At 34.8% G+C, this 60948-nt stretch overlaps 3 protein-coding genes and 1 long non-coding RNA gene across 4 annotated transcripts; all 4 read right to left on the minus strand.

The window, feature by feature from the left end:
* Positions 1-20939: 20939 nt before the first annotated feature.
* On the minus strand, positions 20940-21326 carry LOC145951928 (uncharacterized). The gene has a single exon (XM_083064119.1). It carries the CDS (start codon positions 21324-21326, stop codon positions 20940-20942), a length of 387 nt encoding a protein of 128 aa, XP_082920245.1.
* A 16600-nt stretch (positions 21327-37926) lies between these two features.
* Positions 37927-39580, minus strand: LOC145951771 (uncharacterized). Its single transcript, XR_014429692.1, has 2 exons — positions 39296-39580; positions 37927-38096 (listed from the first exon to the last, which is right to left on the minus strand). It is a non-coding gene; the product is annotated as an uncharacterized LOC145951771 (long non-coding RNA).
* A 33-nt stretch (positions 39581-39613) lies between these two features.
* LOC145951929 (uncharacterized) lies at positions 39614-46150 on the minus strand. The gene is made up of 3 exons (XM_083064120.1): positions 45866-46150; positions 43172-44666; positions 39614-39636 (listed from the first exon to the last, which is right to left on the minus strand). Exons 2-3 carry the CDS (start codon positions 44211-44213, stop codon positions 39614-39616), a joined length of 1065 nt encoding a protein of 354 aa, XP_082920246.1. The 5' UTR covers positions 44214-44666; positions 45866-46150.
* Positions 46151-48155: 2005 nt separating this feature from the next.
* On the minus strand, positions 48156-48928 carry LOC109814194 (cell wall / vacuolar inhibitor of fructosidase 1). Its single transcript, XM_020378567.3, has one exon. The coding sequence runs from the start codon at positions 48858-48860 to the stop codon at positions 48330-48332; it is 531 nt and encodes a 176-aa protein (XP_020234156.1). The 5' UTR covers positions 48861-48928; the 3' UTR covers positions 48156-48329.
* Positions 48929-60948: the final 12020 nt, after the last annotated feature.

A 60948-nucleotide genomic window follows, 5' to 3' on the forward strand; every position in this document is an offset into this window, starting at 1 on the left:
ATTAATGTGATATTCAAATAAGTAATGTTCGTATTAGTAACTTATTCACCACGATTAAATTCGTGTCCAAGACAGCAGATCAATACAAACAACACTGCCGATTTACTAATATTATACTCAAGAAATAATTAAATCTAAAAAGAAGAGTTAATTATCTATATATTGTTAATGTAAGTTTTTTTACACTGATAATCAATTATATCATTTAATTATGTCATTTCGTTGTTAAAAATAAATCTGTTTATAATGACATGACATAATTAAAAGATATAATTGGTTGCAATGTAAAAAAACTTTACATTAACAGTATATAGGTGATTAATTCAAAAAAAGAAATATTCTAAAATTATTTTTTGAAATTTGGTCCAGACTATTAAATCCTTAAGTTTATGGGATGGAAACATCAGTTGATATTCTGCTTTTATTTATAAATACAGGCGTGGAAAGGATATAGTTAATAAATAAAGTAATTAATTGTGAGAGTAAAAAGTTGACAGCATAAAATATAAATGGTTAATAAAATTTCATATGATTATCATGAATTAGTACAAAGTTATTTAACCTAACTTATAATTTTAATTGAGTTAACTTAAATATTTTTTTAAAATTATTTATCAAAATTACAATGGTAATATTAAAAACACATGATTTTTATAAGTGAATTTTTTTATTACTCATAATAATTTTACTCGAATTAAGTAGCATCACAGCTGGGACAATTGATGTTAGCGTTGCCATTGGAACGATTTGTTAGTTGATCATCTCACACTAAGTTGAATTCATGTTTACAACAAAAGTACAGGTTAATTCATTAAAGGCAATGAGATCAGTTAAAATATAGCAAATATCAGAGTTTTTTTACATAAGTGTTTTTCATTTTAAATAAAACTTAAGTGAAATGGATCGATTAAAAAAATGTCATTTATGAAATTGTACCTATGTTAATTTTAAAATCGATAGTAAAATAACTTACCTAAAATCTTGTTGTATAAAAATTTTCATTTATTGTACTAATGACAATAAGGATCAAGTTTAATTTGGTGGCATAAAATACCAATCCTATAATATTATGTTTATTTTTCGAGTACAACAACATTATGCATAATTAAATTATACAATAATAAGAAAGCATAAAACTAAAAGTTTATGGTATAATTTACTAAATATATTTTAAAATAAATAATTATAATAAAATACATTATTATGTTAAGAAAAATACTATTAATTAAATATGCTTTTAAAATATTATAGATTACTTGATAAGTCTATAATTGATGTAGATTTATTCCTTTTTTTTTGCTTTAAATTTGAAATTTTAGGTTTTTATATTAAATACTAACATAGTATGACATATTTTTCACTATTTTATATATATTTAGAGTATCCACAATGGAATAACTCTATTTGAGTGCTTCCAATGGGATCCATGTGTACACATCACTCATTTTTATTCTTTCTCATACGAACACCTCCAAGCACTTCATCCCTATGGCGAAACATCACTCATTTTTATTCTCTCATACAAACACCTCCAAGCACTTCATCTCTATGGCGAAACAACTCTCGTTGGGTGCTTCCAATAGGTCCACCAAAAAGTTTACATCATTATATTTTATTATGAACTTATTTATTAATTTTTAATAATTTATTTATTTATTTATAAATTAATTAATTTTAAAATAAAATTCATTTAAATATCTTTCATTTATAAATATTTATTTAAATAAATAAATTTAATTTTTAATTATTAAATTATTAATTTGAATATGACAATTTAATGTTCACCATTTATAAAATTTATATTTAATATTAAATTTTTTTAAGTATTTAATAATTTTAATTATTTAAAAAATAAAAAATATATATATTAATATTTTTTATGTCAACATTAATAGAGAGGAGATAAGGGTACAAGAAAAAAAGAAAGAAACAAGAGAAAAAAGATAAAGACATAAAAAGAAGAAAAAGAAGAAAATACAAAAGATAGAAACATAAAATAGAGTTGAAAAATGTTGTATATAATTTATTTTCTTAACATATTACAAGAATTATTCTCATTTTTTTTTTTAGCTTTGTTTAGAATCAACTATCATAAATAAATAAATAATAAACTAAAGTTTAGGGATTTTTATGATTTTTTTTTGTTATTTTTCACTGGATTTTGTTTAATTGACTCAAGTTCAAAGGAGAAGTTTTATTAGGAGTCAGGATTATAGTGAATCTTGCGCTTAAGGAAGTCCTTTCTTATCACTTAAGTGAGTCTAGAGATACAACTTTTGAAAAATTACTCACAATTAAGAGATATCAAAGAAGAGATATTTGATTGTCAAACTACACTTAAGTGTTCAATACTCATGCTTAAGCAAGTCTAGAGAAGGAGTTATGCATTGAATGAATACACTTAAGTAGAGTGATAACATGTTCGTTTAAACGCACTAAGTTTCAAAGACATATTAATTATTCAAAAACACCTTGCTTAAGATAATCAATCAAATGCACTTAAGTGTGAGGGTGACATGACTTACCATTATTACTAACATAAAATTCATATTTTATAATTTTAATCTATTATCTAGATTAGTTGAACATGTCCTCTTTGTGATAAGTAATAACATAGAACATCTCTATAATTTATATATCTATTTTTTCTTAACATATTTATTTTTTGTATTATTATGACCATGAAGATTTAAACTTACTCATGTCAGAATTGATATAACTAACCTAAATCTAAATAATCTTATGAATTATTATTAATAAAATTTTATTTTAGTTAATTATTTTTTTCTTCCTTCTCATAATGTTTATTTTAGTTTGATTATCATATCCATTGGATTTAATGTTATTGAGAAACACTTTTAAAAGTCACAAACTTGAAGAGGAACTTAATAAAGTTTATTACTACGATAGTGTAAAGTTAACCATCACATTCCTTTTAATCTTAATGCAAATTAATTGATTAACTTTTTCGAAAACAAAGTGAGATATTTATAGTTGTCAAAATTAGTCTGATCTGATGGGTTGACCTGCCAAACCAAACTAGGTTAAACTCATTTTTAGGCCAAGCCAGGTTGAATTCATTTTTAGGCCAACAAAAGATCGAACCAATTTGGCTCAAACTAATAGACCAACCTAATTAGTTAAAATTCCAAAAGATATGTAGCTTATTTGAATTGATGTTTTTATTATTTTTTTCTTCTAATTTTTCCTTTCAAATCATATGTAAAAAATAATAAAGTAACCCAATTTTATCTGACTTAATAGGCTAATAAACCAAGTTAAACTAGGAAAAACTTAGTCAATATAAAAGTTAAAACAAGTCAAACTTATTTATTTAACAACTTTATTTACACCCAAGAGATGATTGTTTAGATAGATTATTTAGTTGTTAAATTAACACAAATTAAAACCTAATATTTAATAGTTTAATTATACATATACAAATAAATAGTGAAATTAAACTCCAACAACTTCATTAAAATAATCAAATTATAACTCTCTCTCTTTGCAATTTCTGATAATTAAAATCCCTGAAAACACAATTTTATTATTTTCTTTTAAATTAAGTTTTTTAAATTCTTGCAAAAAATTTATAATTTTCTTTAAAATTAAGTTTTTTTTTTAAATTCTTGCAAACAAGTTATAAGTATCTATTTCTCCTAATTAACATCAAATTGAATTTGAGTGAGTATTACACAAGTCTTTTAGAATTCAATTTTAGACCTTAACTATTTTACTACTTACTGATATTGGTATGTTTGTCAAATCCTTAAAAAAAATATGATTGATTTGTCCTAAACTCAAAATTATTTTTAATTGTATAATTAACTAATCATGCTTTTTTACGTTATTAGTTAATTATGCAGAATAGTATTTGGTTTGGAATATAAAAAAAAATATAAATTCAAATAATTTTTTTAATTCCAAAACCTAAAGATTTATACTATTTAACAACTATGTATAATAATGACATCATACAAGACGCAAATTATATAAGAGTATTTTAATTCATGTTTAAATACTGTCCTTATCATATTAACAGAATTGTCTATTATTTGACAACAGACTTAAAAGTGTTTTAGGCCACCTTTAGTTACTAATGGCATATGATATTCAGTTGAAAAATTATGAGAAAAGGGAAAATTAAGCATAATTGTAAGAAATGAAAAGGTGGGCATGGTGGACAACAAAATACAAGTTTTTAGAAATTCCCCATTGATGATATTATTTGTCATTATTGGAGAATTGAGTCGAGATTTTTCTCTCCCACATGATCACATTTATTGGCTGTCAGATTGACAAGAATGTATGGTAGAGAATATGGAATAGCGTGTATTGCATACATTCATATATACTTATTAATATTTGGTACAGACACTGTACCATGCAAATGATGCTCATTCCTCTCTTCAATCACTAACCATTTCATCAATAGGGTCCCATCAAATGACCCCACTACGTAATCTAGTTAGATCACTAAAATAACTTAACTAACTACTTATTTAATAATAATTTTTTTGTTTAAAAGTTATTACATATTAATGAACAAATTTTTATATAAAAAAATAAATATAAATTCTAATGTGAACATGTGGTTCAAATTATTTTCGATGTGCATCTCATTCACATTAACTATTATTAATAATTAAATTAATTACATTTTCAGTTCTAATAAAATGGACAAATTTTAGTTTATTTTTTGATTTATTATCTCTCAAAACTTTTAAATAATTGTCATATATTTTTGTTAAATGATTAAATTCTGGTTTTAATATTTCTTAATAGTAAAATAATTATTTTTAATTTTTACTGTTCAAACTCGGAGAAATAAATAAAGAACATTATTTTGAGCTTTTTTTTATTTTATCAAACTCACGCAATAATAAATCACATAGATTATTGAGTATCACTTAGGATTAAATACCCAGTGACCTTTTGTTAAATACAATCCATTAACGGGCTTGAAATGATAAGGGCCACATTTTAAATTTATATTTTAAAAAAGAAAAGGTTATATATATATATATATATATATATATATATATATATATATATATATATGAATGAAAAAGGAAGGATTTACTTTATTTATATTTACTTTATAATTTATAATTTATATTAAGTTTTAATGATCTAACCATTAAACTAAAAGTTTTTAATATATAAGTTAAGTTTATAAATTTTTTAAAAAATTAAAAATATTTAATATTTTGTTTCATTAATTTAAATCGATAAATAATTATAAAAATATTTTGTACATTGATTTGAATTTATATAATAAAATATATAAAAAAATATTTTTAAAAATTTGTAAACTTGTTCTATATATTAAGAATTTTTAATTTAAATATTGAATCATTAAAATTTAATATAAAACATGACTTGTTAAGTGAAGACTTATTCTTATAATAAGTAGATCTATTATATATATATATATATATATACACATATATATATACATATATATATATATACATATATATATATATACATATATATATATACATATATATCAATTATTATATATTAAATATGAACCACTATTTTAATAAGAGTAATTTTAGAGACTTTTCTTTAACAAAAAAATTTATAGAGATTCTTTTAACTTTTTTATATTTTATGTCCCTATATGTATTGCAATGCATGAGAGTTTTGAAGTAGTTGAATTATACTTATGATTTTTGTTGCATAGTAATTGTACTATACTATATGTATGATTTGTCTGGGTCGTTATACTATTAATATCCAAATTCATCTCGATTTTGATGGAGAATATATAATTTGACCGGATATAAGTATGGGTAGGGATGACATAAGTTAATTAGTCCTTAATTAAACAGTGACCTATGATTTTACTTATTTAATAAAAATACCAAGTTTAGACTTTTATAAAAGTCTATTTATTTTAAAAGACTAAGTTTATACTTATTAAAAAGTTTGATAGGCCTAATACGTCAATTTATTCATCAATATGATATAATAAAATCAATATTAGTGATAGAATTAAATAAATAATTTTATAAAACAAAGAAAAATCAAGAAATCAATATTATTTAAGCGTTTTATATTTTTGATACAAAATCAAGGAATAGAAAATAGAAACTCTTTCTTTATCATTATTTAGAATGCTTCAAATGAAATATATGAAATATTTAATTTTTTTTGTAAGATTATTTTCTTTCATTACAGTCTGTATATGAGTGTATGTCAGTGTACATATAGTTATGCATGAGTTTTCCCTCTTATTTTAGTTTTTTTTTATATTTCTATTTTAATCACAAAATTATTATTATTGATATTAATAATAATAATAATATATTATTTTTTATCCCATGAAATTTTATAAATAAATAAAAAGACATGCACACATATTTAAAAATATATGTATTGACTTATTTAAAATTCAGTGTATTGGAATATCTAATGTTATTAATGTGAAATAGATTTTTAAATATGTTATTAGGGCAATAGCCTAAACTTATACTTTAATTGTATAGAACAAGTCTGACATGTATTTTAAAAGCCTAATATGACCTATTCTAATCATTAAGTGTGGATATGGAATAGAACAAGTCTGACATGTATTTTAAAAGTTTAGTATGACCTATTCCAATCATTAGGTGTGGATATGGGTAATATCCGATTTATTAAATCGAGAATAGATATAGGTATATACTTACCCGTCTCCAACTCGTCTCCATTTCTATTCTCGTCACCGCTTTAAATTTCTAAAATACCCTTCAATTTTTGGGGTTACAATATGTAAACAAAAATAGTTAAATCATTTGTTCTGACCCTGATGGGGTTATTTTATGGTATTTGTCTGATGAGATATTTTATTAAAGTTCTTTTTATAAGGTTATTACACAAACATACTCCACAATGATGAGATATTGTCTGCTTTGGACCTAAGCCCTCACGATTTTGCTTTTGGTCATTACCCAAAAGGTCTCTCAATCATTGAAGTATGTTTGTACTATATAAGTTGTTATTTATTGTCTTATTTTAAGAATGTGGGATTTGTTTGTATCACAACAATCCTCCCCTCAAACAAGGGGCCTAACCTTTCATGTAGCGAAATCTGTCTTTATATATCACATTATCATTATCATTTTTTTATAAGGGTTATTGGTTGTCACCGAATCTAACTTGCGGCTCTATTTTATGGTATTTGTCTGAGGGAATATTTTATGAAAGTTATTTTTATAAGGTTATTACACAAACATACTCCACAATGATGATATATTGTCTGCTTTGGACCTAAGCCCTCACGATTTTGCTTTTGGTCATTACCCAAAAGGCCTCTCTATCATTGAAGTATGTTTGTACTATATTATAAGTTGTTATTTATTGTCTTATTTTAAGAATGTGAGATTTGTTTGTACCCAACAATCCTCCCCTCAAACAAGGGATCTAACTTTTCATGTAGCGAAATCTGTCTTTATATATCACATTATCATTATCATTTTTTTATAAGGGTTATTGGTTGTCACCCACTACAAAAAAATATGTATTTAACTGAGTTTTTTTAACGAGGGTTATGCTAACCCTCGGGAACATAAGTAATTAACTGGGGTTTCAATAACCCTCGTTAAGTATTATTAAATTACAGGGGTTAAAATTTAAAACCGTTGGTATTTTTTAATAATATATTATTTTTTAATTTTTTTTTTATTTTTGTAATGATAATTATTTTTTTTTCATTTCCCTCTCTCTTATCTTTTGGTTTCCCTCTCTCACCAAACCCTAAGCCCCCTCCTTCATTCCGCTTCGCAATGGCGAACCCCAACCCCCTTCTTCCTCCGCCACATCGCCCAAACCCTCCCCTCCTTCTCTCCCTCCGACTCCCTCGCCTTCCTCCACCTCTTTCGTTCATACTCGGCGCAATACAACTCGCGGAAGGCGAAGGAATCGAACCCGGCGTGCAAAGTGGAGGTGAAGCGCGGAAGGGAAGAGCGTCTGCCGCAGATAACGGTGACCTTTGAGCAAGTCTTCGACGCCACCTCCACACCCGCTCAGAGCATAAGAAGCCTCATTCTGAAAAAGGGTCAATACTTCGAGACCGAGCAGATGTTCCGCGAAGCAGGCGAATCCTGGCCCGTTATCATCCCCAACCAAGAGCTTTCCCAGACCGCACCCCCCACCAAAGTGCGTTTCCAATTTATTTTTTTATGACAAGCATTTACTAAATGGTAGGGGAAAACTGGATCAACATGGTTCCAATATCTTAGATCACAAATAAATTCAAAGTTTTTAATCTTCAAAACGCAGTAATCTTCCAACAATTTATCCTTGAAGGTGCTGTTCTCCGGCGAGTTGGAGGTTGCCGCTGACGAAGACGAGCATGCAGGCGTTGACGCCGGAGGGCTGGCAGTCGACGGTGGAGATGGAGTGGTGGCACTGCTGGAAAGGGAGGGAAGTGAGTTTGGTGACGATGTAGGGGGCGCCTTGGATCTTCTGGCCCTCGAAGGTGAGCATGGAACCATCCTGATAGAGACCCACCAAGCCTGCTCTGTTGGTGTCGAAGGTGCTGTAGTAGTGCTCTACAAGGCTTGGAAGCAGGGATTGGAAACGGGGGTTAACGGGGGTTTATAACCCCTGGTAGACTATGTCGTTAACGGGGGTTACAAAATCGTGGGTATGCTATGCGCACTTCCGGGGGTTGTCAAAAACCGCTGGTAAATCGTTTGTCACGGATGTTTTCCCGGCGAAAATCACAACCGCAGGAAATACATTTTCTGGAGGTTTTAACCGCGGGTAATGCAAAAAATAACCCACGTTAACTCTATTTTTTCTTGTAGTGACCGAATCCAACCTGTGACTCTATTTTATGGTATTTGTCCACTTTTATATTTTATGAGAGTTATTTTTATAAGGTTATTACACAAACATACTCCACAATGATGATATATTGTCTACTTTGGACCTAAGCCCTCACGGTTTTGCTTTTGGTCATTACCCAAAAGGCCTCTCTATCATTGAAGTATGTTTGTACTATATAAGTTGTTATTTATTGTCTTATTTTAATAATGTGGGACTTGTTTGTATCCTAACAGACCCATCCTAGCTAAGTCTCCTCTCCTTAGTAGCCTTTACTTCACTTTTCCTGTTTCAATTTCATTATATTTGCTCCTTGCAAAATGAATTGTATTTGTGAAATTTTAATTATGTGATTACTTGCTTTATTTTAAGGATTTACTTGATATTTATATAATTCTTATTTTATTTTGAATTTATGTGAAATAAAAATTAATTAATATAATTTGTAATTACTATTCTATATTAAAATTCATGCATTTATAAAAATAAATATTATTCGATGGTTATAAGGAATAAAGTTTGAATTAATTTGTAGTTAGAGATTCACCTTAGGGATTTAAATGAGTAAAAACTTAAGGTGAAATAACTTTTAGTTATTTGTTATTATAATGTTCATTTATCGTGACTAGTCACTACAAGTATAATTCAAATTTTTATATCAAGAAAAAATTAATATATATTGTTCTTACTGGGAATTTGCCGTAGGGTTGATTCTCCAAGCAAGATTGGTGAGCCTCCTTCAGGATACGTCTCGTGTTCCAAGATGGGGGTGGTACCTGCAAAAGAGACTCCGATGCTAAAGTTAGGGTTTGTTTTTGTATGAGTCTCGTATAAGTAATGCACGTACCTTAGTGTGAGTTAGGGTTGCGTTGGGCCTTGGGCCTGAGATAAGATATGATATGATTGGATGGCAGATCTCGTCTAGACCGAGATCTCCTCAAATCAGTTATGATCTGGTTAAGTAACGAGCTGACGTCACACAGCGCGTATCCGAGGTCGTCATGCGTTGCGATGCCGAGCTGGGAGCTCGGCCTTGCAGCACGGATAATACACTAGCCCCCCGAGCTCCAAAGACCATGGGTCGAGGAGTTAAGACCGAGCTCGTCAAGTGGCTGTGACCCTCGTATACGCGTGCTTGTTGAGATGCCATGTGTCGTAACTGATCATCTACCGAGAACGTGCAACTGGCGCGTTAATGGGAGTGACGATTATGTAATGATGGTTTGCCTTTGTCATAATTGTTCTTCAATTAATGTGTCATCAAGCGCGTCCCTGGGCTGACACGTGGCGTGACCGTTTTGAATTTGGGAGAAACCCTTTTTCTCTCCCTCGCGCCTCTTCCCCTTTCACTTTACTCTCTTTCTTGCTTTGGCTTCTCGAGTACGATAGCTCTCTTTTGCCTTCTTGCTTCCGTTCGTCTCCATTTTCACGGTTTCTGTCATCGTTTCCGGTAACCCCGCCATTGTTAGGGTTGTTTTCTGAGGAAGAGTACCAGGTACTTCCTATCTACAGTTTTCTTTTTCCTCATTTCCCAAACTTCTTCGGGTCTTTCTGTTTCTTTAATGGCTGGAGGAAGTGGTGTTGGTTCCTCCGCGCTTGCCAAGGGTAAAGGCAAGGCGCGGGGCAAGGCGACGGCCACTGGAACATTCGCCGCCGAGAAAAAGAAAGAGGTGGCGTCGCCAACGGACCTCGTTCCAGGCATTCCTAGGTACCACTGGGTTCGGCGCGAGATGGCGGAGGCTCAAAGCATTTTTCGGTCCTTTCTCGAAGTCAATGCGGTCTTAAGATCGCACAGGGTTTGTGACCCTTCCGTTTCCTGGATGATCCGGCTTGAACCTTGTCAGGCCGGTGAGGGCGTGTATACGGGGAAGTCTACTGACCCTCCCCATTTCTATGTTTATCAATGCTTCTTTAGGGATTTAGGTGTCTGCCTTCCCTTCACACAATTTGAGTGTGATTTTTTGAATTTTATGAACTCGGCTCCCTGCCAGTTGCACCCAAACAGTTGGGGTTTTTTTAGGGCTTTTCAAGTCCTGTGTTCTGCTCTTGGTATAAAGGTGTCTCTTCCTGTCTTCCTTCATTTTTACCAACTGAAGATAGGTGTTCCACCTTATGGCGTTCTTTCTCTGAGTGGGAGTAGGGATGGGGGTTTATTCACTCTCTACTCCCAGTCATACAAGAATTATAAGCAAGAATTCTTCCGGGTTGCCCTTGTCGATGTTGACCCATTGGAGGATGGGGCGTTTTACTTCGGCGGATTGCCGAAGTTCCCCTTCTACTGGTGCCCCAAGTCGTCTAGGTTTCATGGGGTGGGCCAACTGAAATTGACGGCTTCGGATACGGCCGCCATTGCGAACCTTGCTACGCTTCCTCGCCTACTGGATTGCAAGCTCGTCCTGTCGCTTGCAAATTTGGCGTACAAGGAGAGGGGTCTGGAGAGTGAGTATTTCGTTCACTTTTAGATTATTAGGGTTTGTGGAAACTCCTTTTTCTGATGTGTTTCATTTTTTGTGCTTGTAGGCATAATGGGCAAGAGTAAGTGGCGCGAGCTAAAGCATCGATATAACCCTGCCGAGCTTGAGGTTCCCGAGCCTCAAGAGGAGGAGATGTCCCCCCTGAAGGTTAATCAAAAAAGAAAGAGGGGCGAGAAAGAGGTCGGGGGGACCTCTGCCCCTCGCGGAATGGAGGAGATGACCTCTAAGGCTGCAGATGCGGCTGTAGTTGATCTTACTGGGAGCTCTCCGCCTGGGGAGGCTCCCCAAATGGCCGCTATGGCGACTTCTGAGCAAGCTGCTCCTTCTGCTGAGGTAAGTGTCTTGTCTCCTTCGACTTTCCTTCTATGCTAGTTTCGTTTTTGTTTAATGAGGCGCTATCGCTCGTTGCAGGTGGGGATAGCTGCCAAGGTGGAGGCTCAGGCTACTGAGCAAGGCGCCCTAGCTGTCGAGGTATGCTAATTTTTCCCCTTGCTTTGGTTTTCTGCCTGGTTTTTGCTTTAAAGGAATGTTTTTGTTGTTCTTTTTGCAGGCGAGTAGGGCCGCCAAGGTCTTGGAGACTCCGAGATCGGGGTTGCCAGGGGTCGGCGCTTCTGATGTGGAGCAGGGAGCATCTGCCTATGCTTTTCCCGAGGCTCGCGGGTAGGGGCCATGCACTGAAGTTCCGAGGCCTACCCCGGTATCGTCAGCGCCATCGACTGGCCCGTCGAGGGGGACTCCAAGGACCCAGTACCTCGCCCAGCGCTTCCAGAAAGGAAACGCGGTGGTGAGGTTGGATCATTTGAGCGCCTTAGAGGATATTGACTCATGGTGGAGCGTTGGGGTGTCTGCGTCGAAATTTTTTCCCGAAGGGTCCTTGAGTGCGACTGATCAAGCTATGATTGAGTCGGCCGGGCCTGTGGAAGGCCTAGATGCTGCTCAGGTTCTCCTGCAGAGGGGCGTAGCAATTATGGATCACTTGAAGCACAAGTGGTCCAAGCAGCAGGAGGACTTGGCGAAAATGAGGAGTCAGGTCCAACCTCTGAAGGACGAGGCCAAGGATCTGAGAGAGGAGAACCGGTCTTTGGCAGCTCCTCTCGAGGAGGCCAAGCTACAGGGTGAGGCCGAGTTCCAGGCTGTTCGGAGGGAGCTGGTGAGAGTCCAAAAGTCCCTGGAGATCGCTCTGAGGTCAAATGAGGCCTATGCTGCTGATGGAGCTACTTGGAGAAGATTGATGAATCTTCAAGTTCTCCATACAAGGACCGAAGCAACTCTTGAGGAAACCTTAGAATGAGATCTGAAACTCCTTGAAGCAATCTCCAATGGAGTAGAAGTCATGGAAGTGATTCGGTTACTCCTAGCTTGTTGTAGAAGCTTGAGGAACCAATGCAAAGTTTGAAGAAACTTTCACTACAAAAAAATCAAGTTTTAGCTACCACCAAAATCGGTCGCTATTTAGGTAAATTCAGTCGCTGTTGCATTTAGCGACCGAAATAGCGACCGAAAAAATCCGTCGCTAAAACCCTGGTCGCTATTTTAAATAGCGACCGAAATTTTTTCCGTCGCAATTTAGCGACCGAAAAATCAGTCGCTAAACATTAAAAATCCGTCGCTAATATTTTGGTCTCCTAACTTCTGGAGACCAATTTTGCGACCAAATTTTTTTGTAGCAATTTCGGTCGCTAATTTTTTTTATTTATTTAATAAAAACATTTTAAAAATCAGTCTCTAAATCGGTCGCTAAAAACCTGAAATAGCTACGAATAAATTCGGTCGCTATTTCGGTCGCTAAAAATTTGAAATAGCTACAAAATATTTTGGTCACTATTTCGGTCGCTAATAACTTGAAATAGCTACGAATTATTTCGGTCACTATTTCGGTCGCTAAAAACTTGAATTAGCTACGAACGATTTTGGTCGCTATTTCGGTCGCTAAAAACTTAAATTAGCTACGAATTATTTTAATCGCTATTCCGGTTGCTAAAAACTTGAATTAGCTACAAATTCTTTTGGTCGCTATTGATGACTCACATGATTGCTAACTAAACCATGTGAGTCATAAATCCTTATTGCATTTAATCTATTATTGAATAAATAATCAATAACAAAAGCTAGTATTAAGGAAGATTAATTTATTATCATTTGAGAAATTTTTGGCTAATAGCAAGTAGATTGAAGTGGAAAAGTAGGTGGGATCAGTTAAGCATAGTCTTATGAACCAGTGAAAGTGAAAATTTCATTCAACGGTGATGATAAAAATGTCAAAAATTAACTCTAACTTTATTAACACAAGTCACTTTTGAATAACATAAATTAGTTCTTAATTATCAGTAGATAATGTATAAATATGGACACACAAAAAAATATATTAAATCAGTTAAAAAGATTATAATGCCCTGTAGGGTACTTTTTCTTTTGATAACTTAAAACAGAAAACTACTTTACATTTGGGTAATTGATGCCAGGTGGTGTGAGAATCTCAGAATCAAAATACATAGGCCCTAGCTTCCTGTACAGTTCTAACGCCAATTGCCTCTAATTTATATGGTTATAATACCCTACACAATCAAATTTCAGTATCATTTTGTCACTTATGATTCCATGTACTATGAGGCTGGAGGTCTTGTGTTGGTCTTCTCAGGACCTGCAAAATGGTTTAACAAAAATACAATTTACATGCAGTTTGAGCACCAATCAATCAACATGTAGTGCTATATAAAGGCAACAGAAAATGCCATAGTAAAATTGAAATCTATAACACCAAGTTGGATCCAATTCAATGATTTTGCTGAGTAAAGGAAAGGATTTCAATGCCTTAAATGTTGAGAAATCTGAATGAAATCATACCAGTCCCACTAGCCTCACGGATCTCCACTTCTCTCCATTCTTGCACAAGGGCACAACAGCAACACATCAAATGAGAAAGAAAATCATCAACAAAGCCCCCCTGCCATAGAATGTCAATAGCTAATGAAACATAAAACATACCAGAAAATGAAAAAAACAAAAAAAAAGTCTCCATATAACACTAAATTCCAAAGATAACTCAAACCTTAACATTTATATATTTGTAAGTCGCCTTGAAAATTGGACAATCAGGATCCATTTAAACCATATCAGAGTCGGTATAAATTTCCACAAGCCAAGAAACAACAAGTAAAAATACTGAATAGTTGAATACATGAGAGTCTAGATATATTAGCCAATAGCCCCCAGACACGTTTACTAAAATAGTGTTTTAAGTATATCCTCTGAACAATAAGAATAAACCTTTCATCATAGAATAAAAAATTATGTGAAAAGAAGGAAGCATTACCCTGATGTTGAACATCTTCCGAAGCTTCCTCCTTATGCAGCAAGTATAGCAACAGCAAGATAAATTATTGAATATGCCATCAATTCATTATATACTTCCGCAGAAGCTGAAAAACCACAAATTTGAAATTTAGCAACATGGCCTCAATATAAGAAAGTGACAAAAATCAATTAGGCCAGAGCTGTAGCTATTATGATATCTTAAGAATGGTGAGACTTCGTTACTGTTAAAATCAAAGATACATTACCCTCTTCAGTCTTAATTATATAAGAAAGTGTAGACAGGGCTTGCTTCAGTTAATTTGATGAAGTCAAGATTTTCTAAAGGTTCAGGCGAAGTCATAGCAACCAAGAAGACATTCTTCAAAAGTGAAAATTATAAACTGAATGTGCATAATGTTATGATCTTATTATCCACTTAAGTAAAATTCTAGCCTTGTTAACGACAGAGTGAAACAGAATTCAAATAGAGATTCATCACTTTGATGCTAACAACCCATTATAGCTCACTTACATATTGGCCTGTTAGTTGCAACAGTAGAAATATTTGACAGTGTCCCACAAGGATAGAAGCATGTCTTTATACCTGCAAATCAAATTGTCCACTTAAGAAGAAAAGCACAACATGATTGGAGGGCTCTGTTGAGATTCCCCTATATTTAAATTATAGATTTCATCATTAACATGAATAACTTCACACTAACAAAATCAATGGCAAAAGGTATAAATCAATAAAACTATTTTTTTCCAAATATTTCATGAGACAGTAGTAATATCTAATAAGTGACACTGTAATGTAATTTCTTAGACTGTTGGCAAGGATCTAGATTTGGTCATACAAAGACTGTAAATGCAACTCATATTTAGACAGTTCGTGTCATGACAGAAAATTTTATTATAGATCTAAACAATATTCAATGGTTGAGAAGAAATTAGTTTGTTAAATGCCAAACACGTCATACAATACTAGCTAAATGAAACAGACTTCAACAATTCATACCCTTTCTAGTTAACCTTCCAGAGACATAGAATCCCTTCTCCAACACTACAAACCACCTTAATATATGCAACACCCAATAGCACAGTAAAGCTAACAGCTCCAAATTAAAACTTGATACAGTAAACTTATTAGCAAATTGAAATTTACGGGGATCAATTTGTATGGATGTGCACTTTCAAGGACAAAATTACATATGAAATCGCAGACAAATGCAAATATAGCAGGAAATTGCAGTCAAATGCTAACAGTAATTTAGAACCTATGAAATTGCAGACAGATGCAAATACAGCATTAAAATGCAGACAAATCCAAACAGTAATTTAAAACCAACGAAATTGCAGACAAATGCAAATAATGCAAGAAATTGAAGTCAAATACAAATATTGCAGGAAATTAATTGCAGACAAATGCAAACAACAATTCAAAACCTCGATTACAATCTCCACCAATCAATAACACAAAAAACCCTAACCTTTCTTATGCGGCACGGGCTGGATGACGGCCTCGCCCTCGTCGCCCTCCTTGACCGCGACCACCGCCTCCGCCGCGGCGGAGGCAACGTCATCGGGATAACGCACGACGACCACGGAACAGACGCAGTGGTGAACGCAGTAACCGCTGACGCTGCCGAGCCTGCCATCGCTGTCGCGTCGCACGGCGCCGAAGCCGAGGCGCTCGACCTCGAGGCGCTCGACCTCGAGGCAAAAAAGCATTGTATTCAAAGCAAATGGTGTCAAAAGCGCGGTGCTGAAGTGAGGCTTCAAAAGCGAAATCAATAAAGGCAAGTAGCCTATCCTGGGGGCCAACAAGAAGCGATGAGTTAAGCGAAGAAAGAGCGTGGGATTGAAGTGAGATGAAAACCCTAACTAAGAAGAATACGAGAGCAGGAGGAGGAGGGAGAGTGGTGACTTCAGATTTTTCAGATTGGGGGCTCGGGAGGGAAACAATTGTGTTTTATTATTTATTTTCAGATTTTTCAAAAATATTTTTTAAACAAATTCTACATTAAATTATTAATTATAGTCATTTTTTAACTAAGTTATTTAATATTAGTTTTTACAATAATTTTTTTTTATTTTTATGAATTAATTAAAATTTTGAAATATATTTTTTTTAAAAATAATTTTTTAGTTGGTGACTAAAAAGTATTATAATAAATAATAAAATTAAATAAATTAAATCTTATAATAGTATTTTTTTCATAATACTAAATTAAATATTCTAATTAGTTTATAATAAATTAAAATAAAAATATAATAAAATATATTAATTGATATTTCAAATAAAATATATTAAAATATTATAATATAAAAAAAATTAATATTAAATCAAAAGATTATATAAATCATAACTAAAATTATAATAAATATTATGATATTAAATTTATTATATATTAAAATTAATTACATATTTGTATCAAAGAAATTGTTATAGATTTTAGATGTTTTTTATTATGTTTTATAATAAATAAAATCCAATATTAAATCAAAAGAGTATAAAAAATTATAACTCAAATCCAGGTAAATATTTTGATATTAAATTTATTATATATTAAAATTAATTAAACATTTTTATCAAACAAACTCATACAAATTTTAGATTTTATTTACTATCTTTCATAATCAAAAGAAATCCAATATTAAATCAAAAGATAATAAAAATTATAACTAAAATTATAATAAATATTCTGATATTAAATATTTGTATAAAAAAATTGCTACAGATTTTAGATTTTATTTATTATATTTTATAATCAAAACATATCTAATATTAAATCAAAAGATTATAAAAATTATAATTCAAATCATAATAAATAATTTGATATTAAATTTATTATATATTAAAAGTAATTAAATATTTTTAGATTTTAGATTTTATTTACTATGTTTTATAATCAAAAGAAATCCAATATTAAATCAAAAGATAATAAAAATTATAACTAAAATCTTAATAAATTTTCTAATATTAAATTTAGTATATATTAAAATTAATTAAATATTTATATTTAAGAAATTATTACATATTTTAAATATATATTTTAAAGTTTTTATTTTATTAAATTAATTGAAAATAAATTATATTTTATCACTTTTTAATAAAGTAAGTGAATGATAATAAATTAATTAAAATTTTAAAATATATTTTAATTAAATATATTTTTATATCAATACAATAACTAAAAGTATTATAATAAATAATGAAATTAAATAAATTAAATCTTATATTGGTTATTTTTTTAATGATACTAAATTAAATATTCTAATTATTTTACAATAAATTAAAATGAAAAGATAATAAAATATTTTAACTGATATTTCAAATAAAATACATTAAAATATTATAATCAAAACAAATCCAGTATTAAATCAAAAGATTATAATTAAATATTTTTTAAAATTTAATTAAATATTTTTATCAAAGAAACTGATACAGATTTTAGATTTTATTTACTATATTTTATAATTAAAAGAAATCTAATATTAAATTATAAGATAATAAAAATTATAAGCTTCTGTATTTTATATATATATATATAATTACTTTCAGTATTATATCAATGAATCAAACTGGCGTAGTGGTTTTGTAGTTGGCCCATGGTTACCTACAGGACCTGGGATCGAAACCTGGCTGTGTAACTTTAATGAAATGTGTAATTTTAGTCTATTTATAAAATTTAATAAAAAAATTTAGCGACCGATTTTAATTCGGTCGCTAAGTTTGTTTGTATTGTTTAGCTACCGAAATTTAATCGGTCGCTAAAAATTTCAAAAGTTTAGTATTAGCGACCGAATTTAATTCGGTCGCAATTTTTTTATAATTTTTTCAAAATTGGTCGCTAATTCCGTCGCAAACTACGTTCCCACGAAACAAAATTAAACAGCGACTGATTTAGCGACCAATTTTATTGCTACTGATAAAATCCGTCGCTAAACAGCGACTGATCAAATTCTGTCGCTAAATTATTCGGTCGCTAATTCGGTCGCAAAATAGCGACCGATAAATTTCGGTCGCTAATTTCGGTCGGTATTTTGTATTTTTCTTGTAGTGTTTGGTGAGAAAACCTTGAGAGAGAATTCTCTTCGGTTTTGGTAAGGGACTCTTGAGAGAGAAATCAGAATTTTATTTCTCAAATGTTCAAAAGTGATTACAAGAGTATAGAAAACAAATATATAGGATAAGGTAGCTTGTAGGAGAAGCTAACCTTAACCATGGTTCACTAGGAACCATGGTAAGGTGAACTTAACTCCCACGGTTTTAGCTAGCTTCTAGGAGAAGCTAACCTTGACCATGGTTCACTTAAGAACCATGGTAAGGTTGGCTTAACCTCCCTTAGTTTAGTAGCTTGCAAGGCAAGCTTCAAAACCAAGAGGAGAAGTCTTAGAAATTTCGGCCAAGAGGAAGTCATTTGGGCTAGGCGGCCTTGGTCTCAAAATGGCTCCAAGATTAATTTGAAAATCTTCAATTTGGTTTAGTTAGGTTCATCATATGATGATGAAACCTAGCTAAATCAAATCTATGAAAAATTAGGAGCAAAATGAGTCCAATATGCAAAATTTAGCCTAGGCCCAACTCAGGCCCAATTTCTAAGCACACTCCCTAGCTTTGCTAAATGCACCCCCTTTTCCCTACTGAAAAAATACAAAATGAAAGTATGAACTAGGGAGGTTAAATGGAGTTAAACTCTCCAAGTAGCCCACCTTAAAATCAATATACAAACACTAGAAAAAGCAAGTAAAGTGCCTCACAAATACAAAGACAAAAATAACCTATACAAAAAGACTATGTACAAAATATATGAAAAAGGTCTTTAAGATCATCCCATTCCTCTTGGTTCTTTTAAGGTATCACCTCTTGGATTCCTTGGCCTGGGCCATAGTCTATCAGCTGCTCAGGTGGGCGAGCTGCGTGAGCAGGCGAACTCTTCTCGGGCTCGGGTGCGCTCTTTGGAGGATGAGGTCACCGCGCAGAAGGCGGAGCTGGTTGTAGCGGCCGAGAAACGCCTTTGTGATGAGGTGTTCCTTGGTGGCCAAGCAGAGGAGAATGCTTTCTTAAGGGTGGACATTGCGAAGTTGGAAGAGGCGAAGGCGGCGCTGGAGAGGAAGCTTGAGGAGACTGAGTGTTCCGTTGTGGTGGAGGACAAGAGGGGTTTCCTCAAGGCCGCTCGTCAGGCCAGACTCCTCGCGCCAGGTTTTGACTTCTCCGCTATGCATGTGGAGAAAGTCATCCGCTTTGGGAAGCTCGTTAAGGAAGACGACGTCGAGGATAGCTCCAGCGAGGATGCCTAACTTTGTAATAGTCTAGCTTAATTTTTCCCCTTGCTTTGATTTTCTGTTTTGAATTCAAGTGTTGAACTCTGGGAACTTTTTTTGTATATGCATACTTTTCTTTGCCTTTATGTGTTTGCGCTTGGTTTTTGCTTTGTGCGCGTTTTGAGACATACGTTTGATGTCTGCCGTATGCTCTTATACTTGGTGATAGCTCGCGCTGGGGTTCGAATTCGACCTCAGATTTTTGCTAAATAACTTTCGTTGAAGGTTCAAACTTGATCATAATAAAACCGAGGTTCGAACTCGACCTTAGATTTTCGTGAAGGTTCAAACTTGACCTTAGTGATGCCGGGGTTCGAACTCGACCTCAGATTTTTGTGAAGGTTCAAACTTGACCGTAATAAAACCGAGGTTCGAACTCAACCTTAGATTTTCGTGAAGGTTCAAACTTGACCGTAATAAAAACGAGGTTCGAACTCGACCTTAGATTTTCGTGAAGGTTCAAACTTGACCTTAATAAAACCGAGGTTCGAACTCGACCTTAGATTTTCATGAAGGTTCAAACTTGACCTTAATAAACTGAGGTTCAAACTTGACCTTAATAAACCGAGGTTCGAACTCGACCTTAGATTTTTGTGAAGATTCAAACTTGACCTTAATCATACCGAGGTTCGAACTCGACCTCAGATTTTTGTTAAGGTTCGTATTCGACCTAAAACAAACGTGTTAAGGTTCGTTCTCGACGTTAGATTTTAGCGTAGGACCTGCTTCATCAAGGTTCGAATTCGACCTTGGATTTTAGCGTTTTGAGGTTCGTACTCGACTTCGAATTTATAGTAGAGTATTTTATCAAGGTTCGAACTCGACCTTGGATAAGCGCGTTAGGCATGGAGCATTTTGTGGTAAAATGACGAAGATAAGAGAATGTGGATAAGAGAGAATGAGTTACTTTATTAATGAAAATATGTGCCTCGTTAAAAACCCTCTCAGCCAAAACCCATTTTTCTGTTTTTTGGGACAAAAGACTGAGGTGGGAAAAGAGTGCACAGCTCATTCGTACAAAGTTTAACTGAAATAGAACTTGAGATGCGTAGCAATCCAAGTTCGCGGTATAGGTTTTCCGCTGAGTTCTTCCAGTCTATACGCTCCGTTTTCCAAGTCTTCTATGACTCGGAATGGGCCACCCCAAGTGGGTGCAAGCTTCCCATCTGACGTGTCTTTTCGTGCTTCACCTAGCAATCGCCACACCAAGTCACCCACACGGAAAGAGCGAGGTCGCACTCGTGTGTTGTACCTTCGGGAAGCTCGGAGCTTGCATGCTTCTTCGTGGATTTGAGATTCATCTCTAAGCTCGTCAACCAAGTCGAGGTCGGCCGCCAACTCTTGAGTGTTCTGCTCGCTATTGAAAATTTGACGTCGGTGGGATGTCTCTCCGACTTCCACTGGGATCATTGCGTCGGTTCCATAAGTTAGCCTGTAAGGTGTTTCTTGTGTGGTTGACTAGAGAGTGCAATGATACGCCCAGAGGATGCTGGAAAGTTCGTCGGGCCACTATCCTTTGGCGTCCCCCAGCCGCTTCTTGAGTTCCCGAAGGATGACTTTGTTGGCTGCTTCGGCTTGGCCATTGGTTTGGGGATGTTCCACTGAGGTCGGAAGATGTTTGATACCGAGCTCGCGGAGGAAGTCCTCGAATTCCTGTGCGATGAACTGTCGGCCGTTGTCGGTAATGAGGGCGTGAGGGATTCCGAACCTGCAGATGATATTCTTCCAGGTGAATTTCCGCACGTTCTTAGTGGTGATTTTGGCTAGTGGACATGCTTCGATCCACTTGGTGAAGTAGTCGATCGCCACTAAGAGGAATTTCAGTTGGCCTTTCGTAGGGGGGAATGGCCCGAGGATGTCCATTCCCCATTGGGAGAAAGGCCATGCCGACATCATGCGGTGGAGAGCTTCGGGCGGTTGCCGGTGTGCGTTGCCGAACTGCTGGCATTCTTTGCATTTTTGGATGTGGCTTTGGCAATTCGACTTCAGAGTGGGCCAGTAGTACCCAGCTCGGAGTAGTCTGGTCGCCATTAAGCGTGCTCCAGAATGCATGTCGCATATCCCGTGATGAATTTCCTTGATGACGTAGGCTGCCTGAGATGCCGTCAAGCATTTGAGTAGTGGAGTGGAAACGCCACGTTTGAATAATTCGTCCCCGATGATGACGAACTTAGCCGATCTCATCCTCATCTTCCGAGCTTCGTCCTTACCCTCGGGTAGGGTCCCGTCTTTCAAGTAGTTCCAGATACCTGTCATCCATCCCAAGTCTTCATTGTCACTGACATTGACGACTTTGTCGTTTAAGCTGGGTGAGTGCAGTGTTTCCTGGATGATGGTTCAGTGCTGTCCAGGCCTTTTGGTGCTGGCGAGTTTTGATAGGAGGTCAGCTTGGGTGTTTTGTTCTCGAGGCACATGCTGTATAGTGAACTCGTCAAAGGACGAGATCTGGTGGGTTGGAGCAGAAGAGTGTCTTTTGCTTGATATTTTCCACTGAGTTGTTCAACCATGAGTTTCGAGTCGCTGTTGCAACTCACTCTTCGGGCTTCGAGGTCGCGGGCTAGCCTCAGTCCTACGAGAAGTGCCTCATACTCCGCCTGGTTGTTGGTCACCTTGAAGCTAAACTTGAGGGATTGCTCCAAGGTGACTTGGTTTGGCCCTTCTAGAATGATGCCCGCACCACCCCCTTTAGAGTTGGAGGATCCGTCAACATGCAAGGTCCATACCTGGGGTTCCTCGGCAGTAGTCGGCGTGAGCTCGGCAACGAAGTCGGCCAGGCATTGGGCCTTCAGGGGCCCGCGACTTTCGTACTGGATGCCGAACTCGGATAGCTCTACCGACCAGGCGATCATGCGTCCGACGAGCTCAGGCTTTCGCAGAATTTGCTTGATGGGATAGTCGGTTTTGACTACCACTTGGTGGCTCTGGAAGTAGGGTCGGAGCCGCCGAGTTGTGGTGACAAGCGCCAGTGCCAGCTTCTCGATCACCTGGTACCTCCTCTCTGCGTCTTGGAGGACTCGGCTGATGAAATAGATAGGTGTCTGTACCTTTTGGTGTTCTTGTACGATAACTGCGCTGATGGCGTTTTCTACTACGGCCAAGTAAAGGAGGAGGTCGGTGTTGTGATCCGACCTCTGTAGGATTGGTAGAGTTGTGAGGAAGGTTTTGAAGCTTTGGAAAGCTTCTTCGCACTGATCTGTCCACCGGAAGTCCTTTGGCTTCTTTAGCAGAGTGAAGATTGGTCCCGCCTTCTCCACGAGTTTAGGAATGAAGCGGGACAGTGAGACTAACCGTCCGGCCAGGCGTTGGACCTCTTTCACCGTTTGTGGACTTTGCATCTGAATGATGGCTTTGCACTTCTCGGGGTTGGCCTCGATTCCTCTGCTGGTAATCATGAAACCGAGGAACTTACCTCCCTGGACACCGAAGACACATTTCTCCGGGTTGAGGCGCATGTTGTGCTTCCTGACCTGGGCAAATATCACGGCGAGGTCGGAAGCATGATCTGTTGCCGCGGTGGTCTTGACCACCATGTCGTCGACGTAGACCTCCATGTTCTGCCCGATCTGGTGGTGGAAAACCTTATCCATCAATCGCTGGTAGGTCGCCCCTGCGTTTTTGAGACCAAAAGGCATCACCCAGTAGCAATAGTTGGTGTGGTCGGTGATGAAGGACGTGTGTACTTCGTCAGTTGGGTACATCATTATCTGGTTGTACCCGGAGTAGGCATCAAGGAAATTGAGGAGGGCGTGCCCCGATGCTCCGTCGACCAACCTGTCAATGCTCGGCAAGGGGTATGAGTCCTTGGGGCATGCTTTGTTCAAGTCGGTGTAGTCGACGCACATGTGCCACTTCCCCGAGTTCTTCTTCACCAGGACCACATTCACCAGCCATGTGGTGTATCTGACCTCACGGATGAAGCCAACGTTCAGCAGTTTCTGTGTCTTGGAGACGATGGCCTCCCGCCTTTCGTCGCTGACTTTCCTCTTCCTCTGGGCGACTGGCTTTGCCTCCTTGTGAATTGCTAACCTATGACATATGAAATTGGCATCGATGCCTGGCATGTCAGCGCTGGACCAAGCAAAGAGGTCGGCATTCTGAATGATCTCAGCTTCGAGATGTTGCCGCAAGTTCGGGTTCAACTGTCTGCTGATCTTTGTGCACTGCCCAGGAAGTTTTCCGATCTGGAGGTCGTCAAGCTCGTCAATGGGGCTTGGTCTCTCATCATGAGAGTTGGATCTCGGGTCAAGATCGGTGATCTCCCCGTGGGTGATGTGAGCCACAGTGGGAGAGTCCTTCTTGCCTGGTTCGCCGGTTGAAGAGATCTTCTGACTCTCGGCGTAGCACTGCCGAGCTGTTTTCTGATTTGCTTTGACGGAGATGATTTTACCGTCACTCCCCGGGAACTTCATAGTGAGATGTGGAGTGGACACTACTGCTCCAAGTTGATTTAACGTAGGTCTCCCAATAATGATGTTGTAGGAGGTGTTGGCCTCCACAAGGAGGTACCGGACCATGATTCTCCTTGTGTCCGGAGATATTCCGAAGGTGGTCAGCAGGTCCACGTATCCCCGAGTGTGAACTCGTTCTCCTGCAAAACCGACTAGGGGTTCTGTGTGAGGTTGGATGAGGGAGTGGGGGATGTCTAACCTGAGGAAGGTCGGCCAATACAGGACATCAACCGAGCTTCCCTGGTCTATCAATGTCTTGTGTCGGCATAGTCGTTGTCGGTGAAGGTGATTGGCGGTGAACTTTGGTGTGAAGCCGAGGTAGCGGAATGAACAGTGTTGATATTACGCAGTGTCTTTTCCGGGTCGAGCTGGTGGCACCTCCCCCTGCAAAACCACCTGCGATTGTGTTGATAAATCCCTGTAGGGGAGCTGATCCTGTTTCGTGGCTTACCTCGGCTTGCACTGCTCCACCAGCGTTCTGCTGAGAACCAGAGGGTTGGTCCGTGCGAGCTCCTGAACCGCGGGCTCTGCCTCGTCCGCGTCCACCATGACCTCCTCGGTGTCCCTGTTGTCGCTGGACATATTGGCCGAGATGGCCTGCTTGGATGAGTTCTTTGATACGGTCCCGAAGTGAGCGACACTCTTCAGTGGTGTGACCGTGATTTCTATGGTACCGACAGTGTTTGGACTTGTCGACGCTGTTGGGGGTGTGACCTGGCGGTGGCAGAGTGAGCAGATTGTTGTTACTGGCCTCCTCCAAGATATGCACCCTGGGCGTGTTCAGGGGAGTATATAAGTCATACCTCCCCCCTCTGTTTGTTCTAGCCGATTTCTTGAACTGGCTGTCGTTGTTGACTTTGACCTTGTCCTTGTGACCTTGTTCCGGCTTCATTGGACCCTTTCCACGAACTTGGTCACGGAATGCAGAGTGTTCCTCCATCTGAATGTAGCCCGCAGCACGAGCGCGGATGTCGTCCATGTCGCGAGGAGCCTCGCGGCATAGGCTATCGACGAATGGCCCGGGCTTGAGTGCCATGAGCATGGCATGTAGGGCGACTTCAGGATTCAGATTTCTAATCTTGACCGAGATTGTGGCAAATCGCTCCTTGAATGCCCGGAGTGGCTCGTCGTCGCTCTTTCTGAGACCGGCCAGGGTTGTAGAGGTGATGTGGTGAGGTCGGCTCGTTGCGTACTGCACTGTGAACTGCCTGACCAGAGTACTGAAGTTGTCGATCGACTCAATGGGAAGCTGGGTGTACCAGTTGAGTGCGGCCCCCTTGAGCAAGGTCGGAAAAACCCTACATAAAATAGCATCATTGTTGGTGTAGAGGTTCACCTGTGTCGTATACAGGTCGATGTGCTCATCGGGGTCCGTTGTGCCATCATAGCGATCGAGGTGGAGAGGCTTCCACCCCTGAGGGAGTGGTGTCTCCATGATACCATCCACAAAGGGATGACGGCGGAAGGTTGCTTGACCCCCTGTGACATGAGATGGGGCTTTGCTGACTTCATGGACCGACTTGTTCGTCGGAACATGAGACCGATGCGGGGCAGGTCGTGGAGTCGGTGCCCTAGTCGTAGTTTGGGGCTGGGAGACCGAATGCTCTTCTCCCTCGTGGAAGTTGTAACGACCCACCCTAGGCCGTCACATCAAAACCAACTAAAATAAAATGATATATAATATAGAAAATAGAGCAAAAGCCAGCTACGCTAGAGTGTAAAATTTGTCTTCATAATATCAAACATAATTATATCAGAGTCAGTCTTAGTAAAATTATACAGTAATCCCATAATAACATCATATAAGACACCCTAGGTGCTGGTCAAGCTCTAAACCTAGCTACTTCTCAAAGCAGCTAACAGTAGACTTCTTGCTGTCCCAAGCCTCACACCTGATCTGCTCCCCCACATAGTGAGATCATCACAGTCCAAACCACATGGAAACATGCAAGGGTTAGCACATATAAACCAACCATAGTACGATAAAATGAAATATCATTAAACAGATATTTATCCATAATATATATATATATCCGCACCAAGGAAATAAACCTTATAAATAATTATTTCCATGCCAAATATAAATCAAATCTAAAATCCAATGCATACAATCCACACCATTTGTATACATATTTCCACATCCAGAAACAAAGTCACACCACTGTATAATTATTCCATGATCTCACACCAACATATCCTCACAATGTTGGCCTCAACACCATCCACCAAGTGTTGACACGCACGCTGAAACATATCAGCAACCCAGGAATCACACCTGACCTCTCATGGAAATATACAGCTGGAATTACGTCGTCACGTAACCCTGGTGATCATGGCCACTTCATCCATCGGTATGACTCGGCCTTGCCCCCATACCGGTAGCAAATAGAATACTTAGAGGAGTACTTCAGAATCCACCTAACATCTGAAGTGGTTTATCATATAATCTTTGAAAAAGTTTCTTATTGGAACCCTCATCATGGGACTCACAAATTTTATAGTTTTTCAAAGATTATATCCTGATCTCACCAATAGATCTTCCATACCATAACCTTACTCCTCTGAGTTCTATTAGCTTTCCACACCACATGCACATAGCATATTCCAAGATTATATGAAATCTTTTCCAAAATCATGTCAAAATACTCAATATAGCAAAGTAAATAAATAAACACTCAAAATAACTATCAATTTAACCAATTTACCCTTTTTGTGAAATGACAATCTTCATATAACATATCATATTATGAGTTATACTTCTCCTATCATACTCAAACTTAACTCATATGAAAGATAAGAAGATTTTCTAAAACTTTTATGAAGATATCAAATCCTAATTCCATCATTTACTTTGTGAAAAATGATAAAAACCGCAACAGCTATAAGTAAAGCTGACAGCTTGACCCTTTTTCACTAAAAATAAACATATCTTGAGTTCTAGACCTCCTTTTTGAGTGATTCCAACGCCATTGGAAAGCTAAGATCCAAGGCTACAACTTTTATTTAGACTACAAAGTCCAGTTCTGAAAACACAAAAGCGCTCAGCGCCTCAAAAGCGCTCAGCGCTTTTCCTCCAGAAACTCTCCTCTAGCTCTCGGCACCCAAAGCGCTCGGCGCTTTTAAATCCGCTCAGCGGTTTGGTTCCAGAAACCCTCCCCTGTTACGAAAATCCTCAATTTTCACCCCCAAGATCCATTCCAAAAGAAATTTATACAATTCCAAACCATTATAGAGTATAAACACCATCCAAACACAACATATTAAGCGATAAAGACGAGTATTAACTATCAATCCATGAAAATCATAAGAAATCATGAAGAAATCTAACCAAATCATTTCCATCCCAATCCAGTCTCAAACTTGCATAAAACGTGAAATCAATGTGATATTTCAACTCTATACATACTAGATTAAGTCTTATAAGTACTACCCTTACCTCAAAAACTTCAGAAATGCAAGATCTGGACAAAACCCCCAAATCTCAACTCAAACTTCAATCTCAATTTTCAAGGCTTTAGAGGCCAAATCTCCTGAAACTCCAGTTGTGAAGATTGATCCTGGCTTGATAAGCTTCCCAAATATGTCCTCAGCTTCCCTCCGGACCAGAGCCTTTCTCTCTCTACTTTCTCTCTCTAAAAACTGTCTCTGTCTGACAAATGAAATCCTCCGGTCCTAAGTCCCTATATATATAGCCATTTTTCAAAATTTCCAAATTTCACCCTTAGCACCTATTCACCTCAAATATCCTATTCCTTGAAGTATTTCAACTCCCTAAGCTCTGAAACAACCTCAAATTCACTCAGAAAGACCAGATTTATCTTATGTTCCTATCCTTCGATCTCCTACCCATCTTATTCCTTTCCATGCAATACTCACAACTCACCACCATATGAAATGCAACATGTGTCAACACACAAACAAATATCACTTTCAGATATAGATGCTTGGAATAATGAGTTGCATGCCATAATACTTCACTTAACCAAGATGAGGAGGAAGGTGATCAGTCTTCTTCCCTCTTAATACTGGTTCAGTATAATGGTGTACAATGCATCATTCACCAAATTCATGCACACACATGCCTATACAAACTATCAAAACATCAACCTCTCATCTCATACTATAAAATCACTATCATGCTTAAATAACTAATCAAAATCACATTAACATATAACATGCATAGAAGTAAGTACATTCCAAATCCACATAAATAACATATACATACATACATATATACTAAATAACTTAGTATTTTCCATGGTGTTACAACTCTCCCCAACAACAAAAATTTTCGTCCCCGAAAATTCACTTACTCATAAAGAGATATGGGTATTGATCCTTCATTCTATCTTCCAACTCCCAAGTGGCTTCATTAGTAACCTCATCCCAAATAACCTTTACCAAATTGATAGATTTACCCCGCAATTGCTTAACTTTCCTATCTGCCACTGAAACTGGCTGTTTCTCAAAAGTTAAATTCTCCTTAACTTGCACTGCCTCTGATTCCAAGACATGACTCGGATCGTGAATATACTTTCTCAACTGTGAAACATGGAACACATCATGCAAATTAGATAGAAATGGAGGTAATGCAATCTGATATGCCACTGGTCCAATCCTCTTGAGAATTTGATACGGTCCAATAAACTTAGGATTCAACTTCTTAGCTTTGATAGCTCTTCCCACACCTGTGGTAGGAGTTACTTTCAAAAACACATGTTCTCCTTCTGAAAACTCCAAAGGTTTCCTCCTTTTGTCTGCATAAGACTTTTGCCTACTCTGAGCAGCTCTCATTCTTTCCTGAATTTGTTTCACCTTTTCAGTAGTCTGTAAGATGATCTCTGGCCCTACCATCATTGATTCTCCCTCTTTGAACCAACATAAAGGTGTTCGACACTTCCTCCCATACAGAGCCTCAAATGGTGCCATTCCTATACTTGCATGAAAACTGTTATTATAAGTGAACTCGACCAAAGGCAACATTTCTTCCCAACTCCCTAGATGATCTAAAATACAAGCCCTCAACAAGTCCTCCAAAGATTGGATAGTCCTCTCAGACTGCCCATCAGTCTGTGGGTGATAAGCAGAACTGAGTCTCAACTTAGTCCCTAACGCTTGATGCAAACTTTGCCAAAATCGGGATGTAAAACGAGGATCCCTATCAGAGATGATACTGGAGGGCACACCATGTAATCTAACAATCTCCTTAATATACAACTGAGTTAACTTTTCCAAGGACCACTTTATATTCATTGGAAGGAAATGAGCACACTTAGTTAATCTATCCACGATCACCCAAATAGAATTACAATTCTTAGCAGACCTTGGTAATCCAACAACAAAATCCATGGTTATACTATCCCATTTCCATTCTGGCACTTCCATCATCTGTAACAAACCTCCTGGTTTTTGATGTTCTACCTTAGCTTTCTGACATACAATGCAAGATGCGACATACTCGGTTATCTCCCTCTTCATACCATTCCACCAAAACATTTTCTTCAAATCTTGATACATTTTTGTCATACCTGGATGTACACTCAACTTGCTCTTATGACCTTCCTCAAGTATTAATTTCTTCAACTCCTCATCTTGTGGAATACAAATTCTGCCCTTGTATCTCAAAACTCCATCCATATCTTGTTCAAATCCTTCAGCTTTCTCAGAACCCAACAACTCTCTAACCTTATTCAAACCAGCATCCTGAACTTGTTTTTTGTTTCACCATCTCCAAGAAATCACTAGTAATGGTAGTCATACCACAACTAATAAAATCTGAGGCAACCACAACATTAAAATTCATATCCCTGAATTTCTCTACCAACTCCATCTCTTTAATCATCATGTAAGACATATGAAGAGATTTTCTACTCAAAGCATCTGCCACCACATTTGCTTTACCTGGATGGTACATTAACTGAAAATCATAATCTTTCAAAAACTCAATCCACCTCCTTTGCCTCATATTTAACTCTTTCTGATCAAACAAATATTTCAAACTCTTATGATCACTGAACACATCAAACTTTGCTCCATAGAGATAATGTCTCCAAATTTTCAAAGCAAAAACCACCGCAGCCAACTCTAGATCATGTGTAGGATAATTTCGTTCATGAGTCTTTAACTGCCTAGATGCATAGGCCACAACCTGTCTATCTTGCATAAGAACACATCCTAAACCTTGATGAGATGCATCACAATAAACCTCAAAAGATTTATTAGGATCTGGCAGAATCAACACTGGAGACGAAGTCAACTTTTCCTTTAACTCTTGAAAACTCCTTTCACACTCCTCCGTCCATATAAAAGGATGATCCTTCCTAGTCAGCTGTGTCAAAGGCATAACTATTTTAGAAAATCCTTCTATAAATCTTCTATAATAGCCAGCCAATCCCACAAAACCTCTAATTTCAGTAACTGATTTTGGACGCTCCCACCTCAAAATCGCTTCCACCTTAGTAGGATCAACTGCAATTCCTTGTGCAGAAATCACATGACCCAAGAACTTAACTTCAGATAACCAAAACTCACATTTTGACAACTTTGCAAATAATTGTTTCTCCTTCAATACCTGCAAAACTATCCTCAGATGTTCTCTATGTTCTTCCATAGATCTAGAATAAATCAAAATGTCATCAATGAACACCACAACAAACTTATCCAGAAAGGGTCTGAAAATCCTGTTCATATAATCCATGAAAATAGCTGGAGCATTCGTCACTCCAAAAGGCATGACAACATACTCATAATGGCCATATCGAGTCCTGAAAGCAGTCTTTGGTATGTCCTCTTCCTTTACCCGATTCTGGTGATACCCAGATCTCAAATCAATCTTGGAGAAAACAGAAGCTCCCCTCAATTGGTCCATCAAATCATCTATCCTTGGCAAAGGATACTTATTCTTGATTGTCAATTTATTTAACTGCCTGTAATCCACACATAACCTCACACCACCATCCTTCTTCTTTACCAATAACACTGGTGCTCCCCACGGAGAGACACTTGGTCTGATCATCTGCTTCTCCAAAAGCTCCTCAACCTGCTTTTTCAATTCAAACAACTCCGCTGGTGCCATTCTATAAGGAGAAATGGACACTGGTCCCGCCCCTGGTATAAGATCAATACTAAACTCTAACTCTCGCTTTGGTGGTAATCCCGGAACATCATCCGGAAAAACCTCTGGAAATTCTCTAACAACATCAATACTATTCAACAACTTTTCATTCTCTATACTAATAAAAGATAAGATCATAAACCCAAGAGCTCCATTTTTCAACAACCCATCCACCTGTCTATTAGAAATAAATCTCTCCTGTTCATCAGTAGGAAAGATTAATTTCTTCTCTGAACAATCTATCAAAATCCTATTGGCAGAAAGCCAATCCATCCCTAAAATCACATCCAAATCGGATAGAGGTAAACAAAACAAATTCACTTTATAATTACGCCCTTCTACCTCCACTGGACATCTCAAACAAACTTCAGAAGTCAAAATAGACCCTGAAGCTGGGGTAGAAACAACTAGATCCACACACACGGAACTCACTACTAAATTTAACCTTGCCACGCATTCATAAGAAATAAAAGAATGTGAAGCACCAGAATCAAATAAAATAGAAATATCATTACCATCAGCTTTGCCCTTTCCTTTTACCAGTTCAGATGTCGTTTCAGCTTCAGCACCTGTTAAAGCAAAGACACGACCTGCTGCAGTAGGCCGATCCACTTTCTGGTTCTCTCTAGCTGGAATATTTTTGACATTGCAATCTTTAGCCATGTGACCCACCTTGCCACATTTAAAACAAGCATAATTCTTTGTAGGACAATCCCTTATCATATGTGGGCCTCCACATCTATAACATCTAATACTCTGTACAGCTCCAGTAATAGCATTCCCCTTTGGTTTCTTATTAGCATTCCCCTTCTGAAACTGAAATGGTCTCTTTTGAGGAGGTTTCCCCCTACCAAATCCAGATGATCCCTCTGGACCCTTTGCCATTTTATTTCCTCCTTCAAATCTTTCCACTGTTTTTGCCTTTTCAACTAAAACTGGAAACTCCATAATTCCCATAGGAACAATAGTCTTTCTTAGCTCAAATCTTAGACCCTCACTAAACTTCCTACACCTCCAGGCTTCAGTGATAGCTTGATAATAATATCTAGCCAAGTGTTCAAACTTGACCACATACTCTTGTACTGACATATTTCCTTGCTGCAGTCTCAAAAATTCAGCTTCCTTAGCATACCTAGCACTATCTGGAAAATATTTCTCCAGAAACACTTTTTTAAAGTTATCCCAATTTACCGCTTCACCTCTAGCCTCCATCATAGCTTGAGCACCCTTCCACCAGAAGCTAGCCTCACCCACTAGCATATAAACAGCATAATTTAGCTTCCTCTCCTCTGGACACTGTATCACCATGAAGATTTTCTCCATCTCCTCAATCCACTGGTCAGCAACTTCAGGTCCATCAACACCTGTAAATTGAGGAGGATTCCCTTTTCTGAACTCTGACAAGCCCCTATACTCATTAGGTACCTCAGCCTTAGCTGCTTCAGCTGCAGCCCGGTTGGTCTCCATCTGAGCCAACAAAGTATTCTGTTGTCCAATAGCAACAGCAATTTGCTCCATAGCTTGAGCAATCTGTTGCGCATCCACGCCTGAAGAAGGATTAGAATTGTTTCCCCTACCAACCATCCTAATCAAGATGAAAGATCAAGGAACCCATGAGTTTACACCAAAACACATAAGAAATTTTTTTTTTAAAATCCATTTCCTCACAACAGAAACATAACAAGACCATTTCCCACAAATCCTAAAGAGACTCGACCAGCTCTGATACCAAAACTGTAACGACCCACCCTAGGCCGTCACATCAAAACCAACTAAAATAAAATGATATATAATATAGAAAATAGAGCAAAAGCCAGCTACGCTAGAGTGTAAAATTTGTCTTCATAATATCAAACATAATTATATCAGAGTCAGTCTTAGTAAAATTATACAGTAATCCCATAATAACATCATATAAGACACCCTAGGTGCTGGTCAAGCTCTAAACCTAGCTACTTCTCAAAGCAGCTAACAGTAGACTTCTTGCTGTCCCAAGCCTCACACCTGATCTGCTCCCCCACATAGTGAGATCATCACAGTCCAAACCACATGGAAACATGCAAGGGTTAGCACATATAAACCAACCATAGTACGATAAAATGAAATATCATTAAACAGATATTTATCCATAATATATATATATATCCGCACCAAGGAAATAAACCTTATAAATAATTATTTCCATGCCAAATATAAATCAAATCTAAAATCCAATGCATACAATCCACACCATTTGTATACATATTTCCACATCCAGAAACAAAGTCACACCACTGTATAATTATTCCATGATCTCACACCAACATATCCTCACAATGTTGGCCTCAACACCATCCACCAAGTGTTGACACGCACGCTGAAACATATCAGCAACCCAGGAATCACACCTGACCTCTCATGGAAATATACAGCTGGAATTACGTCGTCACGTAACCCTGGTGATCATGGCCACTTCATCCATCGGTATGACTCGGCCTTGCCCCCATACCGGTAGCAAATAGAATACTTAGAGGAGTACTTCAGAATCCACCTAACATCTGAAGTGGTTTATCATATAATCTTTGAAAAAGTTTCTTATTGGAACCCTCATCATGGGACTCACAAATTTTATAGTTTTTCAAAGATTATATCCTGATCTCACCAATAGATCTTCCATACCATAACCTTACTCCTCTGAGTTCTATTAGCTTTCCACACCACATGCACATAGCATATTCCAAGATTATATGAAATCTTTTCCAAAATCATGTCAAAATACTCAATATAGCAAAGTAAATAAATAAACACTCAAAATAACTATCAATTTAACCAATTTACCCTTTTTGTGAAATGACAATCTTCATATAACATATCATATTATGAGTTATACTTCTCCTATCATACTCAAACTTAACTCATATGAAAGATAAGAAGATTTTCTAAAACTTTTATGAAGATATCAAATCCTAATTCCATCATTTACTTTGTGAAAAATGATAAAAACCGCAACAGCTATAAGTAAAGCTGACAGCTTGACCCTTTTTCACTAAAAATAAACATATCTTGAGTTCTAGACCTCCTTTTTGAGTGATTCCAACGCCATTGGAAAGCTAAGATCCAAGGCTACAACTTTTATTTAGACTACAAAGTCCAGTTCTGAAAACACAAAAGCGCTCAGCGCCTCAAAAGCGCTCAGCGCTTTTCCTCCAGAAACTCTCCTCTAGCTCTCGGCACCCAAAGCGCTCGGCGCTTTTAAATCCGCTCAGCGGTTTGGTTCCAGAAACCCTCCCCTGTTACGAAAATCCTCAATTTTCACCCCCAAGATCCATTCCAAAAGAAATTTATACAATTCCAAACCATTATAGAGTATAAACACCATCCAAACACAACATATTAAGCGATAAAGACGAGTATTAACTATCAATCCATGAAAATCATAAGAAATCATGAAGAAATCTAACCAAATCATTTCCATCCCAATCCAGTCTCAAACTTGCATAAAACGTGAAATCAATGTGATATTTCAACTCTATACATACTAGATTAAGTCTTATAAGTACTACCCTTACCTCAAAAACTTCAGAAATGCAAGATCTGGACAAAACCCCCAAATCTCAACTCAAACTTCAATCTCAATTTTCAAGGCTTTAGAGGCCAAATCTCCTGAAACTCCAGTTGTGAAGATTGATCCTGGCTTGATAAGCTTCCCAAATATGTCCTCAGCTTCCCTCCGGACCAGAGCCTTTCTCTCTCTACTTTCTCTCTCTAAAAACTGTCTCTGTCTGACAAATGAAATCCTCCGGTCCTAAGTCCCTATATATATAGCCATTTTTCAAAATTTCCAAATTTCACCCTTAGCACCTATTCACCTCAAATATCCTATTCCTTGAAGTATTTCAACTCCCTAAGCTCTGAAACAACCTCAAATTCACTCAGAAAGACCAGATTTATCTTATGTTCCTATCCTTCGATCTCCTACCCATCTTATTCCTTTCCATGCAATACTCACAACTCACCACCATATGAAATGCAACATGTGTCAACACACAAACAAATATCACTTTCAGATATAGATGCTTGGAATAATGAGTTGCATGCCATAATACTTCACTTAACCAAGATGAGGAGGAAGGTGATCAGTCTTCTTCCCTCTTAATACTGGTTCAGTATAATGGTGTACAATGCATCATTCACCAAATTCATGCACACACATGCCTATACAAACTATCAAAACATCAACCTCTCATCTCATACTATAAAATCACTATCATGCTTAAATAACTAATCAAAATCACATTAACATATAACATGCATAGAAGTAAGTACATTCCAAATCCACATAAATAACATATACATACATACATATATACTAAATAACTTAGTATTTTCCATGGTGTTACAGAAGTTGCTTGCTTCAGGAGGATGATCGGAGGGGCGTCGAGGGAGCTGGGTGTGAATCCGCTCGTTTTCAGCGCGTAGCGCCGCTAGGTCAGCTTCATTGGTGGTCCGCATTGCTGCTAGGTCGGTTTCGTGCTAGGCACGCATGTTTCGCAGATCGGCGTCGTGTTGTTACCGCATCTGTTCAACCTGGTCGATCAGCCTCCTCAATGTCGCGTCGTTATCCATGGTGGTTGTGTGATTTGCGTCGTCTGTTGCGCGTCTGCTATGGCTTCTGCTGAATACTGTAAGTGTGGCCGATAAGAGCTATCTTGATCCACTACAAGAAAAAGTTAAATTTCCCACGGACAAAAATCCGTGGGAAATTACCCACGGATAAATCCATGGGAAATTCTGTGATTTTTTTTAATTCAAAATTATATTAAATAATTATCCTATTTAAAGATATTAAATCAATTATAATTATGTAAATCAAAACAAGTTCATTCATAAAGATTGAGGAGTTTCAATACATTTTTATAATGTAAACTCATAAAAGATTTTAAAAAAATTAATTTAATTATAAAATGAATAATCCAAATTATATTTATAAAATAAAAAGTAAGATAAAATTAGAGAGATTAAAATTATAAAATTTTAATAATGTTATAAAACATTAAAAAAGAAAAGAATTAATAAATAATAGAAATAAAAATTTATTAAAATTACAATATAGAAATTCAAAATTTTAAGACAAAAAGACAAAAATATACTTAAAAAATAATTTAAATTAAAATATAGAAATTCAAATATTTTAAGTGAAAAGACAAAAATATACTTAAAAAATTATTAAAATTAAAATATTTAAATATATAACCATATTATTACAAATAAAATTAGAATATATAAAAGAAAAATCAGTTAAGGGTATGATTATCTATTATTTAAAAATCTTTTACTCTTAAATCATATATACAAAATGTTATATTAATCGAAGATGATTTCTTATAAAACAAAATTAAATCTGTTGGAATATTTATATTTTCGATGAGAAAATTTTTGTAGGAAAAACTATATTATTGATGAAATATTTCAGACAAATTTATATTTGTCTAAAAATGTAAGAACTGGTTTTAAATTTGATATGAAAATATTATGATATTATTAGATAAGATTTTAAGTTAGTATTTTATTAATGGTTGATAATTAAAAAATAAAACAAGGATAAATACATTTTTTGAATTTTATATGTTTGATTTAAGATAACTTACAAAATAACTCTTGGTAAAGTTATTCCGCTTAATAACTCATGGTGTGTGTTGAATTTTATCGATCCAATTAATTGTTAAATTAAAAGTTATTAAATTTTACTAATAATTAATATAAAAAATTAATTAGTTTTGAAATAAATTATTTGCTAATTAACAATATAATTGAAACATTAATTATTTTAAATTATTTAACTAGAATCTTATTGACAATTTACTATATGATCTTAATATTTTTGTATAACTAATATCTGGTTTTAAATTTGATATGAGAATATTATATATAATTAAATAAGATTTTAAGTTAGTATTTTATTAATAGTTGATAATTAGGAAAAAAAACAAGGATAAATACATTTTTTTGAATTTTATATGTTTGATTTAAGGTAAATAAATATATTAAATTAATTAATAATTTATTTAAAATATTAAAATTTAATTTATAATTATGTAATAAATAAATCTTTATAATTTTATAAATTATATTATCATTATAAATTATAAAATTAAATAATTTAAATTATAATTTTAAATAAAAATAAGTAGATATTAATTATAAAAGTAAGTAGATATAAATAAATAATAATTAAATATATTATTATTATTATTAATTATTATTATATGTAATATAAAATTATTATATATTATTATTATAGTACAAATATGAGATTGTATATTTGAGGATGACTTAAATAAATTAATTTGTTCAAGTTATACTGATAATGTGACACCCTTACTACCCCAACTTATATTGTAATAAAAATTTAAATTATGGTAACAGGGTTCACATAAGAAACTTCGATAATCACAATAATATAAATATAAAACATAAAACATAAGAGTTTTACAAATTGTTTTCAAAATAATATTACAATACCAAATGCATATAAATATTTCGTCCTAAAATCCTCTGCCCCGATGTCACAATATCAGAACATTTCCCAAAATAAAATGCTAGCATCTTATATGCCACTTGCAGCTGGATCCTCTCCACCTAAAATATCCACAATTTATACGGTGAGAAAAGAAAATATCTATATGCAAAGTACATTCAAACATATTACAAGATAATCTCATCATAACTCGTTATATAGTGTATACAAACGTATATATAAACATATTTCAATCCATCATTTAAGTCAATATCATAATTATTTAATATTTATAACTCATGTCAATCTCATAATCATTTCCACATACGTAATTCATGTCAATCCAACAATTAACACTATGCCAAGACCTCGCCACGTTTGACACAAGTGATACAGGTTAATTGCCTCACTCAACCCACACCAGACCAGGGGTCACGCCCTCCCTGTAGCATCACTTACCCAGGGGCCGTGCCGTCCCTCACCATTTTGGTGTGAGGAAACACAATCACATTACAATCAATACAATCTCTTGCAATTAACCCTATGCCAGGGCAGCCATGAACGACATAAGTGGTGGTGTTAACTGTCTTTCTCATCCCACACCATGCTAGGGTCACGCCTTCCCTGTAGCACCACTTATACAGGGCCGTGCCATCCTAGTCATTGATGTGAGACATCACAATCACATCCATATCACAACCATACAACATTTCAACTCATAATTCAACTTCTATCACTTACGCAATTTCATATGCATGACACATAAGACAACAAAATAGAGTTTACATACTCCTCAATCATTCTTAATAATTCCAACAAAATAAAGCAAGTTCATTAATATATAAATATGATACATGTCATATATTTATTGCTTCAACACTCGACTTATTACATACTTAATACATCATATTATATTCCCTTAATTATAATTTATCTAAATTGTCCGTTAATGCAGTTCATTAATCCAATAATCCAAAAGTTCAATATTCCAAGGGTCAATAATTCAATGTTTAATAGTTCAATGGTCCAACCGTTCATGAGTCGCTTAGTTATAATATATATACAGATGATAATAAAGAAAATATAAATTAACTCCAGTAAAGGTGGCAGTGCCTCCTAGTTAGGAATCCATTTATATTTTCCAAATCATGTAATAAAAATATAACAAAGATGTACATTTTAGTCTTTTATCAAAAACGTTTAAATTACAAATTAATAGGAGGCTCAGCCTTCCATTCAGATAAATTAAACATGCTTCTGAGAAATTCTACCCAATACCCTCATGTATTCTACATATAAATAACCCTCTTTTCTCCCGTACCTGGATAAATAGTAACTTGGGCAGAACCTCCTCCTCTTTTTCTTAAATCGGAACCGGAACTAGGGCAGAATCTCCTCTCTTTCTTTCTCCCTTTCTATCTCTCTAGAATTTCCTTCTCTCTAGAATTATGAATTTTCAAAACCATAGGCCCCTATTTATAGAAATTTTGAAATTACTATGCACTATGTACTATTCATTAAAATAATATTATTTCATTATTATAATATTAAAGTTACTATGCACTATTCATTAAAATATTAGAATTAATTAAATTTTGAAACTTAATTCCGCAGCCCCCTTCGGTTCCGCAGCCTTCAATTATGCATATGAATAGTAAAATACTATTCATAAATACGTATACATGAATAGTAAAATACATATACGTAAATAGTAAAATACGTATATGTAAATAGTAAAATACGTATATAAAAATACGGTAACTCTTCTAATAATTCCAATACATAAAAAAAAATAAAATTTTGGAATGTTACACTACTTCCCTCCTTTTAGAAATTTCGTCCCCGAAATTACCTGATGCAAATAAAAATGGATATGAAGCTTTCATCTTCTCCTCTAATTCCCAAGTAGCACTTTCTGGTATAGCTCCTCCCCAAATAACCTTTACCAAAGGAATTTCTTTACCCCTAAGTTGCTTTACCATTCGATCCTCGACTCTCACCGGGGTAGCTTCCACCGTCAAGTTCTCCTTAACCTCAATATGATCCGACTCAATCACATGCGAAGGATCATGGATGTATTTTCGAAGTTGTGAAATATGAAAAACATCATGAAGATTTGACAGATTAGGAGGCAAAGCAATTTTGTAGGCAACATTGCCGACTCTTTTAAGAATTTGAAAAGGACCAATAAATCGAGGAGTAAGTTTTCTGGATTTTAATGCCCTACCAACCCCAGTCCACGGAGTGACTTTCAAGAATACATGATCACTTTCTTGAAATTCTAAATCTTTTCTTCTCCTGTCAGCATAACTTTTCTGTCTACTCTGAGCTGTCCTCATCCTATCCTGTATCAATTTAACTTTTTCAGTGGTTTGCTGCACAATTTCAGGTCCTAAGATGACATTGTCTCCAGGCTCACTCCAACACAAAGGAGTTCTACACTTCCTACCATACAAGGCTTCATAGGGTGCCATACCTATGCTAGAGTGGTAACTATTATTATAGGTAAACTCTATCAAAGGTAAAAGGCTATCCCAACTTCCTCCTTGGTCCAAAACACAGGCTCTAAGCAAATCCTCTAAAGACTGAATAGTCCTCTCAGTCTGACCATCAGTTTGAGGGTGGTATGCTGAACTAAGTCTCAGTTGGGTTCCCAAAGCTTGTTGTAGGCTCTCCCAAAATCTAGAGGTGAATCTAGGGTCTCTGTCTGAAATTATACTAGATGGTATACCATGTAATCTCACAATTTCATCAATATACAGTCTAGCTAATCTCTCCAGAGAATACCTAATGTTAATAGGTAAGAAATGTGCACTCTTGGTCAACCTATCAACTATAACCCAAATGGAGTCATGTCCTCGCCTAATCCTAGGCAAAGCAACTACAAAATCCATGGAAATGCTATCCCACTTCCACTCGGGTATACTCAAAGGCTGAAGCAGTCCTGAAGGTTTTTGATGTTCTATCTTAGCCTTCTGACATACTAAACAGGCACTCACAAATTCAGCTATGTCTTTCTTCATCCTAGGCCACCAGAATATCTTTCTTAGGTCCTGATACATCTTCGTTGCTCCTGGATGAAAACTAAGCTTGCTCTTATGACCTTCCTCTAGTATCAGTCGTTTAAGTGTAGGGTTACTAGGCACACATACCCGATCTTTAAATCTTACCACTCCATCTGCACCCAAGGTAAATTCTTCTCCAATCCCTTGTCCTATATCCTTTCGTCTAGTCTCTAGAAATGGGTCTATTAACTGTGCTTCTCCAATTTCCTTTAACAACTCGCTAGTCACTCGAGTCATACCTAGTCTTACACTACTATGAGTCACTTCACAAGTCAAACTTAAGTCTCTAAATTGTGTCAAAAGATCCATCTCTCTAATCATAAGAGAAGACAAATGCAAAGATTTTCTACTCAAGGCATCAGCTACCACATTAGCTTTTCCTGGATGATAATTAAGATCAAAATCATAGTCCTTAAGGAACTCCAACCATCTCCTTTGTCTCATATTTAATTCTTTTTGATCAAATAAATACCTAAGACTCTTATGATCACTAAACACCTCAAATTTAGAACCATACAAATAATGTCTCCAAATCTTAAGTGTGAATACTACAGCTGCTAATTCAAGATCATGGGTGGGGTAATTCCTCTCATGTACCTTCAATTGTCTGGATGCATAAGATACGACCCTTCCTTCTTGCATTAACACTCCACCCAAACCCATCTTAGAAGCGTCACAGTAAACCACAAAAGTCTTACTAAGATCAGGCAATACTAAAACAGGTGCACTGGTCAATTTTTCCTTAAGGGTTTGGAAACTATCTTCACATTTACTATCCCAAACAAACACAACCCCTTTCCTAGTCAAATTTGTCAAAGGTAATACTAGCTTAGAGAATCCCTCTATGAATCTCCTATAGTATCCAGCTAATCCAAGGAAACTCCTAATCTCACTAACTGACTTAGGTGTCTCCCAATTCAACACAGCCTCAACCTTAGATGGATCTACTGCTATACCCCTACTCGAAATTACATGTCCTAAGAAACTCACTTCCTCCAGCCAAAAGTCACACTTGGGCAATTTAGCATAAAGTTGATTCTCCCTGAGAGTTTGTAGTACTACCCTTAAGTGTTCCTCATGTTCCTCTTTAGTCTTGGAATAAACTAGTATGTCATCTATAAAGACAACTACAAATTTATCCAAGTACGGATGAAGAATCCGATTCATGTAGTCCATAAAAATTGCAGGAGCATTTGTCACACCAAAAGGCATTACTAGATACTCATAGTGTCCATAGCGAGTTCTAAAGGCTGTCTTAGGTACATCATCTTTCTTAATTCTAATCTGGTGGTACCCTGATCTAAGATCAATTTTGCTAAACACACAAGCACCTACCAACTGATCCATAAGATCATCTATCCTAGGCAATGGATATTTGTTTTTAATGGTCACTTTGTTCAACTGGCGATAATCCACACACAATCTCATGCTACCATCCTTCTTTTTGACTAAGAGTACGGGTGCTCCCCAAGGTGATACACTGGGTCTCACAAACCCCTTCTCCAACAAGTCTTCTATTTGCTTTTTCAATTCCACTAATTCTATGGGTGACATCCTATAAGGTGCAATAGAAATAGGTCCTGCTCCTGGAACTAAATCTATGGAAAATTCTACCTCTCTTCTAGGTGGCAAACTAAACACTTCAGAAAAGACATCCGAAAAGTCACACACAACAGGCAGTTCATTTATCAGAACATTTTTCTCAGAATTTAAAGAAGCTAACAACATGTATACTTGGGCATCCTCTTGCATAGATACCTTAACTTGGTTGGCAGTCAAATAATCCTTACTCACTTTCTCAACAGGTTCACCAAAAACAATAGATTTACAAGCACAGTTCAAAAGGACATGATTGGAAGATAACCAGTCCATACCCAGAATAACATCTAGTTGACTTAGAGGTAAACAAATTAAGTCAACCAGGAAATCTCTACCTTCAATAATCAGAGGACATTTTGGACAGACATTAGAAGTAATTACAGAACCATTAGTGGGTGTTTCGACAATTAACTCAAAAGATAAGGAAGAGACAGGTAATTTTAACTTAGACACACATGCATGTGATATAAAAGAGTGAGTCGCACCAGAATCATATAAAACGGTTAAAGGAGTTCCATTAATGAAACACATACCCTGAATTAAGTCTTCGGATTGAGTAGCTTCAGCACTACTCAAAGCAAATACTCTTCCTGTGGTTCGAGGTTTGCTAGCGCTCCCTCCAGCCTCTGTTATTTCTTTCTTACTCTGAGGGCATTCACTAGCTTTATGTCCCTCTGCTTTACATTTGAAGCATATCATTATCCTTTGCATCCGACAATCAACTGCCCTATGACCTGGCTTTCCACATTTAAAACAGTTGTTGTGTGGAACAAAACCCACACTTCCCCTTCCAGAAGTCTGGCTAACCATTGGAACTTGGCTTCTTTGTTGCGTAGAACCTTGATGGTTCACCTTAGAACTTGAGTCCCCTGCAAACTTGGTATAAGGTTTATTCTTATTAGCTGAACCAAACTTAGTATTTCTCATCGGTCCTCCACTCTTATAATGAGTTACCCTAGCTCGGTTGTCCTCATCAAATACTCTGCACTTGTTTACCAATTCATGGTAGTGAGTAATCCCTTGATAATTGAACACTTGTTTGATCTCAGGGCGAAGACCGCTCACAAACTTCACGCATTTGTCCTCCTCATTGTCTTCACCATCATACATAGGGCAGAATCTAACCAAGTCTTCAAATTTAGTCACGTATTCAGCCACAGAATTCTCTCCTTGTTTCAATTCAAGGAATTCCACCTGTTTCTTATGTCTTACATCTCGGGGAAAATATTTCTCCAAGAACAGCCGCTTGAAGTTATCCCAGTTTACTTGAGTTCCCGCAGCCATCATTCTTTGCAAAGCACCTTGCCACCAGATGCCAGCCTCTCCAGAAAGCATAAAAACGGCCAAAGTTACCTTCTGTATCAAAGGACATCCCATAGCTTGGAATATCTTTTCAATTTCAAAAATCCAATCAGCAGCTCCATCAGGATTATAGCCTCCACGAAAGCTTGGCGGATTATTTCGCTGAAATCTCTCTAACCAATCTATCTCTGGTCGTTGGTTCAGATTACCAATAGCCTGAGCCATCGCTTGCAGAGCATCGGCGATTGCACGATCATTTCTACCTCCTGCCATTGTTTTTCTGTTTTTCTCCCCCCAAAAAGTTAATAATCATACTCTAAAACAATTAACTCAATCAATCGTCATATTATCAATAAGTTCAATAATCAATTTTACCATATCATTCATCTACCAAACAAGCACAGTAGACTCACAACTCACGGTCGATTGAATCGACCTGCTCTGATACCACTAAATGTGACACCCTTACTACCCCAACTTATATTGTAATAAAAATTTAAATTATGGTAACAGGGTTCACATAAGAAACTTCGATAATCACAATAATATAAATATAAAACATAAAACATAAGAGTTTTACAAATTGTTTTCAAAATAATATTACAATACCAAATGCATATAAATATTTCGTCCTAAAATCCTCTGCCCCGATGTCACAATATCAGAACATTTCCCAAAATAAAATGCTAGCATCTTATATGCCACTTGCAGCTGGATCCTCTCCACCTAAAATATCCACAATTTATACGGTGAGAAAAGAAAATATCTATATGCAAAGTACATTCAAACATATTACAAGATAATCTCATCATAACTCGTTATATAGTGTATACAAACGTATATATAAACATATTTCAATCCATCATTTAAGTCAATATCATAATTATTTAATATTTATAACTCATGTCAATCTCATAATCATTTCCACATACGTAATTCATGTCAATCCAACAATTAACACTATGCCAAGACCTCGCCACGTTTGACACAAGTGATACAGGTTAATTGCCTCACTCAACCCACACCAGACCAGGGGTCACGCCCTCCCTGTAGCATCACTTACCCAGGGGCCGTGCCGTCCCTCACCATTTTGGTGTGAGGAAACACAATCACATTACAATCAATACAATCTCTTGCAATTAACCCTATGCCAGGGCAGCCATGAACGACATAAGTGGTGGTGTTAACTGTCTTTCTCATCCCACACCATGCTAGGGTCACGCCTTCCCTGTAGCACCACTTATACAGGGCCGTGCCATCCTAGTCATTGATGTGAGACATCACAATCACATCCATATCACAACCATACAACATTTCAACTCATAATTCAACTTCTATCACTTACGCAATTTCATATGCATGACACATAAGACAACAAAATAGAGTTTACATACTCCTCAATCATTCTTAATAATTCCAACAAAATAAAGCAAGTTCATTAATATATAAATATGATACATGTCATATATTTATTGCTTCAACACTCGACTTATTACATACTTAATACATCATATTATATTCCCTTAATTATAATTTATCTAAATTGTCCGTTAATGCAGTTCATTAATCCAATAATCCAAAAGTTCAATATTCCAAGGGTCAATAATTCAATGTTTAATAGTTCAATGGTCCAACCGTTCATGAGTCGCTTAGTTATAATATATATACAGATGATAATAAAGAAAATATAAATTAACTCCAGTAAAGGTGGCAGTGCCTCCTAGTTAGGAATCCATTTATATTTTCCAAATCATGTAATAAAAATATAACAAAGATGTACATTTTAGTCTTTTATCAAAAACGTTTAAATTACAAATTAATAGGAGGCTCAGCCTTCCATTCAGATAAATTAAACATGCTTCTGAGAAATTCTACCCAATACCCTCATGTATTCTACATATAAATAACCCTCTTTTCTCCCGTACCTGGATAAATAGTAACTTGGGCAGAACCTCCTCCTCTTTTTCTTAAATCGGAACCGGAACTAGGGCAGAATCTCCTCTCTTTCTTTCTCCCTTTCTATCTCTCTAGAATTTCCTTCTCTCTAGAATTATGAATTTTCAAAATCATAGGCCCCTATTTATAGAAATTTTGAAATTACTATGCACTATGTACTATTCATTAAAATAATATTATTTCATTATTATAATATTAAAGTTACTATGCACTATTCATTAAAATATTAGAATTAATTAAATTTTGAAACTTAATTCCGCAGCCCCCTTCGGTTCCGCAGCCTTCAATTATGCATATGAATAGTAAAATACTATTCATAAATACGTATACATGAATAGTAAAATACATATACGTAAATAGTAAAATACGTATATGTAAATAGTAAAATACGTATATAAAAATACGGTAACTCTTCTAATAATTCCAATACATAAAAAAAAATAAAATTTTGGAATGTTACAGATAACATACATATACATTTCGGTAGCTTACTCATCAGAACTTCACAGTTAAGCGTGCTTGAGCTGGAGTAGTACTGAGATGGGTGACCTTCTGGGAAGTTTCCCAGAAATTGCATAAGTAAATGAAATATCGTGAAATAGAACCCTTGAGAGGCCAAATATGAGGGTTGTTACATTAATAAATTTATTAAAATTAAAAAAAATTATAATTTTTGACGAAAAATTCCTTCAGGGTAATTTCCCACAGATAAATCCGTGGGAAATTTCCCACGGATAAATTCGTGGGTAATTACCCACGGATAAATCCGTGGGAAAATCCGTCGGAAAGTTACCCACGGATAAAAATCCGTCGGTAAATAATTCAGACGAGCAATTTACCGATGGATTAGTGTCCGTCGGTAATCCGTCGGAAATGCACTATTACCCACGGATTTTTGGCATTTCCCAGGGATTTTGGCCGTCTGTAATAGCGAATTTTCTTGTAGTGATCGGCCCCACGGTGGCGCCAAATGTTCTTACTGGGAATTTGCCGTTGGGTTGATTCTCCAAGCAAGATTGGTGAGCCTCCTTCAGGATACGTCTCGTGTTCCAAGATGGGGGTGGTACCTGCAAAAGAGACTTCGATGCTAAAGTTAGGGTTTGTTTTTGTATGAGTCTCGTATAAGTAATGCACGTACCTTAGTGTAAGTTAGGGCTGCGTTGGGCCTTGGGCCTTAGATAAGATATGATATGATTGGATGGCGGATCTCGTCTAGACCGAGATCTCCTCAGATCAGTTATGATCTGGTTAAGTGACGAGCTGACGTCACGCAGCGCGTATCCGAGGTCGTCATGCGTTGCGATGCCAAGCTGGGAGCTCGGCCTTGCAGCACGGATAGTACATATATATTTATTAGTATTAGTTAAAAATATTTCTATGCATATTATTTAATTATTGATATTTATTAGATAATTGTTCTCACTCTTTATATATGTTTCTTGTTTAAAATATTTAATTAATTATAATAGAAAAATAGATGGATCTACCAGCAATTCTGGACCATTTTCCTTCTATCATATCATCAGTATTTTCTGGAACTACTTGGAGTGTGAATGTTGTTGCTAATTTGGTTACCTTTCAAGGAGTGACACTGTCAACTTTCACATTTTCTCCGACTCAGAAAATCTCTATGGTTATTGATGGACCGATAGTAGTTACTTTTCTACCTCCGGCTAACCACGTTAATCCTATAATAAACTTATATCAACCTAATATGTAAATATTGTAATAGATATGTGAAAAATAAGTAATTTTTAATTACGAATGTTGTTGTAAATATTTTTAGAATAATATATAATGTAATTATAAACTAACTATTTGTAAACAAGTTCACAAAATCTTTCTTTATTTTTATGTATAATATTATTAAGGGTATACTTGTGTTAATAACCTATAAAAATATAATATATATATATATATATATATATATATATATATATATAATATTATGTTTAATATATATAAAATTGGGAGTTACATCTATCATGATTGCACCACATCATTATCCAAGTGAGCTATCTGTGTCACATCAACAAAATTTATTAAATTTTTTTATTAAAAATGACTAAAATGTCATAATTGTATTACTTGATATATTAAAATTGTTTAATTAAAACTTAATGATCAAAATTTTACATTTATAATACTTGAGAAATAAAAAAACAATCTAAATCTTATTTTTATTTCTAACAACTGATTTATTAGGTGTTCATTTTTTTTTATAATCTTATTTAGGAGTTTAGAAGAAAAAAAAACACAAACCTTTAAATATATATAGGTAAACAATTTTCAATAGTATTAATCATGGTAGACATCATTATAACACAATAATTCCCCTCCTGACTCTCTTACATTTGGGGCAATTTATTAATGACTAATTTATTTTAGACCAACAACATAGAATTCATATGGCATGACAATGTTTTTGAGAATTTAGAGTAATAGCCTAACAATTGCCCTTGCAACATTTGCCACATCACGCGTATCATTGTTCTCACGTGTGATTGGTGAATTCCTACCGAAGCCTTCCTCACAAGAAGTAGCTTCAACAACAGAATCACTTGTTGCATCTTCTGCAAACTTAGGGTTTCCAAAATTCAAAGCTTGAGTGGCTTGTGGTATATCAGCTACCAAAATAGTTTTGTACTTGTCAACGCATGAAAGCAAAGCTCTTTTATTATTTCCACCCCCTTTAAGAAGTTGATTGATCTTATTCAAGCCTTCATTTGCTTTGGCCTTGATCACATCGACCGTGATTAATGCTAGGCCACTAACATCAGCACTACGACCACGAGGGTCGGCTTCAAGGAGTTTAATACAGAGGTTAGGATTAGGGGTTTGATTGCATGTCTTCACTATGAGATTCACATCGTTTGGCTGCAACTCTCTACAGTCATATGTTGGCAATAATATAATCATAACAAGAATGTTGCATATTAGGTAAAGATGGTTAAAGCTCAGCATCTTTGCCACAATAAGATGTACGATGGAAGTCTTGATAACTAAATAAGTTGAGGGAATTGAAATTGAAATCAATTGCGTTAATATTGTGTAAAACTTCTTTTTCTTTCGACATTATATAGAGAATCACAAAGAAAGACGTAAATGATTTTATTAATGATTTAATAAATCAGTTACAAGACTTGATTTGACAACTAAATATTTTATTAATAAAACACACAAGTAAATATTTTATTAATAAAATACCTTAATGTATGGGAGAAAAAATCAAATTTATTATTCCACATTAAATATTAAGAAATATGCTTTTATCACCAAATTAAATATTTTTTACAAATAGTTAGTTTTTAACTTAATAGGCTTAAATATATATATATTATTTTTTTTTTTTTTGGTTCGTCCCTGAAGTATCTACCGCCGATAGCAGTGACTAATCTCCTCGCTACGTTGGAGGCACCGCCAAGATTTAACGCGGCTGCATACACAAGGCAAGATTCGAACCCCTGACCTTGCTTAAGCGTGGATCAACCTCTACCGCTGAACCACACGCTTGGGGTTAAATATATTTTTATTTGATAATTTTGATTTTAGTTTTTTTTTTAATTTATTTGTCTTCCTTCTAAAATTTATAAACATTATTTTTAGTCATTGTAAAATAATTAAATTTTGATTTTAATTCATGTAAAGTATTTTTTTTTAATTTTCATGTCTCTAAAATCTAAAAAAATTAGTAAATTATCAAATTTAATACTATTTAAGAAAAAAAAAAATAATCTATGAATATGATCCTTTTGTTTTAAAAATATTTTCTCCTTTTAAAACGTTTTACTCTATTTTGACTTTTAACGATTTAAGAAATTAATAAATTATTCATAGAGATATAATATCCTGCATATATATTTGTTAATAATATAAAAAGAAGAAATTTTAGAATAACTCTTATCCTTCAAAATATTTTTTTATATAAATATTATTATAAAAATAAAAGAAACTAATTAAAAAATTAATCAATTTACACTAAAAAAAACATATAAAATCAATATTATTATACTTTTCACATATAAAACTTGTCTTCAATAATTTCGTACAATTAATATATCTTAAATATTTATTCTCCCCAATAATTCTCTCCTGAATAATTTTGTATATTATTAAAAAATTATAAATAAATATATAAATTTTTTAATGTTTAAAAATAAAGAAAAATAAGAATAATATGTGAAATAAATACTTTAAAGTCAGTAAAGTAAATAGAAATGATACATATGATATATTTGAACATATGTAATTCCAATTATGATACATATTTTCATTTTATTATAATACCAATAAATGAAGATTATTAGTAAATAAAAATGATACATATTTTCGTTTTATTGTAATAATTTTAAAGTTTTATCATTATCATTTGATTAATATTAATAAAATTCAAACTGTTTAAGTTAAAGTTAAAAAAAATAACATTTTTATTTATCGATTGAAATAATGTATATTATAAATAATTAAAATTAAACATATTTATAGGATAAATAATATTATAATTATAATAATTAATGAAAAAATTTAATTATGGTTTTAATATTAATATGAAAAATTGTTGTAAAATAATTATCATAAAATATTATTATAATAATTAATATATTTTATAGCTTTATTGTATTTACAGGTCTCAGATTATATTATATATATACTAATTAAATAGATAAAATTAATCTATACTTTATATAAAGTGTTTTAATTTTTGGTAACTCCTCTTGGTTATTTGAGGTTTCAATTTTTAATATAAAGTGTTTTTTTTAGTAGAAGAGATTTTTTTTCATGCCTAAAAATTATGGTTTTTAGGAATCATGAATCTCATAAATAATTAAATTTATTTAGTTAATTATAAATATTTTTAAAAGTATTAGTTTTTGAGAATTAAATATTTTTATAATATTAACTAGACAAATAAAGGAAAATTAATATTTTTATTGTAGTAAAACATTTCTTTTAACTCAAGCATGTTATATACCCACCTACCCTTATGTGAAAATTTTGGTGATAAACCTATAGAAAAAAAATTCAGAAAAAACCATATTTTCTAGGAAGGATATGTTTTAGATGATAATCCAAACGTGAGAAACTAATATTCACAACTTCATATTTTTGAGAAAGCAAAACTATTTTGCGTACCAAACATTCCCTTATAGGGGTGGATCTAGTTGGAAAGAGTTATACCATCTTATCAAACAAAAAAAGTATAGTGCATATTTCTCTTAAAGATAATAAATATAAATGTAGTAAAATTATATTTTCATACATGTTAAGTATAAATATTTTGAAATGAACTGAGATTTTGGATTAATCCTTTACTTGTATTTAACTAAGGGTTTGTTCAATGATTAAGATAAAATAAGATAATTATTAAATCTTGTTATAATCCATTGTTTTTTTGCATCAATGGGATATGATGCTCTTATCCTATTTCTTATGCTATTTTGTTGGTCTCGCGTATTTATTTTTTAATCTTGAGGAGAGATTTGAAGGAGAAGCTACATCAATCAAGTCTCTCCTTAAAGTTTCCATCATTAACAATATCTCAACTTTGCGACTTATCTAACACTCAAGCCCCCAAGTCTTTGACTTATGGGAGAAGAGTTGAATGCATAGCTCTTTGAAAAAAATATATTTTATTTCCCAATGATCGGATATGTCGTTGTTTCAGTAGTCATTTTGCTTGGAATAATGACATGTTAGAGAACTTACAATTACGTGAATATGAAACATTTCACGTACACAAAGAGTCGTGCTCATCTCCACCAGTGATATAAAAGGGATCTAATGGTTCGAGGAGGCTGACACTTTGTTTTTTAGAACCATTTTCTTCTATAAATAGGGTTTCTTAACCTTCACAAGGATTTACTTACAACCTCCGACATCTGAATACACCAAGTACTAGCCCTTCTTCTTGCCTTTTAACTCTGCAAAAATCGAGTATTGACCAAGTATGCCTTCCTTACCTTCTTTTATGAGTTCCAGCAATAGTATAAAATCTCCCTTATTTGGCAAGATGAAGGTTAATGTTATCTCTAGTGTTACCTCATCTTCTTTATCTTCTTCTGGAAACTCTCCTCTACTAATACCCCTAGCACCATAATAACATCTATTAGGGTAGAACCTCCTCCACCAACCACCAAGGTACCCCCTAATATCGAGAACCAAGTGGTTGATCCAATCAAGGCATCTCCTCCAATTGATAACCTGGATTTCATGTTGATTCCCAACTTAATTGTGTTTGGGGAGGTGATTTAGTAGGTAATGAAGAAGAAATGGAAGGATTATCAAGGAATTAAAAAAAATGTGTGTTTAGAGGAGTTGATTTAAGTGGATTTGTGAGAAAATTGTGGTTGGCCGATATAGATTTAATTCCACTCTTTTTAAGGGTGGCTTTGTGTGGAATTTTCCAACAAAGAAAAGCATGAGCAAGACTACCCCTACACTATTGTCTAAATATTAGTTAGTAAAGAGTAAATATATATGTAATTGTTTAAATAATATATTTTTAAATAAAAAACTATGTGAAATACATTTTTTACATATCAATTTCGCTCTATTTCTCATTTAATTCACCTCTACCAAATAACTACGAATTCCACACCATTTCCTACTTTTTCCTATCAGATCAATTCTCACATATTCTCTTTCATTCCCCTTAATTCTCCTCTCTCTCCCAAGCAAAACATCAGAGTTGGATTCGTCATGGAGACAAAGGAAACACACAAACTAGGTCCTAGATAAGGTTTTTGAGTATTCTTCCATGTTTATGAATATGTAATTACTAATCTATTTCCTCCATTGTACTAATATTGTGGAGTTAGGAATGAGATACCTCACAGAGGCTCAAAGGCCTTTGGAGGAGGAGGAAGTGTGTCGAGAAGCCAATGATGATGAAGCCTACTTCTTCTACATACATAAGTGTTCTTTCAAGGCCTTAAATGTTTGACTATTGTTCAACCCATTCATTGTCAAGGTGATGTTAGTTCTCAACGTAGTCCCCACACAATTTCACCCTAATAGTTAGGCGCTCCTGCAAACATTATAATTCATTTACAAGTCGTTAAATATAGAGCTCACCCCTGTAAATTTTCTTCATTTTCACAAAAACTAAGTTGGGCACCTCATCTGGGTGGCTATTTCTTATCAACCATGCTCATGGAGTGTTATTTGATTCTTACACTACTACTTCCTTCAAAAACTTTAAAGATGGATTCTTTAAGTTTTTTCCAATAGTAAAGGGTGCACCTTTCTTCATGGATCTAGTCCCCAGGGATGACGAGAACTCAGCTCCAAATTTTTGTTTTATTGGACAAAGGAACCACTAAAACACAAGGTTTGGGAATTGAAAACAATGAGTTCTTAAGAAAAATATGATTAAAAAATAATTAAACTTATTCCTTTGCCATTGAAAACGAAGAAGATCTTAAATATCTCTAGTTTGTTAATGGCTTAAGTAAAACTTGAGTGTAAGCATTAGGTTTTTAGTTATAGATGTACTTGGTTATTAGAAAATGTTCAGTACTTCAATATATTGTGCTTACATGCATTTTTCTTGTTTTACCATTTAGGGCTCAAAATATTAATTTTGATTAGAAGAGTGGCAGGGTTATGACTATTGCACAAGGTTATTAGGAAATGGGGAACCCTATCAAGAACCATGCCCTTGAGAACCCGACCACTAGGAACCAACATGTCACTCCTTCTAGACAACCCCCACAAGTCCAAAGGGTCCAGTAGAGGTTGCCTTTTACTCCTAGTGTCCATACCAAAGCTCCTCCTTCCTAGCAATGGTCACAAAGACAAAAGGAGAAAATATCGAAGGGTTTACGTCTGCACAAAAAATTTGAGGCCTAATGAAGGTACTTTTGCCATCAATACCAACACTTTCATCGATAAGGGTTTCGATCCTATGTTAATTATGGATCTATTTTCCCTCTCCTTGGCCAACCATGAAGCATTAAAGAAGACCAACCCCGAGGTAACACTAACAACCTTTTGTGACCTTTAAGCCTGATCTTGGGTGATTGCCTAGTACCTCATGGACTAAACTATGCAAGACTAGTATCAACCCGGATGACATCAATAAGTTAAAGGTCAAGCTTGAGGAAAATTGGGCTAGTCTTTAGGAGACATTGAAGACTACGGAGAGGTTGACTTAGGAGGTCACCAAGTTGCAAAGACAAATTGGTGACCTCAAGAACCAAGATAAGGGTGCCCAAACTTAACTTTAGCACTTGGAGGCGCCTTACAACAAACTGGTTGCAGAGAAGAAAACACTAAAGAGCCACTTCCAAGAGTTGTTGAAGTCTTGAAATGAAGAGAGGGTGACAAGAGAGAAGTTAGAGGCGGAGTTGGTTGAGGCCCAACTCCAAATATACAATCAGCATAAGATTGATTTCAAAAAAGCCCTTTGACAAGTCATCCACTTCTACAACATGTGAGACATGTCTATGTTTGACAAGGAAATTTAGTGAATGTGGAGGACTTGCCAAATGGGTATGTTTTGAAGTTGGTTACTCTTCCAATAGAGGATGATGAAGAACCTATTGCCAAGGATGTCAACTAATAGGTCGTGAGTGAGGAGGATATATTGGTAAAAAAAATCAAGATTAGAGTGTGGTAAGGAGCTAGAAGTGCCCATAAATTTGTAAAAATTGCTTTTGAAATTCAATGAAGTTTTATGTTTTTAGTATTCATATTCCTTTGTACATTTTAATTTCTTTTCATTATTTACATGCCAAATAATGTTAGGTTACAATACGCTTATGTCGCTTATTTAATCAGAACACCTAGTTTTAGGTACTTGGCCAAGAACTCATGCTCGACCAAGGTTGAATACCAAGTTTTTGTACTTGTGTTTACATACCAAGATATTGTACTTGGGTTTAGGAACTTGATCGAGAACTTATGCTTGACCAAGATTGAATAATAATATTTTATACTTGGATTTAGGTACCAAGATTTTATACTTGGGTTTAGGTACATGGCCGAGAAGTCGTGCTCAACCAAGGTTGAATACCAAAATTTTATACTTAGGTTTTAGTACTAAGATTTTATACTTAGATTTAGGTACATGGCCAAGAACTCATGCACAACCAAGGTTGAATACCAATATTTTATACTTAGGTTTTGGTACTTGGCCAATAACCCATGCTTGGCCAACAATGAATACCAAGATGTTATACTTGCATCTTTTTCCTCTATCTGACAGCTAGAAATAGATGTATTCAATATGAAAGTAATAGCAATTTTATTGATGAGATTGGTGTGTCTCGTTAAAACCTCCCTAGCCAAAACCCTTTCTATTTTTTAGGAAAAAGATCGATGGTAGGAAAAAGTACATCACTATATTACAAAGTAAGATACATCAACTATAATAAAACTTAAGGTGGGTACTCAAGCATGTATGCTCCATTGTTCAAACATCTCGTTATCCTAAAGGGTCCATCCTAGTTTATCGACAATTTACTCTTAGTTGTATCCTTCTTTGCTTCACCTTGAACCCTCCAAACAAAATCTCCCTCCTGAAATTCTCTTCTGACTAGCTGAGAAGCATGTCAGTGAGTTGCTCTTCAATGATTTACTTCCTATTGAATCTAAGTTTGATCTTGGATGATACATACTAGGTCAAGCTTAACTCGCTGAGAAGAGTCATCATCATCTTGGTGCAAAATTATTCTAAGCGAAGCTTTTACAATCTTTACCGACAACACGACGTTAACACTAAAGGCTAATCATAAGGGTGTCTCTTGAGTAATGAAGTGTGGTGTGCACCTATAAGCTCATAACACATATGACAACTCCTCAGCTCACTTACCTTTAGCTCGACCTAACCTTTTCTTTAATTCCCTCAAGATAACTTTGTTGGCAACTTTGGCCTAACCATTTGTCTGAGGATGTCCCATGGAAGAAACACAATGTTGAATCTAGAGTCCTTCAAAAAATTCATTAAGTTACCTATCCGTAAATTGTTTACCGTTGTTGATCACAATGGTCTTAAGAACCCTAGATCAGCAAATAAGGCTCTTCTAAATGAAATGTTGCATATTCTTGGTTATGATCCGAGCTCAAGGTTCAACATTTATCCACCTGGTGAAGTAGTAAACCTCCACTAAAGAGGCATTTGGTAAGGGAGAAATTTTTCATACCCAATAATCATGATTCTTGGGAATTACCTAAAATATGTTTGGTTACTCATAAATTTTTTTGAGAATATTCATATATAATTCCCAAGAATTAAATATTTTCATATTTAGTTGCAATAGTATATTCCTAAATTTATAAATATTTTTTACAAAATATCATGTATTAAAATAAACTCATTATACACACACACACACACACTTTAATCTTATTATAAATATGATATTAAACTATTCTAAAAAGTTAAAAACTTATTAAAATTATTTAATAAAAATAATAAAATAAAAATGCTACATTATAATTAAGAAGAATAGAAATACATTATTTTATTTCATTCAAATAAAATAATAAAAAAATGTTAACAAATACCATTAAAATTTAGAAATAAAATAGATTTTAATAATATTATTAAAATTAACAAGATCAATAAATAATGAGATATAAGAAAAAGAGAGAGAGAGAGAGAGAGAGAGAGAGAGAAGGGTGAGGGAGTGAGAGTGAGAGAGACAGAAAGCGAGAAAGAGAAATAGAAATAGAAGGCCAGAGACGGGGGGGCGAAGGAAAGAGATACAGAGAGGGGGAGTGAGAGTAGAGAGACAGAGAGCGAGAAAAAGAAATAGAAATAGGAGAGAGACGGGGGAAAGGGAGAGAGATAGAGAGAGGGGGAGTGAGAGTGAAAGAGAGAGAGAGAGAGAGAGAGAGAGAGAGAGAGAGAGAGAGAAAGGGAGAAAGAGATATATTATTTTTTATATACATAAAAAGGGATACTGTGATCTTTTATATACATAAAACTTTCTCCCTAACTTGAGAAAGTTAGATTCTCAACCCCATGGAAATGCTTTTGTGGTAAAGTGGGACAAAAATGATTCTCATGAAATTATATTCTTGAGAATCTCTTCTTCTTTTTTAAAATAGCTACCAAACATTGGAAATTAAGATTCTTGCTTTAAGATTCTCAAGAATATAAGAATATTTTGCGTACCAAATGCCCCTTAAGAGGAATTTGCAACGACTTTTAGCATAAGGGAAAAGGCCTAGAATATCGATACCCTACATAACAAACGACCATGGAGACACTACGCTATGAAAGGACTTTGGAATAGTGTGGATGACATTGTGGTGCTACTGGCATGGATACACTTCTTCACATAATCAACTAAAATTTGTTGGATGGTTGACTAGTAGTATCCAACTCTGAGTATTTAGGCTACCATACTCTTCCCCCTAGTGTGCATGCTGCATATGCCTTGATGTAACTCTTCCCTAATGTACTTAGCTTAGGCCTTGCTAATGCATTTAAGCAAGGGTGCTAAGAACCCCCTCTTGAAAAGCTCGTTTTCAATGATACAAAACTTACTTGCTTGAAAGCTAAGCTTCTTAGCAAACAACAGGTCTCTCGAATGCGATTATGCTTCAAATAATTAATAATTGGTGTCATCCAGCTTTCCTTTATCTCGTTGATTTGCATGCACTCACCACTAGATATACTTGGCTCCTTTAGAGTATGTTAGATAACCATCTAGTGTTAGCTAGAACGTTAAGTACTTGTTAACTTAGACAAGACATCAACTCTGGCATTCTCTTCACAAGGTATATCCTAAATTCAAAATTCTGAGAAGCCTCCTTTAATGCATCAATTACATGATAATATTTCAATCTTTAATTTGATACTCACTTTTTAGTTGTCCAACCACTAATTGTGCATTAGTCCTGCATAATAAATGCTCAACTCTAACCTCTAAAGCCAACCTTATTCTTATGATAAGGGCTTCATATTTTGCCTGGTTGTTCAAAGCCTTAAATCCAAATTAAAGAGATTATTCAATAACTAAACCTTTTGGTCTTTCCAAGAGAATTTTGACACCATTACTGTGCTTACTAGATGATCCATTAACAAACAATGTCCATACCTACCCTTGCAAAGGTTCAGTAGTCATCTCGTCGATGAAGTCGACCAAGCATTACGCTTGAATAAGACCTCTCGATTGATAAGTGAGGTTGAACTTCAACAACTTCATAGAGTAGGTTATCATTCGTCTCGTTAACTCCAGGTTCCTTAGATTTTTAGCAATTGGGTAATCAATTTTGACAACCACTTAATGACTTAGAAAATATAGTCTTAGTCTCTTCGTCACCATCACTAAAGCTAAAGCTAGAATCTTCACTTTTTCATACCTCTACTCGACCTGCTGCAATACTCGACTAATGTAATATGTATGCACCTACCATCCTTGCTTCTCTTGAGCAATGACAACATTGACAGACTCGTCCAAAGTAGATAAATAAAGAAAAAGGGAAAGTTTTGGGATAGGCTTCACTAAAATAGGTGGTGCCGAAAAGATTCCCTTTAACCCTTGGAAAGGATAGGTTTCACTAAAATAGGTGGTGCTGAAAAGATTCCCTTTAACCCTTGGAAAACATCTTCACACTCTAACGTCCACTCAAAGGTTTTTTTTTTATTTTTCAACAAAGTGAACATTGGCTTCATCGTCTCGACTAAGCATGGTAGGAAACAAGAGAGAGAAGTGGTAAATTGTTGAACCTCTTTTAGATTGGTAAAACTCTTCATCTTAAGGACGGCTCTACATTTGTTAGGGTTGGCCTCAATTCCTCTTATTATTGACATAAAGCCTAGGAATTTACTTCCACCTACACACTTCTAAGGATTTAGGCGCATGCTATGTTTCTTACCTCGACAAACACCTTATTAGCAAAATCATCCATGTGCTTGACAATGTTGTTGGAGTTAATCACCATGTCATCCATGTATAATTCTAAGTTCCTCCTAATCTGCCTTTAGAAGACTTTGTCCATCAGTCGTTGGTAAGTAGTACCTACGTTCTTGAGCCTAAACAACATCACATGGTAACAAAAGTTAGCTTCTTTGATAATAAAGACAAATTTTATCTTATTGGGAGGGTACATGGGAATATGATTATATCCCGAGTATGTATTCAAAAAGCTTAACACTTAATGCCTGATAACTACATCCACAAGTTGGTTTATGATTGGCAAAGGGTAAGTATCCTTGGGACAAGCCTTGTTGAGGTCAACATAGTCAACACAGATCCTCCACTTTCCATTACTTCACTACAAGAAAATGACGATTTTGCGACGGTTATATGGCCTACATTGCGACGGTTTGGGAACTGTCGCAGAATTGTCCGTCACCAGGCAATTTTGCGACGGTTATCAGAACCGTTGCACAAACCGTCGCAAACTTGGAATTGCAACCCTTTCATCAACTGTCGCACCAATTGCCTCTAAATTAATATTACGACTCTTTTTTTACCTGTCAAAAATTATAATTTTTTTAATTTTAATAAATTTATTAATGTAACAATTCTCATATTTGGCCTCTTAGGGGTTCTGTTTCACAATATTTCACTATTTAGCGTGTTTTATACTTGTGCAATTTCTGAGAAACTTCCCAGAAGGTCACCCATCCTTGTACTACTCCAGGTCAAGCACGCTTAACTGTGAAGTTCTGATGAGTAGGCTACCGAAATGTATATGTATGTTTAGGGTTTGTACAATCTCATATTTGTACTATAATAATAATATATAATAATTTTATATTATGAATAATAATAATAATAGTAATAATAATAATAATAATAATAATAATATATTTAGTTATTCTTTATTTATATGTACTTACTTTTATAATTAACATCTACTTATTTCTATTTAAAATTATAACTTAAATTATTTAATTTTATAATTTATAATGATAATATAATTTATAAAATTATAAATATTTATTTATTACATACTTAAAAATTAAATTTTAATATTTTAAATAATTATTAATTAATTTAATATATTTATTTACCTTAAATCAAACATATAAAATTCAAAAAAATGTATTTATCCTTGTTTTATTTTCTAATTATCAACTATTAATAAAATACTAACTTAAAATCTTATCTAATTATATATAATATTCTCATATCAAATTTAAAAGAAGATATTAGTTATACAAAAATATTAAGATCATATAGTAAATTGTCAATAAGATTTTAGTTAAATAATTTAAAATAATTAATGTTTCAATTATATTGTTAATTAGAAAATAATTTATTCCAAAACTAATTAAATTTTTTATATTAATTATTAGTAAAATTTAATAACTTTTAAATTAACAATTAATTGGATCGATGAAATTCGACACACACCATGAGTTATTGAGCGGAATAACTTTACCAAGAGTTATTTTGTAAGTTATCTTAAATCAAACATATAATATTCAAAAAATGTATTTATCCTTGTTTTATTTTTTAATTATCAACCATTAATAAAATACTAACATAAAATCTTATCTAATTATATCATAATATTTTCATATCAAATTTAAAACCAGTTCTTACATTTTCGACAAATATAAATTTTTTTGAAATATTCCATAAATAATATAGTTTTTCCTACAAAAATTTTCTCATCAAAATATAAATTTTCCGACAGATTGAATTTAATTTTATAAGAAATCATCTTCGATTAATATAACATTTTGTATATATGATTTAAGAGTAAAAGATTTTCAATTTAACGGTTAAATTTACAAAATTTACATTTAATATAAAGTTATTGAGCGGTGTAACACTTAGTAAAATTTACACCGATGTAATTATAACCCCCCTCATATATATATATATATATATATATATATATATATATATATTAAATGTGACTTTTACTAAGTATTACATCGCTCAATAACTTTATATTAAATGTAAATTTGGTAAATCCAACTGTTAGATTGAAAGTTCATATATCTCAGATTATATATACAAAACTTTATATTAATCCAAGATGATTTGATACTTCATTTTTATAAAATAAAATTGATGTAATATATTCATTTCAAAATACACTAAAATATAAACACTTTGATTACCTTTCAGTTGTTCAA

Source organism: Cajanus cajan, chromosome 9, assembly GCF_000230855.2.
Source record: "Cajanus cajan strain Asha chromosome 9, NIPB_CcT2T_4, whole genome shotgun sequence".
Taxonomy (NCBI): domain Eukaryota; kingdom Viridiplantae; phylum Streptophyta; class Magnoliopsida; order Fabales; family Fabaceae; genus Cajanus; species Cajanus cajan.

Excerpts from the sequence above, each read along its gene's own strand:
- LOC109814194 (XM_020378567.3), bottom strand. The coding sequence starts at position 48,860 with ATGCTGAGCTTTAACCATCTTTACCTAATATGCAACATTCTTGTTATG.
- LOC145951928 (XM_083064119.1), bottom strand. The coding sequence starts at position 21,326 with ATGATCCCAGTGGAAGTCGGAGAGACATCCCACCGACGTCAAATTTTC.
- LOC145951929 (XM_083064120.1), bottom strand. The coding sequence starts at position 44,213 with ATGGCAGGAGGTAGAAATGATCGTGCAATCGCCGATGCTCTGCAAGCG. Across the intron at positions 39,637-43,171 it reads ATCCGAAGACTTAATTCAGG|TATTTTACTATTCATATGCA; the intron begins GTATGTGTTTCA and ends ATTTATGAATAG.